The sequence below is a fragment of the Telopea speciosissima genome, chromosome 7 (genome assembly GCF_018873765.1).
Source record: "Telopea speciosissima isolate NSW1024214 ecotype Mountain lineage chromosome 7, Tspe_v1, whole genome shotgun sequence".
NCBI classification, from domain to species: Eukaryota; Viridiplantae; Streptophyta; class Magnoliopsida; order Proteales; family Proteaceae; genus Telopea; species Telopea speciosissima.
The window spans coordinates 16,298,030-16,358,977 of record NC_057922.1 but is presented as its reverse complement, the minus strand read 5'-3'; the positions used below and the strand labels follow the sequence as shown (position 1 = coordinate 16,358,977).

Sequence of the window (60,948 nt, the reverse complement as noted above, 5' to 3'; positions counted from 1 at the left end):
TGGGCGGATAAACTTCAAGGCCTTCCTTGAATTCTGGCATGTATGATGAATCATACTTTACTGTTCTTATTACTTTATCATAACTGTGCACTCTATTATATCAAACTGATGCATGTGCTGATAGTTTGTTGTTTACATTCTTTTCTTAGCTGGTCATTATGGACCCACGGCCTCCTAACACATACCAGAGGCATAATGCGGGGGGGGGGGGGCTTGCACAAGCAGCCTCATCCTCTAACCCTGCCCATAATGATCCTCCAGCTGAGGATGCACAGGGAAATCCCCCTGACATGCCTATGCACGATGTTGCTGGTCTTGTTAATACTATCATGGAAAGGCAGCAACAACAGATGCATCAGATGATCACTGACATGGGTGATCAGTTCCAGGCAGTTATCAGGAATATACAAACTCCGCAGGCAACCCCTGCTGTTCCTCCCCCTCTTGCACAGTAGCATGATACAGAAGGCCGCATGATGGAAATATTTCTTAAGATGCAGCCCCTCACTTTTGCTGGAATTAGTAGAGACATCTTACTACCCGTCAAATGGGTAAAAGAAATGGAGAAGGCCTTCGAGTTTCTGAGCTGTAATGAAGAACAGAAACTTATATGTGCTGGATACAAGCTCCAGTACGAGGCAGAAGCTTGGTGGGAAACTACTAGGCCTATTTTGGAGGCAGCACACCCAGTTATAACATGGGACATCTTCAAACAGGCCTTCTTTGCAAATTACTTTCCCACTAGTGTAAGAAAGAAGAAGGAGATAGAATTGGCAGAGCTAACACAGGGACCTAAGTCTGTGTTAGAGTATCAACAAAAGTTTGAAAAGCTTTTCTTCTTTGCCCCTCCTCACCTAAGTGATGATGAAGCAAAGGCACAGGAATTTGAGGACGGATTGAGGCCACAGATTGCCTCTATAATGGCCACCAGACTGACTCAAGGTTACTCAGAAACTGTGCAAACCGCAAAGAAGATTGAGGATAAGCAGAGGGATGCTTATCATGTTAGTCAGTCATCCGGCAAGCGAGCAGCCTCATTCTTTGATAGAGGATTCAGTAAGTTCAGCAAATCTTCTGGATCTAGTGCAGCTCCAGCCTTGCCACAGAAGAGTCAGTCTGAGTCAACAGTGTCTGGACCAGTGTATGCAAATCCTACCACCAAGGCAACAGATGCAGCAGCTCCAGCAAGTGCTGCAGAGTTTAAATGCTTCACCTGTGGACAGATGGGGCATACTTCTAGGACGTGCTACCACAAGTGACTTGTATATCCTGCTCGCCAGCCAACCAGTAAGCCTCAATGCCGGGTCTACTCTGTAACTGCAAGCGAGGCTGAGGCTAACCAGAATGTGGTTACTGATATCATTCTAAACTTATATTTAATTGTATTTTCAATTAAATGATGTCATGCGTACATAATCATCAAATCATGACATATAGGTACCATTCTCATCTGCTCTACTCCTGCATACACATTATTTGATACTGGAGCGACGCACTCCTTTGTGTCTCCGTCGTTTGCTAAGAGAACTGGTGTGTCACCGAAGTGTTTGGCAGAGGGTCTAACAGTAAGCACACCCACTTGGTCAAGGATAGACTTGAACACGTTGTATGAGCCATGTGCTGTGAAAATTGCTGGTAGAGATATGCATGGACATCTGATCCAACTCGATATGACTGACTTTGATGTCATATTGGGGATGGATTGGTTAGCAGCGCACAAGACAAATGTACTATGTGCAGATAGAAAGATAGTATTCCAGCCTAGAGGCGAAAAGGGATTCATCTTTGTGGGTGATAAGAAGAAGAAACTCAGAAAGATGGTGATTTCAGCCTTAAAGATGAAGACGATGTTGAACAAGGGATGTCAAGGATACCTTGTGTCGGTTATGGATACCAGGACGCAAGTTAGGCCTATGTCTGAGATTCCTATTGTAGGAGAATTCCCTAATGTTTTCCTTTAAGATTTGACAAGTCTACCTCCTCCTAGAGAGATTGAGTTTGTGATTGATCTAATACCTGGAGCGGCGCCGGTATCTAAAGCACCTTACAGAATGGCACCGACAGAATTGAAAGAATTGCAGACTCAGCTTTAAGACTTGTTAAAGAAAGGATTCATAAGACCGAGTATCTCACCCTAGGGTGTTCCAGTGTTATTTGTGAAGAAGAAAGACGGCTCCATGAGGATGTGCATCGATTACAGAGAGATGAATAAGCTGACGATCAAGAATAAGTATCCTTTGCTAAGGATTGATGGTCTCTTTGATCAGCTTCAGGGTGTCCAAGTCTTTTCGAAGATTGATCTCAGATCAGGGTACCATCAGCTTCGAATCAAGGAAGCCAATGTTAGTAAGACAACTTTCAGGACTCGATATGGACACTATGAGTTCCTGGTAATGTCTTTTGGGCTTACTAATGCCCCAGCAGCTTTTATGGCTTTGATGAACAGAGTATTTCATGATGTCTTGGACAAATTTGTAATAGTTTTTATTGATGACATCTTGATTTACTACAAGAACGAGGAAGAGCATGCCTAGCATTTGAGATTTGTTCTGCAGGGATAGAGAGAAGCAACTATATGCAAAATTCAGCGAGTGTGAATTTTGGTTGCCCCAAGTTGGATTTCTAGGCCATGTAATTTCAGCTAGAGGGATTGAAGTAGACCCAGGAAAGGTTGAAGCTGTAGTAAGCTGGGAGAGTCCCAAGACAGTAACTGAGATAAGAAGTTTTCTGAGATTAGCTGGTTACTATAGGAGGTTCATAGAGAATTTCTCCAAAATAGCTATGTCTATGACTCAGCTTACTAAAAACAATTATGTCTATCACTTTTGGAAATTCAAAAATTACTTCTGTACTCCTGTGTACTAACTTTATTAATTTTGAAAGGAAATGATAATTTTACCCTTTCTTATTTATTAAAGGAATAAACCCACCCCACCCCACCCCACCCATGTTACTGTTCATCTTCAAGGTCTTGAGGCAAGTTCACCCTGACATCACAGTCCCTGCTCAGCATCTCTCATCCTTAACAAAAGAGATTCCCAAAGTTTAAGAATCTTAACTGACAGATAAACAAATACTTGAAGTATCGAATCAAATGAAACAAATTTGGTATAGTTCGTAATTCACCGAAGTTGAATCACAATCCCACCGAGAATTGAACCCTAGTTTTCAACTTGAATTAGAATCGCTTTTCAGCAGAAGCAATGAAACAAATCACACTTTAAGGTAGGTTGCATCTCGTTAGAAACATTACTTTATTAGTTAACCATATAATTATATTTACTCAATTACAGGAAAAGATACCCATCTCTGCATCTCAAAGTTGAACAGAGGTAGGCCATCCAAAAAGAGAAAAAATTAAATAGTTACAGAATCCTTAGTGAGATATAAAAACCCCAAAAAATAAAACCCATTAGACTTCCCTAATTTTTTATTGAAACCCAACGCTGCAACCCACCAAGAATCCCTCTGAAAGAAAATTGGCCATGATTTGAGCGAATTTTGCTACAAATGGGTTTTATCCAAAATCCCTTTTGCCTCCTCTCCTCCCTTTTCTTCTTCATTGCAGGTTTTGGATTCTTTCCATCTGTAAAAACTGCTTCGGATACCTACACTTTGGTCTACAAGGGTTGTTCAAGCCAGTCATTCTCGGACTCCAGTTACTCACAAGCCCAATCTTCACTTTTCGCTTCTTTAACCGCTCAAGTGAATGAAACCTCTCCCTAAGAAGAAGAAGAACAGAGGTAGAAGAGGAAAAACAGAGGTACAAAATGGGTTTGGCCGGGTTTGGCCTTAAAATTTACCCATGGTCAGAAGAAGAAAAACAAAGGTAGAAAAGGAAACAGAGGTACAAATGGGTTTGGCCTTAAAATCTACTCACTGTTAGAAGAAGAAGAATATGCAACAGAAATAGGGGTGAGGTATGTGTGGACCCTAGGTTAGTTTGGAGATTAAAAAAATTACTTCAATAGGGGTATTGTTTGTAAGAGTATCATGGATGTTTAGATTATATTTGGGTGATGAGATCACCATTTAACTGTTTTTAACTAAGATACAAGGAAGATTATAAAATAGATGAAATTTCAAGAGTGATAGACATAATTATTTGAAATCCCAGGGTGATAAACGTAAATTTCACTTTTGTATTTTTTATTTTGGTAAATCACAACTGTGTTTCTGATTCTACCTAAAAAAACCGTTTCTCGCGCATTAAAACCCAAACCCTGCAATCACAACTCACAGTCTCTCTCACACTGAAACCCAAACCCTGCAACACGTGTGTTCGACACTTCGAGCTTCGACTTCAAGGGGACGGTGAGACGAATGCAGCGATTGCATCTCCGGCTTTGACAGGTAAGTTTGTGTGTGTGTGTTTTTCCCAGTTCTTCTTCTACTTCTCGCCTTGTGCTGATCAATCGATTTCTTCGGTCCTCCTCCTCCTCCTCCTTCTTCCTCCCCGTCGGACAGTCGTTTTTTTACCTGATTAGTTGGGCGTAGAGTTTTTTTCTCTGATTCCCTCTCTCTCTTTCTTCTCCTCCTTATTCGTATGTATTTTTCTTCTTCGGTTCTTCCTGTGACTTCACTGTTTCCCCCTCTTTTTTTTTTTTTTTCCCCAATCATATGTAACTGTGTAAGGGGTGTTTTCTTTAATTACTTTGCTTCTTCTTCTTTTACCAAGCAAAGCCGAAATGTAAATGGTTAATGTGTACTGTACTACTGTGTTTCTGTTCCATAAGCTCGGCGAGGACTGGGGAAGCGGCGGTTACTAAGCTATATACACTGAGAAGCTTAGCTCTCTGGGCTTTTCGTTTTCTTAATTGTAGTTTTTTTTTATCAGTGTCGCCGCCGCCGCTGCTGAAATTATTTATTTTAAGATCAAAGAAACTCTTCAATGGCGACTACCTCCGAGGCTTGGGCTGTCAAGTCTCTGAATAAATCATCTGGTTCTAGGTGTTTTGTGGTATGCTTCCGAAATTGTATTTTGATGGAAAATATTCTTTCTGCTGTTTCGGTTTATTAGTTAAAAAAAAAAAAATTATCCTATTTGAAATTTATGCATAAATATTTGCTTTTTATCTCCAGTTCAAGAGTTTCTCTCAGCGATTGGAAGAAATTGATATCAATGTCTTTCGAAGTATCAACCCGTTAAAACCTGAGCCGTCTGAGGGGTCTTCTTTTTTTCGAGACTGCCTGGTAGAATGGCGGGTAAATTTTTGTCCTTCTTTTTGAAAATTGTATTAATGTAGAAGTTCCTTGTGGTGGTTATTATTTTTATTACAATGCCGTCATGGTGTGGTAGTCTGGCCTGAAGTCTAGTCCTGTTACGACAGATAGTTATTCTACGAAAAGATTCCTTTTTATTTTCAACCAGTGCAAACGATAGCTGTAAAAGATGGTGATGTTTGGGGTGCAAACAGTTGTAAAGGTATTGTATCATTGTACGAATTGGGATTTAGCAGTTAGTTTATTTTGTTAAAGCCCTAAAGCTAGAATTAGTAATTTTAGTACACTTGGTTTTCTTAAATCAACTGGTTGTGAGAAATCTAGGAAAGGTCCAATGATGGGTTTAGTATGGTTGACTAGTGAATGCACTCTAGTAGCTAGAAACCTTTGAACTGAATGATTAGATGGTGTTTCAATATGCTACTTGCCTTGGCCAAATATCCACAAATTTGGTATTATTGTGTCGTAGCATGATAACATAGACAGCTTTCTGTACATCAATGATTTGGTTGATCACTTCATTGATTCTTCTTTGGGTAATATACAGGAATTGAATACTGCAGAGGACTTCATTTCATTTTACGAAGAAATGATGCCATGGGTACAAACATTGCCGCAAGTTTTACAAAAAAGGGAAAAAATAATTACAAAACTTCTTCCCAGATTGCAGATAAAAGCAAGATTGTCACTTGAACCTATACTCAGGTATGTTGGCAATATTTTTAAGTACTTTTGGTTTGAAACATTGGTTTTCATGTTTTTTTTTGATGTATCAGGTATGTTTAGTTCTTTACCCTTTCCTTGTGGATGGAAAAATGGAAAACTTATTCATTAGAACCAAAACAAATACGAAGAACCAGATATTCATGTCAAGCTGGGAACCTATCTGTGCCGAGGACACCAACAATACCAAGGGAAAATACAACTCAAAAATTTTTCACAAACCCACTGTCTCTTGTCATTTGAGGTGCTAGAAGCTGGAGAGTTGGGAAGTTGGGGATAAAGGGCTCATATCAAGTAAAATTTTTGTAACTGTCATCATTAGGAAATTCCAAACCTGGTTTGAGATTCTAGTGAAGAGGACTGGAGAAAATGCTGTCATTAAGTCTTCTATTATTTTATATTGTAATGTAGTGGTATCTACCTCTTGTTTTTTCTTCTAGTTCTCTTTTTCATCTTTGAAATCCAAAGGTTTTTGGTTTTTGCAACCTCACCTTGAGCCCTTTCTGACTCTAATCTCAGCCCAGATTTCAAACACACACCACACCATGACAGCAAACATCCATTCTCTTATGGGTCTGAAAGATCCAAATTTGAGATAACACCAGATACCACACCCCCACAACAATAACGCAGCTTGACATCAACCTGCAGCCTAGTCTGAGTTGCAGGGAAGAGGGGGGGGGGTTGTAGGAATTTTTTTTTTGTAGGAGGTCTGTTCTGAAGCTGCTTGGTTTAATGGGATTGGATTGGACAGGTGTTCCCTGCTTTTCTATCAACCAGGAGGGCTCAGGCCAGCCCCAGTGCCTGTTTAGCTTAGCCTGGTCGAATTCACTTGGTTGCCACCCCTACTTGTAGATCTTTAAATTTCTTCGGCAAAAGAACATGAGTATAGCAAGTGGGGAACAGATACAGAAGCACAGAGTGAGAGCATGGCAGGTTCAGTTGTTTGCTGCTTGTGGAATTGTGTCTAGCTTTTCTTGAGGGGCTTCTAGCTGTTCTATTCTGTGTAGGTTATATGAACAGTTTTTCATACTACAAAAGAGTTACTTTGCTTCATCATGTGTTGATTTTATCAAATGGCTAGCATCTTCGTATTTGTCAGCACCTGATTACTTCTCAAGCAAATTAAAATATCATGTGTACACAGTCTGTTCTGTTGCATCTATTCTTTCACAGACCACCTTGTTTGATAAAAGGAATAAAAGTAACCCCCCCCCCCCCCCAAACAGGTTGATTGCAGCCTTGTCCAGAGATCTCCTGAAGGACTTCTGCCCGTAAGTTACCTATTTCTTTCTGGAAATTTTCTCATTTGGTGGAAAATTCAAGGTCTTCATCTTGTATGTTTGCATACGTATTGCTATTTTTTTAATGTGCCTAAATGCTGTGTGCGTTGGATTGCATTGATTTTTTAGCTTTTTGGTTTCATTGGCTGTGAAATCAGGTGTTATTTTCTGCTTAAACAGGGGTTCCTAGCATTTAGCACGGTCAGCTAATACCTTGACCTTTTTTGCAGCTGAGCAAAGAAGAAACTCCATGAGCCCCTACTCGAGTAAGCTAATCGTAGAGCACTGTTGCTCGTTAGGGCATCCATTTTCTTGCTGGCTCTATTATAGGGTCTGGGATGGACCCCAACTCCTACTACTTTCTTTGTGACATGTCATGGGAGACCTTCATAGTCATGGAGACCTTCATAGCTCTTCTTTCGAAGGAAGGGTGACTCTGCACCCAAGGAGATCAACACCAAGCATGCGAAGAAAGCCCCAACTCTAAACCGTTGTTGGGCGCTAAAAACCTTTAGTTTTCTTTGCTGCTTCAGCTGGATCATCTGGCATACTGTGACTACTGTCATTGGGGTGACCCTTCATAGTCTATGAATTGAAGGTCATATGCTTTTTATCCATCCCATTGTGATGCAGTTGCCTTAGCCTGGCTGGACCAACATGACCTGCTTTGGAGGCCCAAACCAAAGACTGGTCCTAAACCTATTTTCTAGTCTGGCAAGGGCTGGTAGTTTAGTTTAGGATGCAATATTTGTTTTATTTCATGAGTAGATTACGTAGGAGCTTATTAGGTAGTTTCCTTTTTCTTAGATATGTCTTATTTTGGTAGTTTCCCTTTTGGGTAGTTTCTATTTTATGTAAGAGTATTTTCCTTTAAATTGATGTACTACGATAGAAGAGGCAGACTTGAAAATTTGATTAATGAGAAGATTTATTTGTGAAGCTCTGTGAGAGCGTGAGTTCCCCCTCCTCTTTCCCCTTCTTTCTTCTAATTCTTCTACTTCTCTTTGTGAAGCCCACCATAGCAGAGCACCCCCCGGGTCTGCATTACATTGTGTACTTGTTCTAAGTTGCATTAGGGAAATGGTTAACCCCTGCAAATGATAAAAAAGACTTGTCATTTAAAAGCTGCATCAGTGTTACTTATTATCAGACCATTTTTCTATTGATTGTTAACCAAACTTTATTGTTGATGATCCTATATATCTGTGTATAATCAAGAGAGTATGCTAACTGTCCTATTCTATTCAAAGTTGCATTGGCCCCATATTCAGCCATGTCGTACTGTGTTAACTCCTATCCTTGGCCAATTCAAAGGCTTGCCAACTGTTTTTTTCCTATTTTAATGGTTGATTTATTGTGATCACAATTTTTTTGCAGCTTTCTGCCGAGGATTACTGAAGCTTTAGTGAATCTGCTCAAAACTGGTGCTGAAAAGGAACCAGATATACTTGAGCAGGTCTGAGCCATTGTCACTTTACAGACTTATGTTTCTTCCCCTTTTATTCTGTCACTCTCTCTCTCTCTCTCTCTCTCTCTGCGCTCTCTGTTAAATATGAAGCAATCAGATGAAAATCAGTGCCAATTTTGAAGTGAGGATCCCTGTTTTTGCAGATTTTTACGTCTTGGTCGTGTCTCATGATGTACTTGCAGAAGTATCTTGTTCGGGATGTTGTCCATGTCCTGGAGTAAGTAAATTTCAGTGTAATTAGCAACCTCTTCTCTTGATTATCTCAGAATTTTGAGAGTGTTGTCAACTTCATATCATAATAAGTACCTTTTTTTTTTTGGTGAATAAAAAATTATATTACCAAAGCCCAAAGGGGGCGAAAAGGAGAAGAGAACCGAAAAAAAAAGGGGGGGGGAATAGAGCTACTGTATCATAAAAGGTGTATGGTTCAAATGCATGTCAACTTCATATCATAATAAGTACCTTGAAGATGATATATAAATGATTCAAATGCATCAGAAATTAGAGCTACTGTTGGTAATTATCTATTAATGTCATCCCAATAAAAATGTAAGAAATGTACAAGTTACATCGGTGTAAGCAGGGAAAAAAAAGAAAAGAGCTATATGACAAGCTTTACGAAATAGTGAACATTAAAACTTATCTCTTTATGTAGATTAAATACTCCTGTATGAGATGTAACCATTGACAGCCCTTGGAAAACCTTCAACATCATGGAATTTGTTTTTGTAACCAGGCCCCAATCTTGGCTGGATTTTATAGCACTGGGTGATTTTGCTTTGGTTTTTAGTTAGATGACCTGGTTGATGACATGGTTCAAGATCTCGGCGAGATCTCGCTGAAATCTCGGTTTTGTGGGAACTCGAGACGAGACTGACAGCGATATATAAATAATACAATATCTTGGCGAGATCTCGCCGAGATATCTCGTTTCAGTTCATCTTGGTCGAACCATACCCCTTTAAAACATAGAACTTACTTAGTTTCGACAAGTTTTACTTTCTCTCTCTCTCTCACCTCTCTCTCGGCTGTGAAGGGAAAAACACCTTCTTTGGGGGTTGTTTTGCATTTTTCCACAAATCTATCCTCCAACGCCTCCTAGCTTGTACATTGAAGACTGAAGCTCCAAATCTCCTCCAGGTTGCATGTCAAGCACCTAAGGTAAACTATTCATCCCTAAAACTAATTTTTTCATAGAAACATGTTTAGATCTTATTTGTTGACTATGAGTTTTTTATATGTTATACATTCTCCACCGATCTATGGAATGATGGAGGCCAAAACCTTTTTTTTTTTTTTTTTTTGTTTTAAAATTATTTATTTATTTTTCTGTAAAAATAAATGATTTTCTTGTAAAAAAAAATTGAAAAAAATATGCTTTATACTCATTGTTTGGAACTTAATTAACACTGTTGGGAGGGCTGGCACGGGAGTGAAGGGTCCCACTCCATGGGAAATGATGAATGTTTATTTGCCTAAGCAAGTGCAGGAGCTTAAGGATTACATCGAATCATTAAAGTTGAAATGGGGGCAATATGGAGTCACTATTATGTGTAATGGTTGGACTAGACCCACTAAGTAGTCCATCATCAATTTCATGGTCTATTGTGATGGCAAGACCGTCTTCTTAAGGTCAATGGATGCATCCAAGGAGAAAAAGGATGCAAATTACATATACAAGTTGTTGAAAGATGTTGTAGATGAAGTAGGGGTAGCAAACGTTGTTCAAATAGTGATGGCCAATGGGAGTAATTTTAAGAAGGCGGGAGAGAAATTGATGAATAGAAAAAGTAAGAGGATGCATCTTTTCTGGACTGTATGTGTTACCCATTGCGTTGACCTCATGCTTAAAGATATGGGTAAGAAATCCTTGGTAGCGGGTGTGGTCGAGCGAGCAAGACAGGTGACCACTTTTGTGTACAACTATGGATTTTCTTTACAATTATTAAGGGAAAAATGTGGAGGGGATTTGGTGAGGCCTGGCATTACTCGCTTTGCCACCAATTTCATTGCATTGCAAAGCTTTCAAGATAAGATTGTTGGCCTGAGAAGTATGTTTGCTAGTGAGGAGTGGTTTGGTTGGAGAGAATCGGGTTCTCCAGGTGGTAAGGCAGCAGAGTCTAGTGTGTCTAGTGACCAATTTTGGCATGATTTGAAGAGGGGCCTTCTTATATTGGATCCAGTGGTAAAGGTCCTCAAGATGGTAGACACAGAGAAGAAGCCGACCTTGCCACATGTGTATGTTGCCATGGAACTAATGAAAGAAAGAGTAAGAGCAGCAATGCCTAGAGGTGGGAAGGGGTATATCAAAATCATTGAGGAAAGATGGGAGAAGCACTTGTCCCATCCACTACATAAAGCTGGTGAGTTTTATACTTTTATTTTTATACTTTTATATGTTTACTTATTCATTGAAGGCTTAAAGCTGACAAATTATATATGGAATTTTCAACATATTATCTCAATCGAAGGTATCAATACAAGCAGAAGCTTGGGCTGGATGATACACTGATTGAAGCAGTGGAGGTAGTAGTTGCAAACTTGGTTCCTAATGCTAAAGAGCAAGCAAAATGCAACAATGAGGTGAGAGTTGGTATTTGATATTTACTTTTGAATATTAATTTACAACTATATTGTATACTAATCCAAGACATTTTATGTCTGAACATAGATGAAGACCTTTAGGGATGCAAATGGTAGTTTCAGCCGTGAAGCCGCAGTGAGTAGTAGACACACCGCAGCCCCTTGTAGGTCAACTAAATTATTAGTAATAATGTCATATTGTCTCCATTTAAATCATGTACCTATAAATAATCCTAATATTCTAAACTTATAATGCAGGTGAATGGTGGGTCCTTTATTGGAAAGATGCACCTCACTTAAGAAGGGTAGCAATCAAGGTGCTCTCTCAAACCTGTTCTGCCTCCGGATGCGAGCGCAACTGGAGTACATTCTCACTCATCTATAATAAGAGGCGGAACCAACTAGGTCATAGACGATTGGAGCAATTGGTTTATGTTCATTACAACATGAGATTGAAGATGCAACATATACGCGAAGCCATGGAGGGTGATAACGTACCAATCGAGCTTGCCAACGTTTTCCAGATTGACTTAGATGATGAGGAGGATCCCCTTTACCAGTGGATAAGGGATCGAGGAGAGCCAGTTATGGATCGGGCTGGGGGTAGGTCCGACCTAGATAGCTGCTGAGTTGGGTACTAATGTGGACGAGTATATATCATCTTGCGAGAGCCGTGTACATTCACAGTCACCCAGACCTTTCGAGTCTCAGGTTGATGGGGTTGATGGTGATGGGGATGGGGATGATGGTGATGGTGATTCGGCCGATGCCCCCGGGGGTGATGGTAGTGATGGGGATGATGGGGATGATGGGGATGATGGGGTTGATGGGGTGATGCAGGTTCATCATAGAAATTGGCTTATTTCTTCAGAAATAGGCCTAGAGTTGGATTATATATATGTTGGGCTTTTGTTTCCAAGGGTTTTCTATGTATTAGGCCACTTTAATGAGCCTAAACTAGGGGTACATAGGTTGCATATGGGATTAGCCCAATACTTAGTTTATTTTTATGTTTTTTTAATTGAACCGGTTCAAATTGGTTGTATCTAATTGGTTCAATTTAAGTGATCATGTGACTTGGTTAAATGGTCATGTGATGTAAGTTGGGCTGGATTAGGACTCTATAAGTCCAACCATGTTTTGAGTCTATTTCCTTTAGTATTCTAGTTTCCTAGTCAGTTTAAGTTACCTAATAGGATAGGGATGAGGTTAGACCTTTCCTTTTTAGTCTAGGAGTCTAATTTTAAGTCTTTTATATAAGGTTGTAAGGGGGCCAAGTATTGAATACGAATTTTGATTAATAAAAACTCAGCTTTATGCTTGCTGCCTTTGTTGCTGCTATTGCTCCCTTGTGTGAGTGTTGCCTTGTGGATCTCAAGGTGCTAGGGTGAGTAGACTCTCACGACTCCTTGCGTCTGTCTAGTACCGGGAGGTTCTTCTTCTTCTTCAATCGAGCTTCTTCAAGCTGCTGCTGCTGCCTTTGAAGGAGATCAAACCAGTAGTTAATTTTAGTTTCTTGCATATATCCTTCCCCTCTTCATCCTCTAACCTAATCATTCTCCAATTAACCTCCATTAATCCTATCTCCATTAAACCCTAAATTTCCATTAGAAACCCTAAATTCAGCCTATTTCCTAATTCTTAAAACCCGAAACCCTAACCCTAATTCTGCAGATTTTTCAAACTTAACCAAATCCAATTATTTTTAACCCATAATAACCCCCTAGACTTGCATATTAAAGCCGTATAAGACCCATTCCCAAATTCCCATCCTAAACCCTAGAATTAACCTAAATCTTAGTGCTATCCATTCGAACCAGCAACCCCTTTTGCGATTGATCCTATTGTTTGGCTCCTAGTAGGTCTCCTACCTATCTAGGACTACATTAATTGGTATCAAAGCTATGGCGGAGGGAAGCTCCAACCAAGCCTCGAAAGACCTACCTCCATTTTTTTTTAAGACCCGAGTTCGTCTACCCAATGGGAGCACAACCATATTAATTGTTGATGAGAGGCTACGTAATAACATTATTTCACAATCCGTCTTGGATATGTTGTCCCAGTCAAGAGAGATTTGCATCATGCCTACAGGTCAAGTCTTTGTTGAATTTGAGTGTTCCTCATACGTGGACGGTGCTTGGTGTGAGCCAGTACCATCTCCAAGGAGCGTTATTACAGTAGGTTGTAATTGGTTGGACGAGCGACAAGGTGGGATTGAACCTGAAAACAACTCGTGTGTCCTACCTGATCAACACCGTCTATACCATTTGTTTACTCTAAAAGGGTTACAACCAAAGGTGACCACATCGACTGTACAGCCACAGGGACTGCCGAACATGTCAGCTCAAACGCAAGTGGCATCGACTGTGTTTGAAGTTTCACCAATGGCGGATGAACCAACGGAAGATTCTATTAAGGCAGTTTGTGTTGAAGAGATTCAAGAACTGATAACTAAAGAAATTCAAATAGACCAATCTGCACTAGTAGTTGAGATCATAATTGAAAAGCTCGGCCATCAAATTGATGTGGAGGTCCAAAACACAATTGTAGAAGATTCTACTGAAGAGATATACATTGAAGAGAACAAAGTAGACAAAGCTGAAATAGTAGAAGATGAAAAGTTGATTGAGAGCATTTCAAAGGAAAACAATGACCTTCAAGATGCTGTTCTTGAAGAGGTGGAGCTTGTGTCTCATGCATTAGATGAGAAGGTTGCTAACAGTGGAGGCTCTATGGACGAGACATTGGTAGTTGCTGCTGATTCAAAGAAAGAACACAGAGAGTTTGTTATGCCACCTTGGTTCTTCGAAGAGCAAGCTCCACGCATTGAAGACTTTATCCCCAATGTTCCTGCCTCATCGGAATTTTGTTTGGGGATTGTCAAAGCTGCTGATCATATGTTGATTCCCCCCCCATCACTGCAAAATTCAAGGACGAATTTTTTCAAGTTGGGGAGAGTTGATGCAAGTTCATCATAGAAATTGGCTAATTTCTTTAGAAATAAGATTAGAGTTGGGTTATATACATGTTAGGCCTTTGTTCCCAAGGGTTTTCTATGTATTAGGCCACTTTAATGAGCCTAAACTAAGGGTACACAGGTTGCATACGGGATTAGCCCAATTCTTAGTTTATTTTTATGTTTTTTTAATTGAACCAGTTCAAATTGGTTACACATAATTGGTTCAATTTAAGTGATCATGTGATTTGGTTAAGTTGTCATGTGACAACTTAAGTGGTCACGTGATGTAAGTCAGGATGGATTAGGACTCTATAAGTCCAACAATGTTTTGAGTCTATTTCCTTTAGTATTATAGTTTCCTAGTCAGTTTAAGTTACCTAATAGGATAAGGATAGGGTTAGGCCTTTCTTTTTTAGTGTAGGAGTCTAATTTTGAGTCTTGTGAGTAATCCCTTTTGCCTTACATTGTGAGCGGAGCTCGCTCTTGACCTCTTATCGTGCTTATGATGACTTCCATTTATGCCGCTAAGATGCTCTGCGTTCTGCCTTCGACGGATCCTCTGCATCGAAATAGGTGTGTGTGGTGTCTGATGGTCTTCTCAGCCAGATTGGTAACGTCCCCGAGTAAGGTGTGGAGTGCGCAGACGAGATCGCTCTAAATCCGGCGCTCGGGTTACCTCCATCAGTGAGAAAGGACACTGTTCGCCATACACTATGCTTCTTATTCCCATCTCATGCGCTTAATAGGTCCGTGCATCTCGAAGGACGGAAGACATCCCTCCTCCTATCGTGAGTTTACAACCTCCTACTTTCTGCTGACTCTTAAATCTTCCCACGCCTCTAAGGTAGACTACTTATATGAACTTAATTATACCCCATGAACAACGAATTACCCATCTAACTTCCCCATCATAAACCCTTATGATGTTTTCCCGATCTTCTACCTTAGTCACCAGGAAGATCGGACAATCATATCTCCTAAAAGACGCAAGGTCTAAAGGAGTACGTCCGGCTCCTCCTTTTTCCCGAAACCAGCTCACCAGCTAGTGGTAAAGAGCGAGATTTCCTATGAACATCGAGTTCGAGTTGATCCGGCAAAGGATCCGGTTGGGTTACACCCATCTCCATCTTGGTGCCGCTAAAATCGCCGTTACCTTCCTACGGTCGCAAGGGCTCCCGGTAGCTACGCGGCTTAATCTTCCTGACACCGATTCGAATTTCCCGTGATGCACCATCATCGCGACGCTCGCACACTCGAACGATGGCACTTGCTTTCTACACTCGGTGTATCCCAACTACAACATTTCTCTCAAGATCCAAACCTGCTGATGCTTGGCGCTTCGATATAGCTGACAGCGCTCAAAGAGAGCGATAAAGCATGCCACTCTTCACTACCAGGTTTGCTACAAACTCCAAAATCATGCCATTTAACCTCAATACTGATTCTCCATGAATGATGCCCTGCTCGCTCAGATTGAGAGGACCGAATCCCTACTATCACTTATGTCCTCGCCAGATCGACAGAGCAGCCCCGCCAAACTCATTCCCGAGTCACGATCACGGCTTATGAGTCTACTCATAACATCCTGTACCGCTACTCCACCGACGGCTATAAACCCCGTACAAGCCTTCAAGATGGCCGCACACTCATTCACATATCCAAAGCCCGGCAGACACGTGCTTTCATGATTCCTACGGCATCTTCAAATTGACTGGACGACGCCGATGATCTCGAAGAAGATCCTCCACCCCTCCACCTCCAAGCCAAAGAAGAAAAAGCGCCCGGCCCAGACTCTCATGGCTCCGCTTACTAAGCCGCTTGTCCAAATGTCGGACCACTTGAGAAGATCGTGGCGTATACCGGTTTATAATGGACTACGGCAATCGCAAACCCGTTGGGTTGCTTTGTTCTCCGCCACCACCAATCTCCTCCACCGGTCACGCCCATCGAGTAAACCATAGTTACCTCGCGGCTCCGCCTTCCCTCCAACGGATCCCCCCGGCCGATGTTGTGGCCGACTCGAGATCCAAGAGCCTCATTCCCCGTTTTATGGCTTCTAGTTCGAAGGGATCGCAGGGAATTTCCTCCCACCGCTCGCTGACTACGAAGATGCCGATCGTCGCCGCCACAAATGGAAAGTCACTCCCCAATGTCTCGACAACATGGGGGCGATGGTACCGCAATTCCACGCTTGAAGCACAACTTAATCGTGCGTGCTTTGGTAAAATGCTTGTCCGTAACTGCATTCGAACAAGCTTCTTTCCTACCAAGAGCACTATACTCTTGCGCTCCGTAGAATGAATCCGACATCCGTTACCTCAAACACGGATTGAATCTCTCCACCAAGAGCTAATGACTATAGCTATGACGGTGAAAGATTCCTCTTATGCCTCCTTTCTCATCTACTCGCCAAGAAAAGGAAAAGAAACTGTTGGAAGAACAACTCAGATGGCCCGACTCAACCATTTCCATCCAGCCCTACTCTCTTCCCCGAATCATTCACAACCCCGATTTACCATGAGTATTCAACTCCACATAGTTTTCCCACTCGCTATGTTTAAGGAGTTACAGGACCAACAGAGACATCTAGCTTCTCTCAAAGCCGATCCCGAAACCGGCGATCCCATACATCTTACCCTGTCTCTTCTCAACTTGTTTTCCAACCTACTCCTATTTCCCCAAAACCCATGGTTCAACCTACTTTCCAACCTTTACCCGACACCAACATACAGACCCCTAGTTTTGTTCCTTGGGTTCCTCCCGAGATCAAAACCCGATATCCCCGATTCACTCGTCCCGTTATTCCTCTCCCAGAGAATACTAACACCCTCGACATTCCTCACTCGCTAACCCCGACTCCACCCAAGACCATACTGTTTGTCCATAGCCAAAGTTGCCTCGTTACCTCCTTCTCGACACGAACTCGCCCACTCACCCGAGTCCTCTACCGCTTACCAAACCCATCCCCGGCGCCGATGCGTCCCGTGCTCCAATCGAACCCATTGACTATACAAGCCGACAATGAAGTTGATATCGCACCACAAGAAGACCATCCCGCAGCCGCCCTGCAGCTCCTCATATCGCCCTGCACCGAATCCTAGTCCTTTTGCCAATCAGACCCCAAGCAGACTTTTTACCTTTGATGGTCTCCTTTTCATAAATGGCCTGAGCGGATTTCGAGTTTCATGCGCCAACTATGCGAGAAATGTTAGTTCTTGGAGCCACGACGGCTTATTATTACCAGTTTTGGCCCGTACCATGGAACCCTCGTGAGAATGGTTCATGGCCCTTGTGGTTATCGCAACTCCAGGTGGACTCGATTCCTATTGATGTCTTCATCGCCAATGATTGTACAATGAGATGATTGGACCCATTGAGAACAACGGACTCAAGGCCCTGAAGAGTACTTCCGATGAAGTGTTGCTCTTTTCGTAAGACTGATCTTGCTAAGCACTATACACGGATGTTGGACCGATTTTACATCCTCGAGGATTGGATGACCCAAATATGAAGCAAGTGTTCCTCAATTCTTTCCCGAACCTTTGGGAAAAGAGGCCATAAAATCCTTGCACCATTTTGGTCTCCAAATTGATCAAGCTCCTATCGGTCGCCTCTATCAAGAGATCCTTGTGCTCGCAGTGTTGTGTGATCGCAGTGCTGCTCTTCAAGCAATGGGAAAAGACCACCATGGACTCACCGATGCGTGTGACACATCTCATCTTAAGATCAAATGCAAAGACAAAGACTGCTTCTTGTCCATCCAAGAAGAAGTCCCACTTCACCAAGCTCGCCTCGTCCGTAAAGGATCCCTCGAAAAATGGAAATCACAGATCTCATCGGTTCAAACGTAAGCATCCTAGGTCTCAAGAGCAGCCTTATAAGTTCTTCAAACCAAAGAAATTTCGGGCGAAGACCTCTACCAAATGCTATGCGTGTGGAAAATCGGCCACTTTGCTCGTAATTGTCCCGACAAAGCTAAGCAAGCCAAATTGATGCATATGCTTGCCCCTTTTCCATCACCGATGATCCGGATGCAAATGTTGAATCCTCTACTCGTAGATGATGACTTCTCCCGGACTTACTCGCTTGTCCTTGAAAATTGGGAAGAAGAAGAAGGAGAAGACTTGGATACCTCTTCCTCACCCGACTCCGAGTCCGATGGATTTGACCCCATCTACCCGATAGCCTCTCCTTTGTCCTCTCCTAACCCTCCTAAGTCACTTGTGGATCCCAAGGTGCTAGGGTGAGTGGACTCTCACAACTCCTTGAGTCTGTCCAGTACCGGGAGGTAGTTCTTCTTCAATCGAGCTTCTTCAAGCTCCTGCTGCTGAAGGAGATCAAACCAGTAAGTAATTTTAGTTTCCTGCATAAATCCTTCCCCTCGTTATCCTCTAACCTAATCATTCTCCAATCGACCTCCATTAATCCTATCTCTATTAAACCCTAAATTTCCATTAGAAACCCTAAATTCAGCCTATTTCCTAATTCCTAATTCCTAAAACCCGAAACCCTAACCCTAATTCTGCAGATTTTTCAAACTTAACCAAATCCAATTATTTTTATCCCATAATAACCCCCTAGACCTGCATATTAAAGCCATATAAGACCCATTCCCAAATTCCCATCCTAAACCTTAGAATTAACCTAAATCTTAGTGCTGTCCATTCAAACCAGCAACCCCTTTTGCGATTGATCCTGTTGTCTGGCTTCTAGTAGGTCTCCTACCTATCTAGGGCTACATTATGGGGATTATGGGGGTATGTGCGAGAGGTATCACATCCTAGACCCAGAGCCGGAGCATGAGCCTGAGCTAGTGCGCTTCACAGGAGAGACTCAATTCACTCATACCACACAGGATCAAGACCATGGTGGATTTGTCTATAGGAGAGAGCGAAAAGGTCACAAATCCAAAAAACAAGCTGGGGAGCAGCAAGATAGCATGGATGACACGATCAGGAGCTTGACTTACAGTATTGGAGGCATGAGTATGGAGAGTGGTATTCATCATGGGGAGCAGTAGCATACACCATCCATATATGACACGGGGAGCACCGGTTTCGAGTATTGTCACTATATTGGGTATGGTCAATTTGGGGGCTTTGGGACAGGCCGGCTCTTCATCATCATTACCCTTTGCGTATGAGTATGAAGGTCAGTCACACTCACACATTGAGTCAGGTTTTGTGGAAAGCATCTTTGGGGTCCCGGCCCCTCAACCATACATGTCTGTGCCTGTTCCATAGGCACCATTTAGTAGCGGTGGCTCTCGATCGAGTTCCTTATGTTTCGGAGATATATACCCTAGGTTAGGGTACCTCTAGTACTCTGATGACTCGGTTTATAGGGCTGTTGTGCACGACTTCGAGTGTTACTTCCACAATCATATGTCATGGCCAGCCTTTGTGATGCAATCAGAGCAAAGCTTGATTCGACAACAACAACACCAACGTGGTCATTATGATGATCCGGCCCGGCACTCATTTCAGTACTAGGCTACTAGCTTGTATTTATTTGATCTGACTATATCTTTGGAAAGGTTTCCAACAATTATGAACAATCAGTCAATCACTATATAGTATGTAATGGTTTATGGTTTGATGTGTTTTAGTTCCTAATGCTTATTAAGTTGCCTTGCACTTCTACTTTAATTATTTATGAGTTCTGAACAGTGTGGACTGTGGAATAGCCTAGGATAGACCTCATGCACACCGTAGACTACCAACTTAGGGTCCATAGTTAAAGTACCATTTTGGGTTTGAATTTGTAAAAACTAATGGTTCCACTGTGTTTAGAAGGCTTAAAATAAGGGGAATGTCAAATTTCAGCCCCTATCTTGGCCATATGGCCACCGAAACCTTGCATCGAGTTCAAAAAAAAAAAAAATACATCATTTCGCCGAGATCTCGGTTTCGTGGCCTGGCGAAACCTGTACCGAAACCGAGATCTAAAACCTTGCTTGATGACACACCATGGAGATTACCCTCCTGATCAAGAAGATACATTACTGTATAGAGAAAGGAACATCTTTTTCATTTGGAGACCAAGGTCTGGTAATTCGTTGGTTGATTCATTGGCTAGAGAGCAGTGAGAAGAATAGCTATGTACCAATGTTCCGGAATCCGGTCAGCCCATGGATCCATAAATGGTGCCGAGTGGCAGACACCAGTTCAAATGGTTGGTCAGATAGGTCAAAATGAGTTTCGACTTTCAGGAAATTAAAGGATTAGTCTGCTAATAAATATCAGTGTTTAATGCAGTGGTTAGTGATAGGATGGTCTAACGTGTTCAAGGTTCAGGTCTTGCTAATAGTGTTGTTTAACAATGTTTGAAACCTAGTGAATGAGCTTGGGGAAAAGTGAGCCAAAGGGGTTGATCCACCTGTTCTGATGATGGTGACGGTTCAACTGGTATGATTGGCTGTGCTGGGCCAGGTCTCAGAACATTTATGTTAGGCCTTGTCCTAGTATATGAGATATCTTGGCTCCAGTCTCCCCTTGTGGCTTCTTAAGTAAATTTCTTGTACTTCCTAATTTCGATGATTTATAATCTAATTCAATTGTTACTCAAAAAGGAAAAACAAGATGTTTAATTGTAGAATAGATTTCAACCTGTCATTGGCTGATGACATTTTACCTAATGCTTTGAGGCTCCCTATGAAATCTTCAAATCTTCTTTTGTCACAAAGCTTTCTCCCTCCCCGGCACCACCCCCAGACCGAGCCCACCTTTTCCTTTTAAGAAGTAAAAAGCTCTCCATTTAATATGGTGCTCTCCCCCCCCCCCCCTGTGTTCTCAAAGGAAAGTTCTTTTTGGATTCTCTCAATTTGTTCCATCAGACAAGCCGTCTTTGTTTTAACATTTTACATCAAAACAAAATGAGCTGTCATCGTTTGTTATTCTTAGACATCTCTCTCATTTGCCTTGTATACTATTGAAATTGCTGAAGTAGAGGAAGAATGTTTTATATCATAAAGAGACATTGCTAACATGTTTCTTTCTCATAAAGGATTACAGCTCATATAAGATATTACCCCAAGGTTTATGTCCAAGAGTTTATGGCTGAGGCTGTTTCTTTTTTGTTGAGGAATGCACCTGAAGAGCAACTTAAGCAAGGTAATATACTTTATGCTCTCTCACACACATGCAGACTATGGTGCCATTTATTAGTGGCAGAAGTATATAATAGGTCTGATTGTGTGAAACATGAATTTATTTGATTTTATGTTTTAAACTCAAATAGTGGAGAAACTTTATTGTTGATTAATTCAAATTAGGTTCTATATGTTATTAATGGGTGCCTGTATCTAGTACACTGTTGGTGATGATTTTATTGTTTTGAGAACTGTGCAAAGGCAATACAAAAGCAGAATATTCTAATGTGGTATATGGAGTTGGCATATTCAGCTACTTTCAGATCGTATGAGATATATATACACACACATGCAGACATTTTTGGCAATCAATTAGTAGGTCATTTGGGCTTAATTAGACGTTAGGAATTAGGAACTTTTGTCTGTCTACAATAGAAGTTTTAAAGAACAACACTTTTTAGCAGCTTTTTCTTTTATGAGTCTTGTGTTGTGGGTCCAATAGAAAGATATGTTGCTGCAATAGGGAAAAAATATTTATGTCATGCATGTCTTAGTTTTCATTTCTTTATTAGCTTATGCTTGCATAGTATTTTTTGGGGGTATCTGTTTAAAACTAGAAATAGATTACAAATATTATTTCAAATAAAGATGTATTCATCTCTAGTTGAATTGAAGCTTTTGTGTGACAGTGTTCGGATGAGTTTCCTTCTAAAAAACTATCTTTCGTATCTCGCCGGTGAGATGTACATATTACCGGCGAGATGCTAATAATTTAAACTACGTCACTTAGTTAGGAATTGACTTTGGATTTGAATGCCCTACCGACTTATGACATCAAATGTCCCATAGAAAATGTACGAGGCATACCATGGCCAAAAAATTACCAAGTCTTGAAAACCCCGTACTAATCATATACAAACTTAAATGTTGGCCCCAATTTTCTTGGGTAACATTGGATGTCAGGGTCTCCAAGGGCTGATCATGTGCAATAAGTTGATGCTTTTGATTTGATGAAGAGGTATTCATGTCTACCTAAATTGAAGCCTTTGTGTGATTGTGTTAAGAGGTGTTTGACTTCTAAAAATATTTCTTTCGTATATCGCTGTTGAGATATACATCTTACCGGCAATATGCTAATAATTTGGACAACATCACTTAATTTGGAATTTACTTTGACTTTTAATGCCTACCGAATTGTGACATTAAATTGACATATAAAATGTACGAGACATATATATCAAGGTCAAATAAATACCAAGTCTCTAACCTCCGTAATAATCATATAAAAACCAAAATGTTGGCCCAAATTTTTTCGGGTGGCATTGGATGTTTGGGTGCTCCAAGGGCTGACCAGTGTGCAATAAGTTGATGTTTTTGATTTGGTGAAGATCTATTCATGTCTACCCTAATTGAAGTCTTTGTGTGACAGTGTTCAGAGATATTTTCTTCTAAAAAATAATATCTTTCGTATCTCACCGGTGAGTTGTACATCTTACCGACGAGATGCTAATAATTTGAATTACATTATTTAATTTAGAATTTACTTTGACTTTTAAAGCCCTACCGACTTATTACATTAAATGTCCCATATAAAATATATGAGGCATACCATAGCCAAAAAAATACAAATTCATAAACCTTCGTACTAATCATATAAATAATACCTAAGTGCTGGCCCCAATTTTTCGAGGTGGCATTGGATGTTTGCGGGCTCCAGGGGTAGACCAGTGTCCAATAAATTGATGCTTTTGATTTGATAAAGACGTATCCATGTCTACCTGAATTAAAGCTTTTGAGTGATAGTGTTCGGATGTGTTTACTTCTAAAAAAAATATCTTTCATATCTCACCGGTGAAATGTACATCTTACCAATGAGATGCTAATAATTTGAACTACATTACCTAATTTAGAATTTACTTTTACTTTTAATGCCCTACTGACTTATGACATCAAATGTCCCATAGAAAATATACGAGGGATACCATGGCCGAAAAAATATCAAGTCTCAAACCTCCGTACCAATCATATAAAAACCTAAATGTTGGATCCAATTTTCCTGGGTGACATTGGATGTTTGGGGGCTCCTAGGACTGACCAGTGTGCAATAAGTTGATGCTTTTGATTTGATGAAGATGTATTCATGTCTACTTGAATTGAAGCCTTTGTGTGATAGTGTTAAAAGGTGTTTGGCTTCTAAATAAAACTTCTTTCATATCTCGCCGGTGAGTTGTACATTTTACCGGCGAGATGCTAATAATTTGAACTACATTACTTAATTTGAAATTTACTTTGACTTTTAATGTCCTACCGACTTATAACATCAAATGTCCTATACAAAATATTCGATGCTTACCATAGTTGAAAAAATACTAAGTTTCAAACCTCCGTACGAATTATATAAAAACCTAAATGTTGGCCTCAATTTTCCAAGGTGGCATTGGATGTTTGGGGGCTCTAGGGGATGATTAGTGTGCAATAAGTTGATGTTTTATTTTGTGATGAGGTATCTACCTAAATTGAAGCCTTTGTGTGACGGTGTACAGAGGTGTTTCTTTAAAAAAAAAAAATTTCTTTCATATTTCGTCGGTACATCTTACTGGCGAGACACTAATAATTTGAACTACATCAATTAATTTGGAATTACTTTGACTTTTAATACCGTATCGACTTATGACATTTAATGTCCCATATAAAATGTATGAGGCATACCATAGCTGAAAAAATACCAAGTCAAAAACTTCTGTATTAATCATATAAAAACCTAAATGTTGGACCCAATTTTCCGAGGTGGCATTGCATATTTGGGGCTTCAGAGGTTGACCAGTGTTCAATAAGTTGATGATTTTGCTTTGATGAGGTATTCATGTCTACCTAAATTGAAGCTTTTGTGTGACAGTGCTCGGAGGTGTTTCCTTCTAAAAAAAAATTCTTTTCTATTCTGCCGGTGAGATGTACATCATACCGACGAGATGCTAATAATTTGAATTACATCACTTAATTAAAAATTTACTTTGACTTTTAATGCTCTACCGACTTATGACATCAAATGTCCTATAGAAAATGTTTGGGGCATACCATGGTTGATAAAATATCAAGTCTTACACCTCCAAACTAATCATATAAGAACCTAAATGTTGGCCCCAATTTTCCTAGTTGGCATTGGATATTTGGGGGCTCTAGGGGCTGACCAGTATACAATAAGTTGATGTTTTTTATTTGATGAAGAGGTATTCATGTCTATCTGAATTGAAGCCTTTGTGTGACACTGTTCAGAGGTGTTTCCTGTTAACAAAAAATATTTCATATCTCGCCGGTGAGTTGTACATCTTACCGACAAGATGCTAATAATTTGAACTATATTACTTAATTTGAAATTTACTTTGACTTTTATTGTTCTACTGACTTGTAACATCAAATGTCTCATATAAAATATACGAGACATACCATTGCCGAAAAAAATACCAAGTTTCAAACCTCCATACCAATTAAATAAAAACCTAAATGCTAGCCCCAATTTTCCCTGGAGGCATTGAATATTTGGGGGCTCCAAGGGCTGATCCGTGTATAATAAATTGATGCTTTTGATTTGATAAAGAGGTATTCATGTCTACCTGAATTGAAGCTTTTGTATGATAGTGTTTGGAGATGTTTGCCAACCGAAAAAAAAATTTCTTTCGTATCTCGTCGGTGAGATTTACATCTTACCGGCGAGATGCTAATAATTTGAACTACGCCACTTAATTTGGAATTTACTTTGATTTTTAATATCCTACCGACTATGACATTTAATAGCTAATATAAAATGTACGAGGCATACCATAGCCGAAAAAATACTAAGTCTCAAACTTCGGTACTAATCATATAAAAACCTAAATGTTGGACCCAATTTTCCTAGGTAGCGTTGAATGTTTGGGGCATTCAGGGGCTGACCAAGGTACAATAAGTTGATGTTTTTTATTTGATGAAGAGGTATTCATGTCTAGTTGAATTAAAACTTTTGTGTGACAGTGTTCGGAGGAGTTTCCTTCAAAAAAAATATCTTTCGTATCTCGTTGGTGAGATGTATATGTTACCGACGAGATGCTAATAATTTAAACTACATCACTTAATTAGGAATTGACTTTGGATTTTAATGCTCTACCGACTTATGACATCAAATGTCCCATAGAAAATGTACGAGGCATACCATAGCCAAAAAAATACCAAGTCTTGAAACCTCCGTACTAATCATATAAAAACTTAAATGTTGGCCCCAATTTTCTTGGGTAACATTGGATGTGTGGGTCTCCAAGGGCTGATCATGTGCAATAAGTTGATGTTTTTGATTTGATGAAGAGGTATTAATGTCTACTTGAATTGAAGCCTTTTTGTGATAGTGTTAAAAGGTGTTTGGCTTCTAAATAAAACTTCTTTCGTATCTCGCCGGTGAGTTGTACATTTTACCGGCAAGATGCTAATAATTTGAGCTACATCACTTAATTTGAAATTTACTTTGACTTTTAATGCCCAACCGACTTATAACATCAAATGTCCTCTACAAAATATTTGATGCATACCATAGCTGAAAAAATACTAAGTTTCAAACCTCTGTACTAATTATATAAAAACCTAAATGTTGGCCTCAATTTTCCCGGGTAGCACAGGATGTTTGGGGGCTCTAGGGGCCGATTAGTATGCAATAAATTGATGCTTTATTTTGTGATGAAGTATCTACCTGAATTGAAGCCTTTGTGTGACAGTGTTCAGAGGTGTTTCTTTTAAAAAAAAAAATCTTTCGTATTTCGTCGGTAAGATGTAAGGTGTACATCTTACCGACGAGATGGTAATAATTTTAGCTACACCAATTAATTTGGAATTACTTTAACTTTTAATGCCTTATCGACTTATGACATTTAATGTCCCACCTAAAATGTATGAGGCATACCATGGCCAAAAAAAGACAAAGTCTCAAACTTCTATATTAATCATATAAAAACCTAAATGTTGGACTCAATTTTCCTAGGTGGCATTGGATGCTTGGGGCCTTCAGGGGTTGACCAGTGTTCAATAAGTTGATGCTTTTGATTTGTTGAGGTATTCATGTGTACCTGAATTGAAGCTTTTGTGTGATAGTACTCAGAGGTGTATCCTTCTAAAAAAAAAAAATTTTGTATTTTGCCAGTGAGATGTATATCATACCGACGAGATGCTAATAATTTGAATTACAACACTTAATTAGGAATTTACTTTGACTTTCAATGCTCTACCGACTTATGACATCAAATGTCCTATAGAAAATGTACGAGACAAACCATGGCCGACAAAATATCAAGTCTTAAACCTTCGAACTAATCATATAAGAACATAAATGTTGGCCCCAATTTTCCTGGTTGGTGTTGGATATTTGGGGGCTCTAGGGGTTGGCCAGTATACAATAAGTTGGTGTTTTTTATTTGATGAAAAGGTATTCATGTCTATCTGAATTGAAGCCTTTATGTGACAGTGTTCAGAGGTATTTCCTTTTAAAAAAAAATATCTTTCATATCTCGCCGGTGAGTTGTACATCTTACCGACGAGATGCTAATAATTTGAACTACATCACTTAATTTGGAATTTACTTTGACTTTTATTGTTCTACCAACTTGTAACATCAAATGTCTCATATAAAAAATACGGGCCATACCATTGCCAAAAAAAAATACCAAGTTTCAAACCTCCGTACCAATCAAATAAAAACCTAAATGCTAGCGCCAATTTTCCCGGGAGGCATTGGATATTTGGGGGCTCCAAGGGATGATCAGTGTATAATAAATTAATGATTTTGATTTGATAAAGAGGTATTCATGTCTACATGAATTGAAGCTTTCGTGTGATAGTGTTTGGAGGTGTTTGCTAACTGAAAAAAAAATTTCTTTCGTATCTTGCCGGTGAGATTTACATCTTACCGGCGAGATGCTAATAATTTGAACTACGCCACCTAATTTGAAATTTACTTTGACTTTTAATTCCCTACCAACTTATGACATTTACTGTCCAATATAAAATGTACGAGGCATACCATAGCCGAAAAAATACTAATTCTCAAACTTCGGTACTAATCATATAAAATCCTAAATGTTGGACCCAATTTTCCTAGGTAGAATTGGATGTTTAGGGCTTTCAGGGGCTGATCAGTGTGCAATAAGTTGATGTTTTTTATTTGATGAAGAGGTATTCATGTCTATTTGAATTGAAGTTTTTGTGTAACAGTGTTCGAAGGTGTTTCCTTCTAAAAAAATATCTTTCGTATCTCGCCGGTGAGATGTACATGTTACCGATGAGATGCTAATAGTTTGAACTACATCACTTAATTAGGAATTGACTTTGGCTTTTAATGCCCTATCGACTTATGACATTAAATGTCCCATAGAAAATGTATGAGGCATACCATGGCCAAAAAAATACCAAGTCTCAAACCTCCGTACCAATTATATAAAAACCTAAATGTTGGCTCCAATTTTCTTGGGTGACATTGGATGTTTGGGGGCTTCTAGGACTGACCAGTGTGCAATAAGTTGATGCTTTTGATTTTATGAAGATGTATTCATGTCTACTTGAATTGAAGCCTTTATGTGATAGTGTTCAAAGGTATATGGCTTCTACTCATATAAAAACCAAAATGCTGGCCCCAATTTTCTTGGGTAACATTGGATGTTTGGGGTTCCAAGGGCTGATCATGTGCAATAAGTTTATGCTTTTGATTTGATGAAGAGGTATTCTTGTCTACATGATTTGAAGCCTTTGTGTGACTGTGTTAAGAGGTGTTTGGCTTCTAAAAAATATTTCTTTCGTATATCGCCAGTGAGATTTACATCTTACCTGCAATATACTAATAATTTGGACAACATCCCTTAATTTGGAATTTACTTTGACTTTTAATGTCTACCGAATATTGACATTAATTGTAACATATAAAATGTACGAGGCATATATATCATGGTTGAATACATACCAAGTCTCAAACCTCCGTACTAATCATATAAAAACCAAAATGTTGACCCCAATTTTTTCGGGTGGCATTGAATGTTTGGGTGCTCCAAGGGCTGACCAGTGTGCAATAAGCTGATTTTTTGATTTGGTGAAAATGTAATCATGTCTACCTGAATTGAAGTCTTTGTGTGACAGTGTTCAGAGATATTTCCTTCTAAAAAATAATATCTTCCGTATCTCGCCGGTGAGTTGTACATTTTACAGACGAGATGTTAAAAATTTGAACTACATTACTTAATTTAGAATTTATTTTGACTTTTAAAGCCCTACCGACTTATGACATTAAATGTCCCATATAAAATATATGAAGCATACCATGGTCGAAAAAATACAAAGTCACAAACCTTCGTACTAATCATATAAAAACCTAAGTGCTGGCCCCAATTTTCCAAGGTGGCATTGGATGTTTGGGGGCTCCAGGGGCAGACCAGTGTCCAATAAATTGATGCTTTTGATTTGATGAAGACGTATCCATGTCTACCTGAATTGAAGCTTTTGTGTGATAGAGTTCGGATGTGTTTTCTTTTAAAAAAAATATCTTTCATATCTCGGCGGTGAGATGTACATCTTACCAACAAGATACTAATAATTTGAACTACATTACTTAATTTAGAATTTACTTTTACTTTTAATACCCTACTGACTTATGACATCAAATGTCCCATAGAAAATATACGAGGGATACCATGGTCGAAAAAATAACAAGTCTCAAACCTCCGTACCAATCATATAAAAACTTAAATGTTGGCTCCAATTTTCCTGGGTGACTTTGGGGGCTCCTAGGACTGACCAGTGTGCAATAAGTTGATGCTTTTGATTTGATGAAGATGTATTCATGTCTACTTGAATTGAAGCCTTTGTGTGATAGTGTTCAAAGGTGTTTGGCTTCTAAATAAAATTTCTTTCGTATCTCGCCGGTGAGTTGTACATTTTACCGGTGAGATGCTAATAATTTGAATTACATCACTTAATTTGAAATTTACTTTGACTTTTAATGCCCTACCGAATTATAACATCAAATGTCCTATACAAAATATTCGATGCATACCATAGCTGAAAAAATACTAAGTTTCAAACCTCCGTACTAATTATATAAAAACCTAAATGTTGGCCTCAATTCTCCCGAGTGGCATTGGATGTTTGGGGGCTCTAAGGGTTGATTAGTGTGCAATAAGTTGCTTTATTTTGAATTTTCTTTTCACAAAAAATTAAAAAAAAAGGGAAAAAGGAGAAAAAGGAAAAGAGGTCCTAAAAGCAAAAAATAAGGGAAAAAGAAAAAAAGAAAAAAAAAAATGTCAACTGTGTTTTCTCTAAAGGTAATCTTATTAGTGTAAGCAAATGATATGCAAGGAAAAGAAAACATTTTTTATGTGTCACCAAAAGTTACTAAAAAGAATTCCTTAATCCTAGTTATTATACTCTAGCTAATTAAACAATGGCATTCTAATCAATATCAATACTAGTGTTGTAATAGGATTAGAACATGAAAGCAAGAATGTAATTTTGAGAACTTGATCTTCATTATTAGAGACCTTAAGCTCTTTAAATATTATGGATCAACTGAACTCAACTAAGACGTATATCCCAATTAATTGGTTCAGATACAAAAATCTTGATTTGTTGTTCTTAATAATCGGATTAGCCCGATAGATCTATATCCTATGTTTGGGTCCAGTTGCTAATTAAACTTGAATCTGGATTAAAAAAAAAAGAGTTACTTTAGAATTAGGAGGCTGGTCCTCTACTGGAAATTGATGGTTAGTCGGTTCATAGCTCACTGTTAGTATTACATACTCAACCCTAAATTACTAATAAGCATGGGAGGAATTTACATCAGAAGTAGAGGGCTAGTCCTCTAATAGAACATGATGGTTACATTGAAGTGGGTTTGTAGTCTATATATGGGAAGTAGTTTTTTGTCTAAGAGTGTGGCCTGGGCCAGTACTCCCATGTGTTTATCTCTCTCTTCATCAAAACAAGAAGATAGATGTGTCTTTTCAAATGGGGAAGATAGACTCATGGGAGTGCTGGCACACGGATAGAGAATTTTCTTCCATAAATCTATGTGCTATTTAGAAATGATCATACTTGGATTTAACAAGGTCATGCACTTACTTGTTTTATAATTACCATCCCAAAAACTTTGATATCTACTATTACCCTCCTAAAAACTTTCAAACAACTATTATCCTCCCCTGTTGTATACTAATAATTAACTAGCCTCCACCGTTACATTTTCATAACGGAGAGGGTTAGTCGTGCCAGTGTGCCGTTGTCACAGATATTTTAGGACCAAAATGCCCTTTTGGGGTGGTAATTGTAAAAAAAAAAAAAAAAAAAAAAACCACCCCATCACCGTCCCTTCTCCTTCTTCATCTTCCTCCTCAGCAACCCCAAACCTTGTTTTATCCACTTGAGGTCCTAATCTAGAAGCTTTTATACGCAGGCACTTTCAACCCCACCTCCGCTGCTCTTCTCTGGATCCTCGGCTCATTGAAACTGCTACGATCATCTTCCCAAAGGCAAGCACTCAGGCTGCTCCACCTCCTCCATCACAGAACCAGCACCGCCGGCAGCCGTTGAACCCTCAACCGTCGCCAGCTCAGCCTAGAGGAATTGCGATCCCATCAAACCACTTGGCAGTTACCTCTCCCATTCAAACACGATAACCACGTTCTAATCCCCTTCAGTTATCCACTCAACCCTCATCAACTCCCCACGTTCACAACCTTGTTAACCATATCCCAACACCTAACATCTCTCTGGTGGACCCCGCTGCCCTCCCACATCTTTGTGTCCCACCCCAATCTTCGCACATTATCCCTCCAGCATCCCAGATCACTGATCCAGTCGAAAACCATTTTCCCTCTCTCCTAACTAACCTCCCTCAAACCCCTGAATTAACTAATGCCTTAACAGCCCTCCTCCCACACCTCTCGGGTTTCTCTCTATCAAACCCGACCCTTGCACCACCACCCACCCCTCTTTTGGTGAAGGAGGAACCCCTTCCTACCCCACCCCTCCTTGCCTAGTCATAGTTATGCCTACCACTCAGTTGATTTCATCATAATTACATTCCTTGATTTATCAGAAATTAGCATGAACACTGTGTGATGGAGGGGTTTCTACACAAAGTTTGAGGATACTCTAGTTTGGGATTTTTTTCCGAAGTCTCATACCTCGCATCTCTGTTGTGTCATGAACAACAAGCTTTATGTTTCCCGGTCTTCAGTGAAATAGAAAGTTTCAGAGAGAGAGAGAGAGAGAGAGAGAGGACTTTCTAGTTTGGGAATTTTTCCGAAGTCTCATACCTTGCATCTCTGTTTGTGTCATGAACAAGCAGCTGTGTTTCCTGGTCTTCAGTGAAATAGAAAGTTCCATAGGGTCCAGATAGCAGATTTTAGATTATGAATAGAGGTAATGGACTTTTAAGGATGGGTATGTTACTGTGACTGTGAAGCAGTGGTTTACATTCTTAAAATTTTGTTTCAAAGTTTATATATTCCATTAGCTATTTATATGTGCTGCATGGAGAAGTTTGTGCAAGTTGGTGCTTGAACTCTCTGGATTACGGCTTGAGAGTGTAGGAGTGGAGGAAGGTCGGTTGTATGTAATGTTGCCCATTCATTATCCAATGCTAAACTGCTTATAATGGTAGGATTTATGTAGCTGACTCCTAATGCATTGATAAATAATCAGACCATCCGTTCTTTACTCAATAAAATTGGTAGCAAGAATACATGAGTATCTTCTTTATCTTCTACCTAAATTTGATATTTTGATTTCTTTTTTCTCTGGTAGTACCTGCTGAATTTCCCCAATTTGATATTGTAGGGTTTCGAAAGGAGTGAAGGATTTACCAGCTGGGAACCTCCAGTCTGCTACCACCTATATATGTCCCTTCTGGAAAATCTCTCACATGTACTTTGGTTTATTCCTGGCGACTGGAGTGTTCTTCATTTTCATTGCATTTACCATGTTCCTTCCAGTAATGGTGCTAATGCCTCAGAAATTTGCTATCTGCTTTACCCTTGGATGTGCTTTCATCATTAATGGATCTTTCTTCGCCCTTAAAGGTCCAAAAACCCAGCTTGCACACATGTCAACAAAAGAGGTATTTTAACTTTTTGGATATTTATGGGTTAACATTTATCACTTATTCCTGGGAAGCCAACAATCGAATCAATTTGATCATCATGCTAGACACTTCTTTCTACCAGAGACTTCCTTTTACGCTGGGATTCATTGGCTGCATGGTGGGTACTATCTACGTTTCCATGGTGCTTCACAGTTATGTTCTTTCTCTGCTTTTCTCTGTATTACAGTTATGAAATTCCTCTTCATCCCATATATTCTTTCTGATTCTTGCTCGCTTTTTCTAGATTATGACCTCAAGTGGAGAAAACAAGGTTTGGGGTTGCAGAGGAGGAAGAAGAAGAAGGAGAAGAAGGACGAGGAGAAGGGACGGTGATGCATGAGGTGGTTTTTTTTTTTTTTACAATTACCATCCCAAAAGGGCATTTTGGTCCTACAAAATCCATGACAACGACACACTGTCACGACTAACCCTCTCCGTTACGGTAATGTAACGGTGGGGGCCAGTTAGTTATTAAGTATGCAATAGGGGAGGGTAATAATTGTTTGAAAATTTTTAGGGGAGTAATAATAGATATCAAAGTTTTTGGGGTGGTACTTGTAAAAAACCCAAAAGATTGCTACACTGCCCTTTCTAGGTGTATATACGAATTGAAAGATCTGAATGCATCTGATTTGGGGGCAAAATGCAATTGATGCGAATCGAGATCTTACATGGTTTTCTATTTTAATTTGAGAATACGGTAAATACTCATGTCGCAAGAGGGTGATTGTCGCAACCTAGTAAATGATGCCAATCCTTAGCAGGATAGAAATTATGTTAACTCCAATTTCAAGGTAGGTTTACCCAGATCATTGGATAGTTGTCAAGTTATGCTTGGGGAAGGTATTAGGCACCCCTAGAATGTTTGATTGAAACCGATCTTCCTATACCATACTTTGTTGTATACTTGTTATTTATACATGTTATGCACCTAGTTAATCTAATTTGTGATATTTGACTTATCTTTGTTAAGATTTATGAACCTAATTAGGATAATTATGACAAATATTTCAATTCTAGTTACTAACCCATGGTTAGGTATTTAAATGTGTTATGAATCCTAGTTAACTTAATTTGAAAACTCTAATTTTAAGGCCAAAGTCGTAAAAAGTTCATTAAGAATCATAATGCTACGTAGAGCTTTCAACATTCGATATGCTACACGCTACGCGATGATCTACGACTACCCTGCATTCCATACACACGTCCGTACGTACCTCGGGAGATCCGGCCCATTCAAATCAAAATAGAACGAGCACCTACGACTAAGGGGAATGAAATGTCAGACCACAAGGTGAGATGATCTTAAAATACGAGGGCGAGTGACTGGTCAAGTCATGAAACTTAGTCATTTTGATCAACATGGCTGCGGGTTTATGTGTTTGAACTGACTACAACCAAGTAGTAAAATATACCATGTTTACTTGAGTATAAGAGAATACCGTATCTATCCATCCTTGCTTTTATATGATTAGCCTAACCAGGAAGGTAAAGACCTAACCTAGTCGAGTCTATTACTAACGTATGTACTAGGCTGCGGGGTACGACGAGTTGTTAAAGCGGATAGTGCTCTCCCATATGAAATAACTTGAGCCCATCAAGTAAGCCCATAAAATGACTGCCAAATGAAAAGGGCATGGATACCATTCAAAGGAAAGCCCGTCAAAGGTGGCTTCTCACATGAAATCATGCAAAGGAGCTGAGCCCATCAATGAAGCTCATGTCAACAAGCAGGACTCGAGCCCATCAAATACTCTCCTCATTTTACAAATAAACCAAAACACCTAAGCTAAGTTTAGCACAAGGCAAAATACAACAACATCTACCTTATGGAAAATATAAATACGAAGATGCTTAAAGTGACAAAATTGCCCCTAAAGACCAAGGCATAAGATAAATGTATGAAACTACATTTACATTTAAAAAGTAGCTAAGACATGCTTTAATAGCATTAATATCATGAAAATGACTTATGAAAAAAAAATTAAAAAAATTCGGATAAATAAAAAAATAGTAAGAGTTTCTGTTACATTTGAAACTGGAGCTATCCTTGTCGTAGGTTGAATAACTACGAAGAGTCTGTTACATTTGTACCGGCTTAAACCCTCTCATCCAACTCACCCTCAACTTCCTATCGCTCTATCATTATGGCTTTTCCTCAACTTCCTTCTTGTTATGTGCCTAATGGGATCTATTCTAGTATATGGGCGCTAGATTGGGTCAATATAGGATAAGTCAAAAGACTTGATTTAACGTGTTCCATCAGTTTCGCTTTTGACATATTGATCAAATACCTAACACTTCTCCTTGCTTATCTCTCTCCACAATTCCTCCTCCTGATTCTTCATCCCTACCTTTTCTTCCGGGCATTACTTCAAGTCTGCCTTTATCTTTCCACCAAAAAGAATTGTTGGAATGTACTGGGATGCAAGTGATTAATGAAAAAAAAGCTGTGATGAGTTGCTCTTGAGAAGTTCCTATCCTTGTGGCACTTCAATCTATTTAATGGTATGAATTAAAATTAGTTTGAAAATCCATTTTCATCCTTCAAAGTTCAAACTTTTATTTTTTCTAAGAATAAAATAAAGATCAAATGAAATGAAGGTTTTAAATTCCAAATGAATCTATAAAGAATCATTCAGACACTCCCAAATTAATTTACCCACAAAAATAGTTGGTAGTATGAGTGTACGACTCTCCTTTCATAAACCCACCCAAAAATACAACACAGATCTTCTACTGCCGTGTCCTGCTTGTGCTGCGCAGGCACAGGGCCATGCGCAATGATCGCTTTACTTTTGCTTGGGCAAGGTGTTCAGACAGGGGTAAGGCAGTCAATGCACATCACCTTGTGTCTGTGCAGCACCACAGGACGGGCAACCCGCACCATAGAAGATCTTGGTAGTATGAGTGTACGATGTTAGAATTTTAGTTCTAATAAAATTCTATATGGACATAATTAAATCCCTAAACCAGGCTAATTAGGGTTTTGGTCTAATAAAGTGGGGTCATTAAGTTATATTAGAAGTCTAATGTGGACTGGCTTAGCGTGGGCCGTATAGATTCCTATTGGGATCGTGATGAGTCGGACCTATAGGGATTACTATATAAGAGAGCTAGATCCCCCCTCTACCCATCACAACTTATTATTCTCAATTACTATTGAGGAGTGCATTCTTGAAAGAGAGGGAGATATTCAAAGGTGTTCGCTGCCCCCGCGCATTCGGTATTCTCATCAAAGGCACTTTGGGAATAGAGGGGAAGCACCTAGATCTTTGTTCTTTATTTTCCGTTGCGATCATCATCACTATGGATGCGAAACAAGGTTGGTGGTTCTATCCCTATTTTCTATTATTTATTTGATTGTGTTCTTGAACGCCCTATGGAGATCCTGGCTTTTGGGATTTTGTCCCTACTCGGATCAATTTATTCTAACATGTGATATCAGAGACTCCATAGATCCGTTCTTGAACCTATATGGATTCAAAATAATAGAACATAATAAGGGAATCGAAAATTTTTCGATTCAATCAAGGTTTTTAGGTTTTTTCCAGCTTTCCAAAAACCCGTGACGGACACAGCATTCTGCGAGATTTTTTAGCCACGAAAACAGAATCCGATCACATGGGGTGAGAGCTCGCAAAATCGAGTTTTCGGTGGGTGGATCACCACCGGCGCCGGACGCGCTCTCACGCCGTCAGCGCGGCCATGGGGTGATCTTCACTCACGCGCAGATGTAAAAAAAAAAAAAAAAAGGAATCTGGTTTTGCTATCGTGCGCCGATGCTATGTACAGGCGATACTAACGTGCGCGCTGCCGGGTCAACTCGGTTTTCGACCAAAACCCGACCCGCTGACCCGTCTACTAACCCGCTTTGTCCGACCAACCCGATTGGGCCGGGTCTGAACCGGTTTGTTCGGACCGGGGTTAAACCAAATTGATTTGGTTTGACTTTTGACCGGTTTGACCAAGATGATCAACCAAATTTGGACTTGAACTTTGACCGGGCTTTCCGGGGCTACGAGACTCCGTTTGGGGTCCCATTTTTTGCGTTGGCTCTGTTTTCTGCTCTACACAAAGTGGTGCCCTCTGTTTTGATCAGATATGAATATTTTAAATATTTTTGATATTCTTTGATGTATGCCCTTTATGTAATTTATAGGTTCGTTCTATTGGAAACCGAACCAATTTCAATTGCCGAATACCTACCTTGATGAACAAGATATTATTATTTTTGTGTTAATTTTAAGACATTTAAAGCCCCTTGTCATAAAGTATAAAATAACACAATTTGTTTAAGGATGTAAGTAATTTTGGAATATCCCAAGAGAGGGTTCCATGGGCTCGACAGATGCAATGCCAAAGCGACCTTCCTTGTTGGATTTGTGAAACACCGGTCTCATACAGTTGTGGGGTGTCCTTCAACTCTAATGTGTGGTCATACACCCAAAGGTGGTGGTCATGTATTGGTACTTGAAGGGGTACATATACAAGATGCTTGTGAATAGGTTGACCTAGAATTCTCGCACACACCCAAAGGTGGTGGATTTTGAAAGTTGAGTCGTATTCCCATAGCCACTGGTATGTAGGGATTTTTACAATTGCATATTGAGAATTCAGCCCAAAGGTGATTTCACAATGATGTGTGTAAAATTCTCATTAGCTTATAAAGTTTTCAAGTTGTACTTGCATCATTTTAATTATTATACTTGCTCATTGTTTAAATTTTCAAATACCTTCTCTCATAATAACATGGTTACTATTGAGCTCCTCACTGGGTCAAACTTTAAGAAGTGGAAAGAGGACATTATGTTTGCTATGGAAATGGCAGATGTGCACACGTCCCTTGTTATGGACACACCAATGGAACTAACTGCACGATAGTACCGAGGATGAAAAGTCTGTGCATGCCGCATGGCAAAAGAGTAATCGACTCAAGATATCTGTCCATAAAGAGGTCGATACCGAACACCTAAAAAGTGGTCTCGCTCTGAGAAATGTATCGCCAGGAATTGCTAGATGCAATTTCCAAGAGATACAAAGTTTCATCGAATGCTAGATTGGGACACTTGCAAGGGTTATTTAATATGGAGTATGATGGTTCTGGGGTGTTAGGGATTACATTATTAGGATGGTTGATTACCAAACTAAACTCAAGGCCTTAGACATTCCTCTTCCGGATGCCCTAATTGTCCATCAAGCCTTAAATACCCTACCTTCCGAATTTGGCATCATAAAAACCAACTACATTTCCGAAGATGGAGTCTTGGAGCATTAATGACCTAATTTCTAGGATTGTGTCCGAGGAAGAGAAATCAAGAAAGAGAAGAAGCCTTCTCTGCTTACTTCCAAAGCCCGTAAGAGTAAGAAGTCTAAAACCATACTCATAAGTCTCGCTAATAAACGTACCGATCGGACTAACAATTTGGGACCCAAGAAAGACTCTTTGAAGAAAGAGAGTGATCGGCCGCTTCTTTTGCATGAAGAAGGGTCACATGAAGAAGGATCACGACAAATACAAGGCTTGGTTACTCAAGCCCAAGCACCATCGTAATGATTCTTTGGCTTTTGTTTGTGAATCCAATCTATCGGCCCCATCCAGTTCTTGGTGGCTAGATAGCGGTGCAACTAACCATGTTGCTTTTACCATATAGGGGTTCATAAATCGGAGGAGGCCAAACAAGGATGAATCAAGGCTGGTCGTAGGAAATGATGGACATTCGACGTAGAGTTCGTGGGAGATGTCATTTTATTATTAGATTCTCGGTTTTAAATTGACTTTAAAGAACACTTTTTATGTACCGTCCTTTAGGCGGAATTTGATTTCGGTTTCAGCTTTTGGACATTAGTGGTTTCTATTTTGAAATAAAGAATACTATGGTTAATTTATTTTTAATTCAACTAAAGTTGGTTCTGCTTTATGTCCAACGGATTGTACGATTGTGTTTGTCTCCCACCGATATCTACGTCTCCTGTAATGTTGAAAGTGTTGTTTCTAAAAGACCCTTACCTAAAGAATGGTCCTTCACATTGTGGCATAAGCGGCTAGGTCATATTTCTAAGGCAAGAGTGGAAAGGCGATAAAGTCTCGACATCCCGCCTACTCTTGAAAGTGATCTAGAAACTTGTGTAGACGTTGTAAGGGAAAGATGACCAAAATAAAGAAGAAAAATCAGATCTGAAGTTCCGACCTGTTAGAGATCATTCACACCGACATCGTGGTCCCTATTCATCACATTGTGTAAAAATTTTTATTTCATCACTTTTGCTGCATCGCACTATTCCCGATATGGATACCGTATTTAATTAAAGAAAAGCCCAATCTCTTGACAAGTTCAAGATTTTTAGGACTAAGTTGAGAAATAGTTAGGGAAAGTTATTAAAATTGTTAGATCGATCGTGGGGATGAGTATTATGGCGTATATGGCGATCTTTGACAGCTTAAGGGCTCGCTTGCCAAATACCTTGAGGACTCGACGAATAGTTAGTCGGTTACTATGCCAGAAGTCCTGAACAAAATGGGGTCGCCGAAAGGCGTAACTGCATACTTATGGACATGGTGAGGAGTATGGTTAGTAGGACAAATTTACCTAAGTTCTTATGGGGTGAAGCCTTGAAAACGCTCTTTATATCCTTAACTGTACCTACTAAAGTCGCTCCTCTTACACCTTTTGAGTTATGGACCGGCCGTAAACCCAGCTTTAAACCATCTTAGAGTTTGGGGTGCCCGCAGAAGTGAAGTTGTATAATCCAACTTTAAACAAGTTGGATCCCAAGACTACTCGTTGCTACTTTGTCACCACCGATCATTCGAAGGGATATAAATTTTATAATCCCTGGAGGCACTAGGATTGTGGAGTCACGACATGAAATTTCGGAATTTGATGTGGCCGAAAAGAATGATCGCTTCTCGTACTGCTCAAGATAGTCACATGGTTGGTACATCGGTACCCATTCTTCTACCTATTCGATCGATGTGGGGCATACTGTGCCATTGGTTACACTCCTTGGAGTTCGGGAGCCTGATATTGATACCGCCCCGACATTCATGTAGCACCCGATGAGATTCCTCTTATTCGTGATGCGGTTGAGGATCCTATCATTAATGCGCATGAGATTCCTCGGATTCGTGTTGAGGCGGAGTGGCACCATTACGGAGATCCACCAGGAGAGAAGGTCAGCTATCCGGGAGAACATGACTATGATATTGGTTGTGTGGTCGATCCAGCTTACTTATTCAGTAATCGCTTTCTAGTCCTCAGTCATTTGTGGATAGATGCGATGAGAGATGAAATGCAATCAATGAAACATAATGATGTTTGGGAGCTTGTTGATTTACCTAAAGGTTGTAAGCCCATTGGTTGCAAATGGGTGTATAAAACCAAAAGAGATTCCAAAGGAAAAGTTGAGAGGTTTAAAGCCAGTGCCTGGTAGCCAAGGGATTCACTCGAGAGAGGGAGTAGACTACAATGGGACCTTTTCTCCGCTCCTCGAAGGATTCCTTCAGGGTGATCATGGCATTGGTAGCTCATTTTGATATGGAGCTGCATCGATGGATGTTAAAACCGCCTTTCTCAATGGCAATCTTGATGAGGAAGTATATATGGTTCACCGAGGGTTTTGCGTGGATGATTCAGATCATCTTGTGTGTAGACTCAAGAAGTCTATCTACGGTCTCAAACAAGCTTCTAGGCAAGGTATCTCTAAATTTGATGTTGTTGTGACTTCGTTTGGTTTTATGAAAAACAAAGTGGATCAGTGTATATATCACAAGGTCGTGGGAGCAAATTTTGTTTTCTCATTCGTATGTGGATGACATCCCGCTTGCAAGCAAGGACTCTAGGGATGTTGCATAATACAAAGCAACTTTTATCTAGGGAATTTGACATGAAGGACCTTGGTGAGGCCTCTTTTGTTCTTGGGATTGAGATCCATAGGGATCGTTCTCGCCGCTTATTAAGTCTTTCTCGTGAGGGCTTATGTTGATCGTGTTCGAGAGGTTCGAGATGTTGGATTGCAAACCTGGGAATGTTCCTATTCTCAAGGGTGACAAACCGAGTTCGACACACAGTGCCCAAAAATAAAGCCGAGAGGGATGAAATGAAGAAGGTGCCTTATGCTAGCGCACTTGGTAGTATCATATGCTCAGTGTCCTACTGCACCGGATATTGCTTTTGTGACGGACTTCTTGGCGTATCGGCGATCCTGGTCTTAGTCACCGGGTTGTCGCTAAGAAAGTATTGAGGTACTTGAAGGGGACAAGAGATTATATGCTTTGACTTACACACGTTCTCGAACTCAAGCTAGTGGGGTATACAAACTCGACTTTGCTGGTCTGTGAGGATGACAGAAATCCACATCGTTATGTTTTCTTGATGGCAGGGAGGGGCGAGATCATGGAAGAGTAAAAACAGACATTGGTGACCACTTCGACTATGCAGCAGTTTGTGGCATGCTATGGGCTGCTATTCGTGCTATTTGGCTCAGTAAATCTCATAAAGGAGTTGACTATTGTAGATTTTGTGGATAGACCCATCCGGATATATTGTGATAATGTACTCTTGTATTGGTTATAAACAACAATAAAGGACTTAGAGGGTCTAAACACATGGAGGTCAAGTATTTGACCATAAAGGAGAGAGTAAAGGAAGGTGACATTACAAAGGAGCATATTAGTACAGATGATATGGTTGCGGATCCCCTAACCAAAGGTCTTCGCCCTTGTGTTTTTTAGAGACATGTCATAGGCATGGGCTTAGTTGCATCATGGGATGTGGTTAGTTAGTGGGAGTTTATTTTATTTTGCTTCATTGTAATTTAAAGTTTCTTTTCATCTGTATTTTTACCTTATGGTAAACTTTGATTTATATACATATCGGTGTCATTGCATGCAGCTTTTTTTAAACACATGAGTGTTTTATTTATTGACATGATGTATATATTTCGATTTTAAAGTCTTAAGGAATGTGTTAACCTTAGGCAAGGTTAGGGCATTAAGTTGTTAGCCTAAAGGTATGTCTTATAACACATAAAGTATAACTCGAGTTATTTCTCGATGAGACATACGTTCGTTAGAATCACGAAGTTTATTTCTCTAGTGAGCTTGTGCCACTTAAAGAAGAGAAATTTTGGGTGATAAACGGATAATACATAAGGAATCACCGCGTGAGTATTATCTCGTTGTCACACTACCACATTGCATCCATGTTAGTAGAGTTGAGGGCTCTCGTGACCATGGAAGGCTCTGTGTCGCTTGATCATAGATGCGATTCGCCATGATTCGGTGTCTAAAACTCTATGGGATAGGATTGACTTTCTAATATGACCTCTAGACCAATTTATTTTAAAAATTGTGCACATAAAGTTTTCTTAAAGAGTTGTTAGCCTGTGATTGTTTTGGTCAAAACTGTTTTTAAATTCTTTTTAAAAATAAGGAATTTAATGTAAGTCCAAGTGGGAGAATGTTAGAATTTTAGTTCTAATAAAATTCTATATGGACATAATTAAATCCCTAAACCAGGCTAATTAGGGTTTTGGTCTAATAAAGTGGGGTCATTAAGTTATATTAGAAGTCTAATGAGGACTGCTTAGTGTGGGCCGATAGATTCCTATTAGGCTGTGATGAGTCGACCTATAGGGATTACTATATAAGGAGAGCTAGTCCCCCTCTACCCATCACAACTTATTATTCTCAATTACTATTGAGAGTGCATTCTTGAAAGAGAGGGAGATATTCAGGTTGTTAGTCCCCTGCGCATTCGGTATTCTCATCAAGCCGCTTACTTTTGGGAATAGAGGGGAAGCACCTGATCTTTGTTCTTTATTTTCCTCGCGATCATCATCACTATGGATGCGAAACAAGGTTGGTGGTTCTATCCCTATTTTCTATTATTTATTTGATTGTGTTCTTGAACGCCCTATGGAGATCCTGGCTTTTGGGATTTTGTCCCTATTCGGATCAATTTATTCTAACATACGACTCTACGATTGCCCAAGTATAATAGTAGTATATCCAACTCCTTTAGCTGCGGTAATGGAAACCCTGAAGTGGGAGAGAAAGCACTAGCTATGTCCACAAAGAGAGAGCTGAGTTGTATTGTAGGGGAGGAGATCAAGAAGGCCCATGCGGTATGTATCCCAATCCCAGCACAAGGCCACATAAATGCTATGCTCAAGGTAGCAAAGCTTCTTCATCACAGTGGCTTCCATATCACTTTCGTCAACACCGAATTCATTCACAGACGCTTGCTCAACTCATTAGGCCTTGATTCTCTAAAGGGTTTATCTGACTTTCACTTCCATACCATCCCTGATGGTCTCCCACTTCCAGACGACATTAATGATGCTACCCAAGATATCCCTGCTTTATGTGATTCCATCAGGAAGACTTGTTTAGTTCCCCTTCGTAACCTCCTCACCAAACTCAACTCCGATCTCAACATCCCTCAAGTCACCGGCATAGTTTCCGATGGTTGCATGAGCTTCACTCTTCAAGCTGCTGAGGAACTCGGAATCCCTCAAGTTTTTTGTTGGACACATAGTGCTTGTGGCTTCTTTGCCTACATGAATTATCATCTCCTCATGGAAAAAGGCCTAATACCTCTCAAAGGTAAAATCTCAATTAAAAAACCCAAAAAACCCCAAAATCCAGTTTATTTCTTAAATCATCAATTAATTTGGTATGATTTTGTTTGTAGATGAAAGCTACTTGACAAATGGGTATCTAGAGACACCCATTGAGTGCATTCCAGGAATGAAGAACATGCGATTGAGAGATCTCCCTACTTCTTCTCGAACTACCGATCCCAACGACTTGATGCTCGACTTTATCATGGGAGAAGCAGATAGATCTCAGAAAGCTGCTGCTGTCATTTTAAATACCTTCGATGCCCTTGATCAGGACATCTTAGATTCACTCTCCACTATGTTACCTCCTCGTGTTTACACCATTGGTCCTCTACAATTGCTGCTGAACCAATTGCAGAATGATGATGATGATTTGAAGTCTAGGAAAGAAGAATCGGGTCGTCTTGAATGCCTCAATTCCAAAGAACCCGGTTCGGTGGTTTACGTGAATTTCGGTAGTATCACAGTAATGACTCATCAACAACTCACTGAGTTTGCTTGGGGACTCGCTAATAGTGAGCAAACATTCTTGTGGATCATAAGATCTAATCTTGTGGTGAGTGAGTCGACCGTGTTTCCACCCGAGTTCATGATTCGAACCAAAGAGAGAGGTATGTTGGCAGGCTGGTGCCCACAAGAGCAAGTCCTAAGCCACCCAGCCATCGGTGGGTTTTTAACACATAGCGGTTGGAACTCTACACTTGATAGTATATGTGGTGGTGTGCCTGTGATCTGTTGGCCTTTCTTTTCCGAGCAACCAACCAACTGTAGATATTCATGTGTTAATTGGGGGATAGGTGATGAAATTCAGCAAGACGTGAAGAGGGAAGACGTTGAGAAGCTTGTGAGGGAGTTGATGGTCGGAGATAAAGGTAAGGAGATGAAGAAGAAGGCCATGGAATGGAAGAACAAAGCTGGGGCCGCCACTGCTCCTGGTGGCTCCTCCCATGTCAATTTTAACAACATGGTGAATGACATTCTTCTCTCCAAACAATATTATTAAATAATCAAAACTTTTCTACATTTCATGCTCTTTTGGAAGATGGCCAAACATTGTTGTATTATCAGACCAAAATACATTCATAGCTGTAACCTAAAAGCTCTAGGAATCAGTTTCTTGTCTAGCAGTGGGGGAATCGCCTCAATGTGGACCTTGTTCCTTCCGCAACGGGAGTTCTAGTGTTTTTTCTTGGGATTCAGATCCTCTACAGCGCCCTGCCCGTAGCGGCCTGAGCAGTGCACAAACAGGCACCCTACAATGACCCCCTTACCCCTGCCCTACAAGCAGGGCGCCGTAGACTATCTGGATTGGCCTTCTTGTGAATTATTGTAGCAATTCAATTCCATCTTCTAGTGGTCTTCAAGACCCTGTTTCCTCTAGCTTTGCTTGAAGTCTTTGAAAGCGATGAGAAAATCATATTTATTTAATAAGGATAATATATTTGTTTTTTGGTAAGATAATAAGGATAATATCATGGAAGAAATAAGGTGGTTTGTTACATAGGTCCCTTCAAGGAGCCCCTTGGATGTGATAGACTACCAGCCTATTTTCTACTAGAAATGTTGAGAATACATCAAAGAAAAACAAAAGATAAAGGAAAAGAGATCACGTCTCTCTTACCGGTGAAGACTTTGGAGGTTGCAGAGAGTGGGCTCTGAGCTAGAGAGATTTATTGGAGATTTAGAGATGTGAAGTGATGATAAGCAGTATTGATTGAGAGATATTTAGAGCAGATTCTATTAATTTGCATAATCAAAGAAAGGCAAAGGGATCACGTCTCTCTTAGTCTATTTCTCTCGTTTTATTTTTCTTTGCCAATGCCAACGGTCCAAGGAGAAGAAAATTTTCAGTTTCATCTAATGAGGGTATGATGTGATTTCTCTTCATTTCGAGTTTGGATTCTCTGCACGTATCTAGGGATGTAAATGAATAGTCAAAATCTGTTTTCGTATCCGTGTCCATATCTGTTTAGCGTTATCCGAATCCATCCGAAAGCTAAACGGATACGGATAGGCTATAGTTATCCGAAAAGCTATATTTACATGTAAATGGATAAAATATCTGATCCGTATCCGTGTCCGTATCTGTTTAGCACTATCCGAATCCATCCGAAAGCTAATCGGATGCGGATGCGGATGCGGATATAGCACTATCCGAGTCGAATCCGATCCATTTACATCCCTACACGTATCTCTCTTAACCGGTGTTCTCCCTCTTTATCGAGGTTTTTTCGTTGACTATCCTTTGAGACCGGATCATGTCCTTGTACAAGCCGTCCAAGGCCCTGCAAGGCTAGTCACATGGAATCTATTATTTGAGATCCATCCTCAGTTCCCAAGATGATAATTTGATGATTGATCGAGGTACCTCACATTTTCTTTTGTAGAAATAAGTCTATTGATGAGCATGTACAAGACACTACATGGTTGTAAGATTACAAAGATCTGTCAACCAAGGACTGGAAAGTGGCCTCCTTGCAGGGCATCGGCTACAAAGTTCGACTCCCTAGAAATATAATCAAGATTATATGAAAGAAGGTGTGGTTACAGAAAATTAATATCTGAGATGATGGGCTCTTGAGGGTGACTGTATGAGAGAGATTACTTCCTTATTGTCTAACTTAACCTCAATGTGATCCATGCCCATCCGGATGCATTCCAAGACCCCTCTTCTGATAGCAAAAGATTCACCTTAAGTGATATTGACAAAATTGCAGACTTCTGAGAGAGCAAACACTGGCTTCCCTGCATTGCCTCGAATTACCACTCCTATACCACACCTTTGACTTCTGGGACATCTGGACTAATCGTATTTACCTTGAAGAAGGGAGCAATTGGAGGGATCCAGATAGGTGAGCTAGAGGGAGAATTTGCCTTGTAGGTGCCAAGATTTGGGGGGAGTTGAGCTTGGAGGAACTCGATCTGGGCCACATGGTTAGGTACCTTAGAACAAGATAGAGATTCACCAAGAAAGAGAGAGAGAGAGAGAGAAAGATTTGTTTCGGATCACCCATCACATGGTGGTACATGCTCCCTGGATTGACAGGATCTTTTTGGGTACATGCATGGTTGATTCCAAATGATAATCAAATGCTAAAATTTTAGCTCGAAATGAGTAAAGAAAGTGGTCCACAGTCCTATTAAAAAGTATCAAAACTTTACAAATATAGAAGATAGTGAATATAAGTAGTCAGACATGAATTTGAGCATTTCCTTTACTCATTAGAAGCATTACAACTTTGAAGATTCAATTGTCATCGGATGCTCTCTTAAGGGTGGCCCACTCCCATTTTCCGGCCCCACTAGTGCCATGGTACGGAGTACAAAAATAAAGAAAGGAAAAAAAACATATTCATCGTATACTCCACTAAACCTAGAACTTGGTGGAGACGAATCAAAATGAATTTTAATTAAGGGGAACATAAGGGAACTTGGAAAATAATATTTAATAATATTGTTTGGAGAGAAGAATGTCATTCACCATGTTGTTAAAATTGACATGGGAGGAGCCACCAGGAGCAGTGGCGGCCCCAGCTTTGTTCTTCCATTCCATGGCCTTCTTCTTCATCTCCTTACCTTTATCTCCGACCATCAACTCCCTCACAAGCTTCTCAACGTCTTCCCTCTTCACGTCTTGCTGAATTTCATCACCTATCCCCCAATTAACACATGAATATCTACAGTTGGTTGGTTGCTCGGAAAAGAAAGGCCAACAGATCACAGGCACACCACCACATATACTATCAAGTGTAGAGTTCCAACCGCTATGTGTTAAAAACCCACCGATGGCTGGGTGGCTTAGGACTTGCTCTTGTGGGCACCAGCCTGCCAACATACCTCTCTCTTTGGTTCGAATCATGAACTCGGGTGGAAACACGGCCGACTCACCCACCACAAGATTAGACCTTATGATCCACAAGAATGTTTGCTCACTATTAGCGAGTCCCCAAGCAAACTCAGTGAGTTGTTGATGAGCCATTACTGTGATACTACCGAAATTCACGTAAACCACCGAACCGGGTTCTTTGGAATTGAGCCATTCAAGACAACCCGATTCTTCTTTCCATAGATTGGAACCTATAGACTTCAAATCATCATCATCATTCTGCAATTGGTTCAGCAGCAATTGTAGAGGACCAATTGTGTAAACACGAGGCAACATAGTAGAGAGTGCATCTAAGATGTCCTGATCAAGGGCTTCGAAGGTGTTTAAAATGACTGCATCAGCGTTCTGAGTTCTCTTTGTTTCTTCCTTGATATAGTCGAGAAACAAGTCGTTGGGATTTGTAGATCGGGCAGAACTTGGGAGATCTTTCATTCGCATATTCTTCATTCCAGGGATGCACTCAATTGGAGTATCTAGATACCCATTTGTCAAGTAACTTGCATCTAATTAATTAATAGATCAAAAACAGAGCAAATTAATGACAATGAATCTCAATGAAATTAATGTCCCTAGCTAGCTTGTCTCTTCAATTTTTTGGGTTTTTAATTGAGATTTTACCTTTGAGAGGTATAAGGCCTTTTTCCATGAGGAGTTGAAAGTTCATGTAGGCAAAGAAGCCACATGCGCTATGTGCCCAAAAGAAAGCACAAGGGACTCCGAGTTCATCAGCAGCTTGAAGTGTGAAGCTCATGCAACCATCAGAAACTATGCCGGTGACTTGAGGGATGTTGAGATCAGAGTTGAGTTGTGTGAGGAGGTTGCGAAAGGGAACTAAACAAGTCTTACTAGTGGAATCACATAAAGCAGGGATGTCTTGGGTAGCATCAATAATGTTGTTTGAAGGTGGGAGACCATCGGGGATGGTGTGGAAGTGAAAGTCAGGTAAGCCCTTTAGAGAATCAGGTCCTCTTGACTTGAGTAAGCGTTTGTGATTGAATTCAGTGTTGACGAAGGTAATATGGAAGCCTCTGTGATGAAGAAGCTTTGCTACCTTGATCATTGCGTTTATGTGGCCTTGTGCTGGGAATGGGATGCATACGGCATGGGGCTTCTTCTTCTCCTCTCCTAGAACAGAACCCATCTCTCTCTCTCTCTCTCTCACATATGTAGTAGGGGGCCTCGTGCTTTCCCTCTAAGGCTGCAGGGTTTATAAAATTACCATCAACGAAGAAGTAGTGGCTCCGAGTTGTCAAAGAGATAGCAGGATCATTGTCTGGATCAGCTCCGAACCACATATGTGGAGAGTTGATATTCTCCACATATGTTGGTAGGTAAAAAAAATTTGCTGCTACACATGTTTCTGCTACAAGGCTAACAGCCAAGGAAATTGAATAATTTACTTTCCCTTTGGGTTCATAAATACCTTCCTAGATTTTGATATTTTTTAAATACGCTTTAAGATTCTATTTCCTTGGCTGCCATCCTTGTAGCAGAAACATTTAATTCATTGGTAAGTTGACACATGACCAAGGTGAAACTCAAGTTTAAATATTTTCACTTCCCAATAATTTGAGGATTGACTGAGGCACCTCAGCTTTAAATTATTATGCATGTGGTTCCTCCTTTAATCTAATGTGCACCTGGCTAAAGGAGAGCCGAAAACAACTCATGTGGCTACTAAAATTTAATAATATGAATTTTTTTTCCCTTACTCCACATTTTGACTATACTAACAAAACCCTATATGTGACCTCGTGTCATCCTCACCAACAAACAATGGCATCATCTTTTACACTTCACATCTCAGAAACATTTTTCCTGCTACTTGGTTTGCAGCCAAAGAAATGAAATAATTCACTTCCTTCTTTGGATTCATAAATACTCACCTGATTTTTAAATATCTTTCGAGATTCCATTTCTTTGACTGTAAGTCCAAATAGGAGGAAAATTCCTGCAACCCAGAACCAGCCCCCTGTGTGTGTGTGTGTGTGTGTGTGTGTGTGTGTGTGTGTGTGTGAGAGAGAGAGAGAGGGAGGGAGACTTTTTTTTTTCTGGGTCATGCTAAATAACCCTATGTCAAGTGCAACCTAAGATCACCTATTCATCACATTTTGGTACGTTCATGGTTGGTGCCATATGATATTCAATGCAAAATTTTCTTTTCGAAATGAATAAAGTGGTTCAGAGCATAGTTCCAAAACCAGGTTTTTGACTAAGGAGAATCACCCAAGTCGAGTAAAAAATATTAAAAACCTGTCAAGAGCCATGTAGACTCGCCCAAATTTCATAAAAAGCAAAACTCGATCCGAGTCATGTTGATTTTCACATGACTCGGAGTTTTCTCCCTAGTCACACAAAAACCACCGAGTTTGGTCACAATAACACACACACACTCTCTCTCGATCTCTCTTGATCCCGTCACTGCCATTGCAACGCAACCATCCACCGCTCACCCTCTCACGACCGCCTTCCACATCTCTCCCTCCTTCCATTGTTGCAGCACCGCCCTCCACCGTTGTTGCTGCTATTGCTATTCCGTCGTTGTTACTTCTACTCTGCTATTGCAGTACATGCTTGAAGAATGGAATGATGTAAAGTTGCAGATCCGAGTAAAATTTGACACTCAAAATATCTTTGATTACACAGATTCATCAGTATATGCGAAGCAGTCTGTGTGCCCAAACTCTTCCTCCCACAGATATCCAATTAAGAATGGTGAGCAGAGTGGCAATCACAAAATGATGGTGTAATAGCAGTGGGTGAGGGTCATCCAAATGTGCATTGACCATTTTTATGAAGGCTGTGATTTCATTTTGCACACCTCAAGATGAGTACTTCTACAACTGTCTCTCAACTGCCTGATTTTGACATCCACCCCCCTGTGAATCCAATCTTGGAGGAGGACCAGTGAGACCCATACTTGGAGGATAAGCAAAATATGGCACATGAAAAGGCTGGCTCAAACGAAGAGGTGATGGATCACCTATCAAAAAAAAACAAAAAAAAAAAGAGGTGCTGGATCCATGGACGCATTGGAAGTGTTTGACGAATTGTTTGACAGGGGGTTTTCCCTGAAGCGGTTTGTTGTGTGGGTTATTAGAGAAAAATAAAAATGTGGACTATACAATTAGAGCATTTCCTTGCTCATTAGAAGCATTATAACTTTGAAGGTATTTCCCTCTGATAATACACACATGTTGGCCATATTCCAAAAGAGAATGGAACGCAGAAAAAGTTTTGATTATTTGACATCACTTGGGGAGAAGAATGTCATTCACCATATTGTTAAAATTGACATGGGAAGAGCCACCAGGAGTAATGGCCTCCTCAGCTTTCTTCTTCCATTCCATTGCCTTCTTCTTCATAACCTTACCCTTATCTCCTACCATCAAGTCCCTCACAAGCCTTTCAACGTCTTCCCTCTTCACGTCTTGGTGAATTTCATCACCTATCCCCCAATGAACACATGAATATCTACAGTTGGTTGGTTGCTCGGAGAAGAAAGGCCAGCAGATCACAGGCACACCACCACATATACTATCGAGTGTAGAGTTCCAACCGCTGTGTGTTAAAAACCCGCCGATGGCTGGGTGGCTTAGGACTTGCTCTTGTGGGCACCATCCTGCCAACATACTTCTCTCTTTGGTTCGAATCATGAACTCGGGTAGAAACACATCCGATTCACCCACCACAAGATCGGGTCTTATGATCCACAAGAATGAGTGCTCGCTGTTGGCGAGTCCCCAAGCGAACTCAGCGAGTTGTTGAGTGGTCATTACAGTGACGCTACCGAAATTCACGTAAACTACTGAACCGGGTTCTTTAGAATTGAGCCATTCAAGACACTTCGGTTCTTCTTTCCATAGATTAGAACCTATAGATTTCAAATCACCATCAACCTTCAACTGGTTTAGCAGCAATTGCAGAGGACCAATGGTGTAAACAGGAGGCAACATAGTGGAGAGTGCATCTAAGATGTCCTGATCAAGGGCTTCGAAGGTGTTTAAAATGACCGCCGCAGATTTCTGAGTTCTCTTTGTTTCTACCTTGATATAGTCGAGAAGCAAGTCGTTGGGATCAGTGGTTCGGATAGAACAGGGGAGATCTCTCAATCTCATGTTCTTCATTCCTGGGATGCAGTCAATGGGAGTGTCTAGATACCCATTTGTCAAATAGCTTTCATCTGAATTATAATATAGAGAACAGAGAAACAAAAGAATTGCAAATTATTAGATGGTTTAAGAAATAAAGTGGGTTTTGTTTGAGTACTCTAATTTTGGGTTTTTTTTTGGTGGTGTAAAGAGGAGCCCTATCCTATCCCTCCAAGAACCCTCCCTAGAAAACCCTAACATGAAAACGCCTAACATTTTTTTTTTTCTTTTGCTTACGCAACGAGACAATAAAACAAACAAATACTCCTCTGCTACTATCACTCCTCTGTTTCTCGTCTTCATTCATAGCCAAAAAAAAACCCCAGTAAATTCATAACTACCAAGAGCAAATGAATCTCGTGCAACTATCCCTCTCTTAAAATTTTAAGTTTTTTAAGATTTACCTTTGAAAGGTATAAGGCCTTTTTCCAGGAGGAGGTGACAGTTCATGTAGACGAAGAAGCCACATGCGCTATGCGTCCAAAAGAAAACTTGAGGGACACCGAGTTCATCAGCAGCTTGAAGAGTGAAGCCCATACAACCATCAGAGACTATGCCGGTGACGGGAGGGATGTTGAGATCGGAGTTGAGTTGGGAGAGGAGGTTGCGGAAGGGATCTAAACAATTCTTCCCGATGGAATCACATAGGGCACGGACGTCTTGAGTAGAATCATTAATGTCTGAAGGTGGGAGACCATCGGGGATGGTGTGGAAATGGAAGTCAGGTAAGCCCTTTAGAGAATCAGGTCCTCTTGACTTGAGTAAGCGTTTGTGATTGTATTCAGTGTTGACGAAGGTAATACGGAAGCCTCTGTGATGAAGAAGCTTTGCTACCTTGATCATAGCGTTTATGTGTCCCTGTGCTGGGAATGGTATGCATACGACATGGGGTTTCTTCTTCTCCTCCTCTAAAATAGAATCCATCTCTCTCTGTCTCTGTTAGATGTACAGGAGAAGGGAGCCTGGTGTTTTCCCTCCCTCTTCAGGGTCCTCAGACTTCTCAAAGTTCAGACTTTCAATTAATATGGGAGGCTCGTGGATTTATGCTATACAGGGAAGATAGGGTAGTCAAAAAAAGTAGCTAATCAATCTGGGTAAGAATGTAAGATGAGTAATTGTGGAGAGAAAGAGAGAGAACCTCACTATCATTGATGAGTGGAGTTCTACTGTTCGACAAAATCGCCGACTGATGATTTGACTTTGATCACCGCACCTCAACATGGAGTTGGATAAACTAGGGTATAATAGGGGACAAGGGGTATTTATGTCATTTTAGATAGATATTTATGGCAATCTATCTGCATTTAATGTGGATCGTCCACATGGACGGCTATACAATATATTTATATGTTATACTAATATGTATATATTATATCTACATATACATCTATCCTATATATTATTGCAAAAAAAAAAAAAATACAATAGTTTGTATTAACGAAAATATAAAATGGTACATTGGACCCAAAATAGGGAAAGTTTACCACCATTGTTACTTAGAAGGAGGAAGATACAACATAGTGAAGAACAGATGTAGCCACCAGTGAATGAAGAGAGATAGCTGGGTCACGACTCACGAGAGAGAGAGAGAGAGAGAGGTGATGAGATTCACTAGGAAGGGAGGCACAGAGGAGAGAGAATAAAAAGAATGACGCAGATTTGCAGCACATGATGATAGATATGATGATAGATGCTTGTATATCTTTTGGTTTTGTTGTCTCTTTTACTTCTAATATCCTCTCTTTTTGTCAGGTTGAATGTAGTCTATGCAATAGATAAGCGGTAAATCACAAAATTTGTGTATTTAGAACATGGCAATTTCTTTTATTGTCTTTTGTCATATTCTCAAAAGTTTTTTAAAATAGATTTATAAAGAGTTTTCAAAAATAATTAATAAGAAAATGATATCACTATATAATTATCAAAAGGTGTCATTGTTATGCACATTTTTCAAATTTAAATGTGAAATGACACTATTACTCTTAGTAGAAAAAAATATATCATATTAAAAAGACAAGAGAGTAAGGTAAGAGATGTTCTTGAATATTAGTTGATAAAGATCCATAAGATTCATATTAATCGAAATCCATCAGATGTGATGATTAAAATAGTTGCAAAAGAGAAACATGACTTATGGAGAGCTTCGGTAGGTATGGTCCATGGGTGCCATGGGAGTCTCCAATACATTTTAGTGTGTTATATGCAATTTTGTAAGTTAGTGTAGGGTTACAAGTTTGGCCCTAATGGCCCGAGCCCGTCTTGGGCCTGGGTTGAGATACCCTGGCCCTGAGGGCAGGCCAGGATTTTAATTTTCTAACCCTAAGTCAAGGTCCGATTAGGTCAGGGTTGATGCCTCGGGCTGAGCCCGGCCCAGCCCAATCTGACCCTGTCTTCTTCCAATTCTTCTTTTATTTTTTGGTTGTTCTTTTTCCTCTAGTTTCTTCTTTCTTTCTTCTTCTTCCCAGCTTGGCCAATCTATGTATTTCCCTTCCTCCCATGGTCAGGGTCAATCAGGGTCAGCCCGGCCCGACCCTGAGGGCGGGATAGGTTTGGATTTTTCTAGTCTGAGTCAAGGCCAGGCCAAGCCTGAGCCAACTAAGGGGGCTTAGGATTGGGCTAGGGTTTTAAAAGACCCAGCTCAACCCGACCCTGTTGTAGCCCTAAGCTAGTGTATCTTTGACTCACACACTCAGGAAGGCCATTGCTTCCCAACGAATAACTCTGTTAGCTCTTCTAGTTTATCCTAATATAACTGAACGATCCCTTGGTTTACTTAAGAGGGGGGGGGGGGTCCTATAACCTCGATAATGACTTACAAGACTCAAGGGTACATACTTAACAGCAACAATATTGGTATCAAATTTAACCTCCAACCTCCAATGCTTTGGTATTCCCATATGTGTCATCATCTTGGATGAATAAAATAAATAATTAAATCTTATATCAAGAACACATGTGAATGCAGCTGCCATTGGATGCTGATCAAATGCAACTAGTTGGCGATATTACAATTTATATATTCCAGAACTTTTTTAGAAGATGAGCGACATATGAATTAATAAAACTAAACACTAACTATTTTATTATAATAAAAATATATTATATGATAAATTTACCATAACCAATACATGATCCACGTGCAGCCCATTTATTGGATCCAACTATTGAAATTGGACTAAGTTACAAAAAAACCAATTAAACAAAGAGGCACTCCTCCCTGTAGATTAAGGACACACCCCACTGGAGGAAACAGGGATCCAGATCTTTTGTAGGGCGTTGCCCGTAGTGGCCTGAGCAGCGTAGATACATGGGTGCTCGCATTGATCGTCTTAACTCTGTTTCAGCCTTGTCCGAATGAGAGTAAAGCAGTCATTATGCACATCTATGTGTTTGCACCGCTCAGACCGCTACTGACAGCACGCTGCAGAAGATCTGAATTGAGGAAACATGGCCTTGAAGACCACTAGAAGATGGAACTGAATTACTACAAGAATCCAATACAAGGCACACTAGCCTGCCACCCCCCACACACACACATTCCGGAAGAAACTGATTCCTAGAGCTTTTTGCCATCTTCCAAAAGAGCAAGAAACGGAGAAAAGTTTTGATTATTTAATAATATTGTTTGGGGAGAAGAATGTCATTCACCATGTTGTTAAAATTGACATGGGAGGAGCCACCAGGAGTAGCGGCGGCCTCAGCTTTGTTCTGCCATTCCATGGCCGCCTTCTTCATCTCTTTACCTTTATCTCCGACCATCAAGTCCCTCACAAGCCTCTCAACGTCTTCCCTCTTCACGTCTTGCTGAATTTCATCACCTATCCCCCAATGAACACATGAATACCTACAGTTGGTTGGTTGCTCGGCGAAGAAAGGCCAACAGATCACAGGCACACCACCACATATACTCTCGAGTGTAGAGTTCCATCCACAATGTGTTAAAAAACCACCGATGGCTGGGTGGCTTAGAACTTGCTCTTGTGGGCACCAGCCTGCCAACATACCTCTCTCTTTGGTTCGACTCATGAACTTGGGCGGAAACACGGCCGATTCACCCACCACAAGATCGGATCTAATGATCCACAAAAATGTTTGCTCGCTGTTGGCGAGTCCCCAAGCGAACTCAACGAGTTGTTGAGGGGTCATTACTGTGACGCTACCGAAATTCACGTAAACCACCGAACCGGGTTCTTTGGGATTGAGCCATTCAAGACAACCCGATTCTTCTTTCCATAGATTGGAACCTATAGACTTCAAATCATCATCTTCAAATTGAAACTGGTTCAGCAGCAATTGTAGAGGACCAATTGTATAAACACGAGGCAACATAGTGGAGAGTGCATCCAAGATGTCCTGATCAAGTGCATCGAAGGTGTTTAAAATAACTGCATCAGCTTTCTCAGTTCTTTTTGTTTCTCCCTTGATATAGTCGAGAAAAAAGTCGTTGGGATCTGTAGATCGGGCAGAACTTGGGAGATCTCTCAATCTCATGTTCTTCATCCCTGGGATAAAGTCAATGGGAGTGTCTAGATACGCATTTCTCAAGTAGCTTTCATCTGAATTATATAATATAGAGAACAGAGAAACAAAAGCACTGCAAATTAATACAGATGATTTAAGAAATAAAGAGGGTTTTGTGGATGTGGTTGAGAAATACAGTGTAGATCTCTCGAAAACATCAAAAGTTGCAGCAAGAACTCTCCCACAGAAAACCCTAACACGAAATTGCAATGAAAAAAAATGACAGTGGAAATAAGAAAAAAAAGACAACAAAACAAACGACTGAAAAGAGCGAATGAGTAGATTACAATAAATCTCTTTAGAATTTCGGGTTTTTAGATTTTACCTTTGAGAGGTATAAGGCCTTTTTCCATGAGGAGGTGATAGTTCATGTAAGCGAAGGTGCCACATGCGCTATGTGCCCAAAAGAAAACAGTAGAGACTCCGAGTTCATCAGCAGCTTGAAGAGTGAAGCTCATGCAACCATCGGAAACTATGCCGGTGATGGGTGGGGTGTTGAGATCGGAATTGAGTTCGGAGAGGAGGTTGCGGAAGGGAACTAAACAATTCTTTGCAATTGAAACACATAGGGCACGGATGTCTTGGGTAGCATCAATTATGTTGTCTGAAGGTGGGAGACCATCGGGGATGGTTTGGAAGTGAAAGTCAGGTAAGCCCTTTAGAGAATCAGGGCCTCTTGACTTGAGTAAACGTTTGTGATTGTATTCAGTATTGACGAAGGTAATATGGAAACCCCTGTGATGAAGAAGCTTTGCTACCTTGATCATAGCGTTTATGTGACCCTGTGCCGGGAATGGTATGCATACGGCATGGGGCTTCTTCTCCTCCTCCCCTACAATAGAATCCATCTCTTTCTCTCTCTCACTCTCTTAGATGTACCGTAGAAGGGGGCCTGGTGCTTTCCCTCCCTCTTCAGGAATTATAGAATTACCCACCAAGGAGGAAGTGGTGGTGGTTCAGACTTCTCCAATATTGGGAAAATTTCTATCAATCCCTTATACTTGCCCTTACTCAGATTGAGTGTTGGGAAGTGGTTGTGGTTTAGACAACTCATGGAATCTATTCTGTGGGAATGTTCTGTAAGGGTATTTATGCAATATCCCTTCATATGTTCTAATATAATCCTACTTGTATTAATGCCCAGGCTATGAGGGGCAATCTAGTAATTAATCCATCTGACCTAAACCCTAGTTTCCCTATATATACTAGCTGGAGGCAGCAGTCTGGGTATTCCAAACTAGACACTCAGGGTGTAATGCTTTAAGCAACCTTGTGCTTAAACCCTTAACCCTAACAATCTTAAAACATTAGGGTTTCCGTTTCTCTGCGATCAAGATCGGCTTTGAATTTCGGATTCACGTTTGACTTCGTCTCAATTCTGGTTTTCTGATCGACTTTAGAGTTTTATTTGATCGACCTTTTGGTGATCACAAAATCTGATCACGGTTACTGTTTTATCAAAGATGGCATCGATCAAAGCTCTTGCATCAAGGTTCCAGTTTGAGAGGTAATTCTTTATCAAACGATCAATCAAGCTTGGAGATCTGTCTTCATGATTTTGTTCGAACGTGCGTCACGGCTTTCGTTTCTCAAAGTTTTGTTTTGATTTGGTTTTAAAACAAAGCTGAGTAGATGTTTGCAACGTTTGCAGACCTTGGCAGAGAACCTTTATCAAAGGTTTTTTATTTGGTTGTTTGATTACAAAGACAAAAGCAATTAATCATTTTTTATTTGATTGGTTTGAAAGAAAAAAAAAAAAAACCAAATCAAAAGAAGTTTTGGAGTTTGCCTTTTGGCAGAGTACATTATTGGCAGGGAGCTTCTATTTTTCAAAGCTCTTTTCTACTTCCTTGATTTGACTATTAAGAAGAAAAAAAAAATAAAGAAAAAGTAGAAGAAGACAAAACAGAAGAAGACAAAAGGCTTTAACTTTTGATTTGTTTTTGAGATCGGTCAGTACCTACGGGTTGTGACCAGTGCCAGCCATCACCAAACAGCAGCCAGTGACCCGTGCCTGTCAGCACTACGGTGCCCACCACGACTGTCAACGTCGCTGCACCGCCGCTATCCTTTCCTCCGTCGTCTAAATCCAGGGTTCTCCATCTCAGGTGTGGCTGTTCCTTGAGCATTTTTTTTTATTTGAATTTTTGCTTTGCCATATAAACAAATCACATAAATATGGAGAAACACGCTGTTCCAATTGAGATGATCAAATTGGAAAGCTTTAGTGGCTCTGAGTTCAGTTCTTAGAAAAGGAGGACTCAGTTTGGACTGAAGTACCTCAATATTTTCTACACTGTAGTAAATTAATTTTCTAATTGCACGGACCTAACTGAAGCCCAATGGATAAGTGATGAGGACTTTTGCAAAGACTACCTATTGAACTGCCTGTCAGATAGGCTGGCGGGGACCTATAGTAAATATGAGACTGCAAAAGAGATTTGGGAAAACCTAGAAGTCCAATTCAAAAAGGAGGAGGATCTATCAAAAACTCACTTGGTTGACAAGTTTATGGATTTTAAGTTTCAAGAAGACAAGGAAATACTTCCACAAGTAACAGACTTTGAGAACTTGAGAACAAAACTGAACCAAGAAAACATCCCTGTTATTGATGCATTCTTAATGGGTACAATTATTTTTAAGTTACCCTCTACCTAGCATTCCTTAAAAACTGAGATGCATAGGAAGAAAACACAAGTGGGGGTAGATGATCTCAAACGGTTCTTTAGAATCGAAGATGAGAACAGAGCCAGGAATAACTTGGAGATGGTGAAACAACAACAGGCATCTGCCAATTTCGTTTCACAACCCAAGAAAAATCCTAGGCAGTCTAAGCCACCTAAGAAAGAACCCCAACAGTTGGAGGCCAAAAAGACTAACTTTAAAAAAAAGGGCAAGTGCCGCAACTGTGGAAAATGGGGTCACTATACATCTGAGTGTAGGAGTCCTAAGAAAGGGAACACTGACACACCACAGAAGGAAGTTTACATGTTGGTGGACAAGACTGAGCCTACTAACTTTGTTGCCATGGTTGGCAAGGGTAAGGGGTTGGCCAGTACATCTTCAGATTGGTGGTTAGACTCTGGAGCGACTTGTCATGTTTGCAATAGTAAGAACATGCTCACTGATGTTGTTCAATTAGCAGAGACTGTCACTGTTGCAAATGGAGACGTTGTGGAAGTGGTTCAACAAGGGACAACGAACCTGGTTCTTTCATCAGGTAAAATACTTACTTTGAAAAATGTTAAAATCTTTCCTGGTTTTGAAAAGAATTTAATTCAATTGGAATTTTGCTTGATGCTAGCATGTCTATTACTTTTAGTAGTGATAGAGTAACACTGTCTGTTAACTCTTTTTATTTTGGATGTGCTTATAATTTGAATGGTATGTTTAGATTGAGTTTAGCTAATGAGACAATAAACCAGGTTAACCATACTTCATTTGATCCCAAAATACTATACTGTAAGTTAGGACATGTGAACTATAGGAATATGCTCAAACTAGCTAAAACTCATAATTTACCATTAGACACTTCAATTAGATTTAACAGATATGAAGTGTGTGCTTAAACCAAAATAACTAGAAAACCTTTCAAAACGGTTTTTAGGAGCACTCAACTTCTTGAACTTATACATTCTGACATTTGTGACTTTAAAAGCTACACAACTAGAGGAAGTCGGAAGTATTTGATAACATTTATAGACGATTTTTCTAGATATTGTCATTTATACCTGTTAAAATCCAAAGATGAAGCATTTGACAAATTTAAAATTTTCAAGAATAGGGTAGAAAATCAGTTGAACTTGAAAATTAAAAGATTTAGAAGTGATAGGGGAGGAGAATACAAATTGACAGAGTTCAAGGAATTCTGTGCCTCAGCAGGCATAATCCTTGAAACTACTACTCCTTACTCACCTCAATCAAATGGCATAGCTGAAAGAAAGAACAGGACGTTAACAGAGATGTTAAACTCCATGTTATTGACAGCTGGCATACCCTCTTGCTATTGGGGAGAAACAGTGTTGACTACAAATTACATTATAAATAGACTACCACATTCAAAATTGACTTCTACACATTATGAACTATGGCATAAACATCCCTGTAGATATGATACTCTTAATGTTTGGGGCTGCATAGCTTATGTTAGGATACAAGACCCTAGGAGACCTAAGGTGGGAACTAGAACAAACACTTGTGTGTATCTAGGTTGTGCAGAAGACAGTGTTGCAGACCGATTTTTGGATCTATCCACCAATGTAGTGATAGAATCTAGGGATGCTATATTCTTTGAAGATAAATTCCTCAGAGATAAAGGCCTAACCTTACCTGGTTTGACTGAAATGGTTACAAAATCACCTTTGGAATCTGAACCAATTGTTTCTGACACTACTCCCACAATGCTCCCTGAATCAGAACCTAAAAGAGTATCTACTAGAGATAGAGTACCCAAGAACTTTGATAAGGATTTTGTGACCTACCATCTAGAGATCGATCCATCCACCTATAAGGAAGCGATGAGATCTAGGGACTCACTGCTATGGAAAGAAGCCATTGATGAGGAGATGAGCTCTTTAATGCAGAATAAGACTTGGCACCTTGTTGATCTGCCTAAAGGGGCCAAGACAATAGGGTGTTAGTGGGTACTGAAGAAGAAACTTAATCCGGATGGGTCTATAGCCAGGTATAAAACATGGTTAGTAGCTAAGGGCTATACCCAGGTGAGAGGGATAGATTATTTTGACATCTACTCCCCGGTCTGCCATTTGGCAACGATAAGGATTCTTCTTGCCATAGCATCTATTGAGCACTATGTTATACATCAAATGGATGTAAAAATGGCTCTCCTTAATGGAGACCTAACAGAAGAAATCTACATGAACCAACCTGAAGGATTTGTCATGGAAGGTTCTGGAAAAAGAGTTTGTAAATTAAACAAATCTCTCTATGGTTTTAAACAAGCACCAAAATTGTGACATGAGACGTTTGACAAGACAGTAAAGAGCCTTGGTTTTCAAACCAGTAACTCGGATAAGTGCCTTTATTTTTTGTCTGAGTCAAACAAGGTCGCGATTATTTGCTTGTATATAGACGACCTGTTGATTCTAGGTTCTGATCTCTCTGTAGTGAGAGACATTAAAGAAACATTGTCCAAAGAATTTGACATGAAAGATCTTGGTGTGGTAGACACCATTCTTGGAATGAGAGTAAGCTTCGATGAGCAAGGGATCACCCTTAGTCAGTCTCATTACATTGAGAGACTACTTTCTAGTTGGGGATGCAATGATT

General features: G+C 40.1%; 6 protein-coding genes across 6 annotated transcripts; 3 read left to right on the top strand and 3 right to left on the bottom strand.

The window, feature by feature from the left end:
- Positions 1–476: 476 nt before the first annotated feature.
- On the top strand, positions 477–1,961 carry LOC122668286. Its single transcript, XM_043864872.1, has 2 exons — positions 477–1,188; positions 1,438–1,961. The coding sequence occupies exons 1-2, from the start codon at positions 477–479 to the stop codon at positions 1,959–1,961; spliced, it is 1,236 nt and encodes a 411-aa protein (XP_043720807.1).
- A 2,812-nt stretch (positions 1,962–4,773) lies between these two features.
- Positions 4,774–21,661, top strand: LOC122668285 (small subunit processome component 20 homolog). The gene is made up of 8 exons (XM_043864870.1): positions 4,774–4,960; positions 5,083–5,205; positions 5,771–5,928; positions 7,176–7,220; positions 8,607–8,685; positions 8,841–8,914; positions 21,245–21,351; positions 21,591–21,661. The coding sequence occupies exons 1-8, from the start codon at positions 4,892–4,894 to the stop codon at positions 21,659–21,661; spliced, it is 726 nt and encodes a 241-aa protein (XP_043720805.1). The 5' UTR covers positions 4,774–4,891.
- Positions 21,662–42,543: 20,882 nt separating this feature from the next.
- LOC122668284 (7-deoxyloganetin glucosyltransferase-like) lies at positions 42,544–44,131 on the top strand. The gene is made up of 2 exons (XM_043864869.1): positions 42,544–43,084; positions 43,173–44,131. The coding sequence occupies exons 1-2, from the start codon at positions 42,544–42,546 to the stop codon at positions 44,102–44,104; spliced, it is 1,473 nt and encodes a 490-aa protein (XP_043720804.1). The 3' UTR covers positions 44,105–44,131.
- Positions 44,132–46,545: 2,414 nt separating this feature from the next.
- Positions 46,546–48,141, bottom strand: LOC122669416 (7-deoxyloganetin glucosyltransferase-like). The gene is made up of 2 exons (XM_043866174.1): positions 47,606–48,141; positions 46,546–47,490 (listed from the first exon to the last, which is right to left on the bottom strand). Exons 1-2 carry the CDS (start codon positions 48,126–48,128, stop codon positions 46,547–46,549), a joined length of 1,467 nt encoding a protein of 488 aa, XP_043722109.1. The 5' UTR covers positions 48,129–48,141; the 3' UTR covers position 46,546.
- Positions 48,142–50,219: 2,078 nt separating this feature from the next.
- Positions 50,220–52,083, bottom strand: LOC122669419 (7-deoxyloganetin glucosyltransferase-like). The gene is made up of 2 exons (XM_043866177.1): positions 51,543–52,083; positions 50,220–51,170 (listed from the first exon to the last, which is right to left on the bottom strand). The coding sequence occupies exons 1-2, from the start codon at positions 52,060–52,062 to the stop codon at positions 50,239–50,241; spliced, it is 1,452 nt and encodes a 483-aa protein (XP_043722112.1). The 5' UTR covers positions 52,063–52,083; the 3' UTR covers positions 50,220–50,238.
- Positions 52,084–54,744: 2,661 nt separating this feature from the next.
- LOC122669417 (7-deoxyloganetin glucosyltransferase-like) lies at positions 54,745–56,528 on the bottom strand. Its single transcript, XM_043866175.1, has 2 exons — positions 55,985–56,528; positions 54,745–55,694 (listed from the first exon to the last, which is right to left on the bottom strand). The coding sequence occupies exons 1-2, from the start codon at positions 56,505–56,507 to the stop codon at positions 54,751–54,753; spliced, it is 1,467 nt and encodes a 488-aa protein (XP_043722110.1). The 5' UTR covers positions 56,508–56,528; the 3' UTR covers positions 54,745–54,750.
- Positions 56,529–60,948: the final 4,420 nt, after the last annotated feature.

Bases quoted from the DNA above. Each gene is read 5' to 3' on its own strand.
- LOC122668286 (XM_043864872.1), top strand. From the start codon at position 477: ATGGAAATATTTCTTAAGATGCAGCCCCTCACTTTTGCTGGAATTAGT. The intron at 1,189-1,437 runs GTGCTGCAGAGT...CATGACATATAG, and splicing joins AGATGCAGCAGCTCCAGCAA to GTACCATTCTCATCTGCTCT.
- LOC122668285 (XM_043864870.1), top strand. From the start codon at position 4,892: ATGGCGACTACCTCCGAGGCTTGGGCTGTCAAGTCTCTGAATAAATCA. The intron at 4,961-5,082 runs GTATGCTTCCGA...TTTTATCTCCAG, and splicing joins CTGGTTCTAGGTGTTTTGTG to TTCAAGAGTTTCTCTCAGCG. The intron at 21,352-21,590 runs GTAATATACTTT...AACTGTGCAAAG, and splicing joins TGAAGAGCAACTTAAGCAAG to GCAATACAAAAGCAGAATAT.
- LOC122668284 (XM_043864869.1), top strand. From the start codon at position 42,544: ATGTCCACAAAGAGAGAGCTGAGTTGTATTGTAGGGGAGGAGATCAAG. The intron at 43,085-43,172 runs GTAAAATCTCAA...TTTTGTTTGTAG, and splicing joins AGGCCTAATACCTCTCAAAG to ATGAAAGCTACTTGACAAAT.
- LOC122669416 (XM_043866174.1), bottom strand. From the start codon at position 48,128: ATGGGTTCTGTTCTAGGAGAGGAGAAGAAGAAGCCCCATGCCGTATGC. The intron at 47,491-47,605 runs GTAAAATCTCAA...TTAATTAATTAG, and splicing joins AGGCCTTATACCTCTCAAAG to ATGCAAGTTACTTGACAAAT.
- LOC122669419 (XM_043866177.1), bottom strand. From the start codon at position 52,062: ATGGATTCTATTTTAGAGGAGGAGAAGAAGAAACCCCATGTCGTATGC. The intron at 51,171-51,542 runs GTAAATCTTAAA...ATTATAATTCAG, and splicing joins AGGCCTTATACCTTTCAAAG to ATGAAAGCTATTTGACAAAT.
- LOC122669417 (XM_043866175.1), bottom strand. From the start codon at position 56,507: ATGGATTCTATTGTAGGGGAGGAGGAGAAGAAGCCCCATGCCGTATGC. The intron at 55,695-55,984 runs GTAAAATCTAAA...TATATAATTCAG, and splicing joins AGGCCTTATACCTCTCAAAG to ATGAAAGCTACTTGAGAAAT.